The sequence below is a fragment of the Canis aureus genome, chromosome 26, assembly GCF_053574225.1.
Source record: "Canis aureus isolate CA01 chromosome 26, VMU_Caureus_v.1.0, whole genome shotgun sequence".
In the NCBI taxonomy this organism is placed as follows: domain Eukaryota; kingdom Metazoa; phylum Chordata; class Mammalia; order Carnivora; family Canidae; genus Canis; species Canis aureus.
Window position 1 is genome coordinate 47506692 of NC_135636.1, and position 71566 is coordinate 47578257.

At 50.1% G+C, this 71566-nt stretch overlaps 1 long non-coding RNA gene across 1 annotated transcript; it reads right to left on the reverse strand.

Annotated features, from left to right (window-relative positions):
* Nucleotides 1–17151: 17151 nt before the first annotated feature.
* Nucleotides 17152–31079, reverse strand: LOC144298872 (uncharacterized). Its single transcript, XR_013365745.1, has 4 exons — nucleotides 30953–31079; nucleotides 30530–30605; nucleotides 26192–26520; nucleotides 17152–20668 (listed from the first exon to the last, which is right to left on the reverse strand). It is a non-coding gene; the product is annotated as an uncharacterized LOC144298872 (long non-coding RNA).
* Nucleotides 31080–71566: the final 40487 nt, after the last annotated feature.

A 71566-nucleotide genomic window follows, 5' to 3' on the forward strand; every position in this document is an offset into this window, starting at 1 on the left:
CAGGACCTGGGCAGGGGGAATGATGCTCCTGCTCAGGCATATTTGATCACAGAAGATGCCTGGATCTCCATATTCCCCAACTTCACTAGTCTTCCAACACCCCCAGGAGATCCCTGTCCCTCCCACCCCCACCAAGCTCAACTAATAGATGGGGCAGATTGCATTGGAAAGGAACAAAACTGCATATCTTTTGATAAGCAAAGAGATTTGGGGGCAGGGCTCTTGCCTCTGGACGTAGGACTCTCCCTCAATTCCTGGTCGACCAGCAGCTTGGGAACCCCCTGTAAAGATCCCATCTGAAGCATCCTCTTTCAGCAGTGATTTCAGCTCTTCCACCTGCTGGAAGCTAACTGGACCTTTTCATTCCTTAATGGCCTCCCTGCATTTTGCTCCCTTTTAAATGCACCCCCGAGGAGGGGGCCTTGGAGCCCTTGGCACCTTGCCTTCCCAAGTTACACTCTCCCCAGTTTTGTGTGCCTGGACCAACCAGCAGCATTTTCCGTGAAAACCTGGTTTTTCTACTTAGTTTTCCTTCTCTGGAGCGACAGCTCCTTTCCCCCCAAAGAAAACGATCCTCAGCTATGGTTTTGGAAAGCGACACAAATGTGGAAGATGATTCATGTTTGGAACTTTGTAAAGACTCTCAGACAGGAAAAATATTTTCAAGTGTTGATTCTGCTGCAGAAGCACCTCGATCTGATTTTACCGGTTTCTGAAAAATACCTCTCGTGCTGCCAGCACGTTCATCTTTTCTTCGTTGTTGCTAAGGAGATAGAAATAAATAATTTGAAAACAGCCAGGGGGAAAAGGGTTCCGGCGTTCAGGGCTGGGTGCTTGCTTTTTAATTTTTAATTTTTATCTTGTTCCCTGTCTCCTAAAAGGAAACCCTGCGTTAGTCCTGTGATGGAGTTCTTAGGTGTTTACCTCCGCAGCCGGCTCCGGTGGGTTTGAGTATCTCCCAGCAGCTACACATCAAAGAGTTAAATGTAAATAGCTTGTCTTTGCAGGAGTTTGGCTCCCGCTGTAAGTAGGTGGAGTTTGGAATCTGGGGTCCCACAGACCCCTTGCATTTTTGGTTGATTGTCTTTAATTACTTTTGAGGGCTGAGCAAGGTTGCTGTGCCTCGGGGCACTCATGACAGACAAGGAATGTTTCTTAATGCCATTTATAAGGAGCACATCATGAAGCATCAAACAGAGCAAAAATGACAAGAATAGCAAGTGTATCATTATAGCCTTCATTTAAGTAAAAGATGCATTAAACAGAGAGGAAAACCAACCACACAGGGGGTGGATTTATTTGTTTTGATTGCCTATTATTCCAAAAGGTATTTATATCCTGATTTTTACAGTATTTGCTGAAGCCCTAATTTCTCTGCTTGAAGGTTGGAACGACAAAGGTGGGGGTAGGAGGCTGGCAAGGACGTGCTGCCCTACCCTCGGGAAACCTAGTTAAAAGCCAGTTGAAGGTCTAAAGAAGAAAAAAGTTCTTGCTAATTATTTTCTTTTAGAATTTCTTTCTGGGGAGAAGAACAACTATAAAGATGTTCCATGTTGACAGAGTTAAGATCATCAGATTTATTAAATAAAAATATAGGACATCCAGCTCAATTTGACTTTCAGATAAACAATAAATGATTTTTTTTAGTATAAGCGTGTCCCATGCATATGTGGGACAGACTTATATTTAAAAAACAAACAAACAAACAAAAAAACCCCAAACCATTATTTGCGGTTTATCTGAAATTCATTTTTAACTGGGTCTTGCATTGAATTTGGCAACCCTGTTAATGGTGAGAGTATAAACCCCAGTTCCTTCTAATTCTGTCACCAGGGATCTGGGTCACAGGCAAGTGAAGTGTCACTCCGTAAACAGAGACATGGGTGGGGTGGGGAGGGGGGTGAGCCTATGTTTGTTCTCAGTGGGATGTACTCATCCCAACAGCATAGGCTGGTGTTAGTAATTATGGAAGCACGTAGAATTTGCAGGGACGGACGGACAGCAATTGCATCTGGAAGCAGAAGGTTGGGCACCGGGCCTGAGGATCTGAGCCCTGGACTCCACTGCTTCCTGGGCTGTGACCCCAAAGAGAATTGCTTGAACTCTCAGAATTTCAGGTTCCTCATCTGCAAACTAGGGTGCCTGAACGTCTCTCCTGCAGTTTCCTAGCCCAGATAACACACATAAAGCCTTGGGCCCGGGGTTGGATGAAGAACCCTCTAGAAGGAGTGAGTATTGGGCTAAGAGGCCACATCTGTGACGCTTTGGGGCTCTGGGCTTGAGAGACAGAGAGAACAGAGGTTCAGTAGCTGTGGGTCCTTGGGCAACGGATTTCAGTTTGCTCACTTGTGATCCCTTTTTTTTTTTTTCCCACTTGCGATCCTTGAAAAATTCAGACCACCACCACCCATTCTACGTGGAAATGGAATCTTTTCATTCCCTGGTTCAACTATCTGAAGTGGCTCCTTATCACACTTGGCATAAAATCCAGACCCTTAACAGGACCTACCCGACCCTTTGCAGTCCCCCAGCTCCCCAGCGGCTGGGAGCCCCCTTCCCAGCTTCTTGCCACTCTGGCCTTGAGCTGCACCAGGACAGGAGTGACAAAAGGGGCTCCTCGGGCTGCAGGAGCTCCTGCCTGCCCCTGACAGGTGCTGAGCAGCAACCTCCAGACCCTCCAAAGGCATGGCCTTGGCGAGCAGCTCTGACCTGGAGAAACCCCGCCATGCTTCTGAGACTGAGGCTAGTGCAGAAAATTCAAATAAACCTGTAGAACTTTCCCTGCACCTACTTAGGGATCTCCCTCTAGCAACAGGATTGAACGTGCCCCCCCCCCCATGCTTCCCATTGTGCTGAGGTCCTAATTAAGCCACCTCAGAAGATGAAATTTTTAAAAAGTTGGATTACCATGTAAAGCACTTTGCATAGGCCAGTCGCCAGATCCGAGCCTAATAAACGCCACCCATTTGTTTGAGTTTTTGCTGAATAGCTACACTTCGCATTCCACACATAATAAAAGTACAATTGATATCTCCATTGCACGCGTGAGGAAACTGAGTCCCAGAGACAGGAAGTAACGTTTTCACGGTGGCCCAGCTAGGAAATGACAGAGCCGAGAGTTGAACCTATGGTGAACCGCTTTCAAAGAAAGTCCTTTGACATCTTTACCCTCCTCCCTTACAGACGAAAGTACACAGTCTGAGCTTCACATGGCATATGTGAAACCATCTGAAAAAGTGGTTTTGCTGGAAAAGTTGAGATCAGCTGACCAGTCAAATTAGTCAGAAGTCATTAGTTCTGCTCAGCAGTCATGGCTTACAGACCGGACAAAAACCAACAATACCCTTTTGGCCGTGACCTGTGTTCTCCTGTCCATTGTCTGGTGATAAGAGAACTAGCCGGTGGCAAGACGAAAATGGTGTTTTGGGGCACCATTGGATTGAGTTGAAGTATCTGTTCGCTGCCCTCCACTCTCAGATTGGTTTCCTTGTGCGTTCGTGAAGCAGTTGAAAAACTTCCATCAAGGCCCAGAGACAAAGTGTCTTCAGCTCTGTCAGCCGTACAGTCTCAGCCAGAACTACGTGACTTCGCCACCATACCCAGAAGACAGCCACGGACAACAGGTGGACGGATGGGTGTGGTCGTGTTCGAGAAAAATTTATATAATCAGTTGCCACTATGCACAGTGATGTCCCATAAAGTTGCTGCAAACACTGAAGGAGCAAATACCGAGCCACTGCTCCCAAGAGAAATACAGGGTTAGGTTCCTGTGAGCCTCCGGCTATGACATTTTTTGTTGACCGATCAATACATAATTTTGTTTTATGTGCGTCTAGTAAAGACATCTTTTTGAATATACACTGTTGATCCACTAGCAGTGAATGCACAGACACCAGTGCCACAACGCCTGCCTAAACAAAGCTTGCCTACTGGGTGTGCTTTCCCCATTCCCCTTCTTACACTCAGGAATGGTAGAGAGACCTTCAGCCCTGTGCTTTCGTGCCATCTTGGATAGCAAGGTCTCCCACAAAAAGCTCCAAAATGTGGAAAACATAGGCCTAAGTAGACGTGAAAAGGACATTTGTTTCCAGACAAGGCAGGAAGGCAGAGAGTTGCCTTGTTTGACTACAGCCGGGTGCCTCAAATGGTTTGCTTCTTTGTGTGTGCCCGAAAATGACCACCACAAATATTGATTTGGGGCTCATAAATAGGTTTCAGCAAGTAAGCACACTTGCAAAATATGAATAACACGAACTGACTGTATATAGACACTGAGATTTGAATTTTACACAATTCTCACGTGTCACAAAATATTCTCCTTTTGATTTTTTTCAGCTGTTTGAAAGTGGGGAAATGGGACACCTGGGTGGTTCAGTGGTTGAGCTTCTGCCTTCGGCTCAGGTCGTGATCCCAGAGTCCTGGGATCGAGTCCTGCATCGGACTCCCTGCAGGGAGCCTGCTTCTCCCTCTGCCTGTGTCTCTGCCTTTCTCTCTGTGTCTCTCATGAATAAAATATAAAATCTCTAAAAAACAAAAAGAAAGAAAGAAAGTGGGAAAACCATTCTGAGGTTTTAGATTGTACATTAACAGGCCTGATTTGGCTGCCGGGCTGTAGTAGGCCAACCCTACCATTGGCCATTAACTTCCATGTTGTTGAGATTTCTCGTGGAGGCCGGTGACTGAGGACCCTCTGATCAGGACAGGCCTCTTCATCCCATGACCCTTCTCACTTGCGTAAGAAAACGAATCCATCCACTATCCACCCTGTAATCCTAAAATGCTGAGGCAGTGATGCTCCTAAAACACCATGAGAGGTTGGCTCACTTTCTGAAGACAAACAGGCAAGGAACGAGTGGCTTTCTGAGAGCACCCGGCCCACTGAGTTACGCCTAGTAATCGCCTCCATCTCGATGATGTAAGAAAAAGCTGAAAGAATCCACACATTATTTGAAGCCCAGCTTTTCCCCTTCCTAAAATTCCCTCCATCCTTGGATTGTCTATAAATAGGAGTTAAAAATAAAAAGAAGGGAAGAAAGAAAAAGAAACGCCGGCCTTGTTTCTCTCAGAGACACGTCCCTTCTGCATCCAGCACAATGCGGGTCATTTATTCCAATCATGCAACCAGTTCTGAATGCTCGCAATGCAAACACAAACCAGGGCAGAAATTATAGAATTTGCTGGAATGTCTTTGCCTTCTGATCATAAGCTTATCTGTTGGCCCCTGGTTTAGAGTTCTCAAGAAAAGCCCAGACATGTCAGAGGAGATTGCTTCTCAGAAGTCTTCCCAAAATAGATAAAGAGTTAGAGGGAAGAATGAAACTGTCACTTTCCAATAATTTAAGAGCCAGTGCTTCCAACTGAGGGTTGTGCATACCTTTTTCTGTCCTGGGGGCAACAGCCAGCCCCTGGAAGGAGAATTTCAGCGTGGGACGTCCCTTGATTCATCCAACAGATGTTACTGGAGCTCCCACCAGCTCCCAGGCACTTTGCCCCACTCTGAGAATGGAAGAGTGAACCAGACAAATGTCTTCGGGGTTTGTCATCCCCAGAATGTCAAGGATAGAGTCCCCTGCCAACCTACGTATCTAGAATTCTCTCAAAAGTGTTCTCTGGAAATACCCCCCCGCCTTTTTTTTTCACTCAAAAGAATTCAGGAATAGTCAACTGACGTACACCCCGATCAACAGGAAACGTCTGGAACGGCTCCCTTTTTGGCACCAGATCTTTCAAAAATAAAAACTGAGACTTTGGTCAGTCAGTCAAATCAACATGAGGTTCTATCGGTTTGGCAACTTGTCTCATTAAAGAAACAGCCCCTCCAAATCTTGTGTTTGTGAACCAGGGTTAACATTCTCGCTCTGCTCTCTCGGAAACCTCGTCACTCTTGTTGAAGATGCTTCTGTGTCTGTTCTTCTCTGCAAAATCTGCTTTTGGCCCCAACCCAGAATTAGTTGACCGCATCTATCTAACCAAGCTCAGCTGATTTTAACGGCTCCTTAAGCAAATCTTTGAAAGGTGGAGGTTGTTTTGAGCACAGGAGGATCTGTAGTTGTCCAAGAACCTACCGACCCCCTGCCTTCTGTCAGTGACAGACCCACGGGCTGAGAGGCTGGCTCGTCCCACCCCACAGTGGCCACCTCCATTGGCAGATCTTCTCTTTAGGAAGTTAGCTCTGGGGGCACCTGGGTAGCTGACTCAGGTCATGATCCTGGGGTCCTGGGATCGATCCTGCATCGGGCTCCCTGCAGGGAGCCTGCTTCTCCCTCTGCCTGTGTCTCTGCCTCTCTCTCTGTGTCTCTCAGGAATAAATAAATAAAATCTTAAAAAATAAAAAAAGCATGCTCTGTAGGGAGGTGCACAGAGACCCGTGGATCCCTTTGTAAAGCCCAAGATAGCCAGATCTCTCATCAACAGCTACTCCTCTGCCTCCTCCACCCAGTTCATCCAAGAAACAATTTCTAAGTCATCTGCAGGCAGGAGATGCCCTCATTCCTGAGGGTTGGCTAGAGCAGAGGGCAGGCACAGAAGCCCCCATCATGAGTCCATTCGCAGATTCTAAGGATTTCCTAAAGAATCACTTCTATTTACTGTGGCTGGAAAGCTTCCGACCAGGGTTACCAGTCACCCGGCACCTCGTATCTCACAGAAGCGGTTGGAATACAGATCGCATTACTTGGCGTGTTCGTGGGCAATACCTCAAGCTGGTAAGAGTCTCAAGAGAAGGGGTCAGTCTCTTAGACTGTGGGAGTAAACACTGGTTTTGCTTCAGACAAAAGGTACAGCCCTTTTGGAGGGAGGCTTTGTAACATGCATCAAAGTGTAAAAAGCACACACAGTGGACCCGGGAGCTCTCCTTGGAGCAGGGGTCTGCAGACTATGGCCTGCATCCTGTTCTCATGCTGCTCACAAGCTAAGAATGGCATTTATATTTTTACATGATTGGGGAAAAATGAAGAGAAGAAGAAGAATATTTCATGACACATGAAGATGGTATGAAAACCACATTTTAGTGTTCATAAATAAAGTTTTATTGGTACACGCCCATGCCAGTGTGTTTGCATATTGCTGGCAGTCAAGCAGTTGCTATAGGGACCATAAGGTCTATGAAAATATTTACTCCCTGGCCCTTTGCAGAAAGTTTGCTCACCTCTGTTTTCTTTTCTTTCTTTCTTTTTTTAAATTATTTATTTGAGAGAGAAAGATGGAGAGTATAAGTGGGAGGGGGGTAGGGAGAGGAGGAGAAGGGGAGAAGGAGAGGGGGAAGCAGACTCCCTACTGAGCAGATAGCCTGGTCTGAGCTCCAGGACCCTAGGATCATGACCAGAGCCAAAGGCAGATGCCTAACCCACCTGAGGCACTCAGGTGCTCCTGCACTCCCCTGTTTTTGAGGGATGTTCTCTAAGGAAACTACAGGAAGGGAATGCCCATCAGAAGGCGACCAGTTCAATAAATAATGACACAACTATTCAGGGGCATACTATAGGGCCATGAAGAAGGTGAAGCAGATAGAGATCACACACATGCGTTTTATTCCCATGGATGTTCCCAATCATGTTGCTGTATTTTATTTTATTTTTTTAAGATTATTTATTTGAGGAAGAGAGCTAGCACAAGTAGGGGAGGGAAAAGGGAGAGGGAGAAGCAGACTCCCCGCTGAGCAAGGAGCCCATCGTGGGGCTCGATCCCAGGACCCTGAGACCATGACCTGAGCTGAAGGCAGACTTAACCTACTGAGCCACCTGGGCATCCCCAAATTGCTGTATTTTAAAGGAAGAAAAGTTGTATCCTAAAAATGGCCCGGAGAAAGTGAATTTATTTTATTTATTTTATTTTTAAATTGTTTTTAAATATTTTATTTATTTATTTGAGAGAGAGGCAGAGACACAGGCAGAGGGAGAAGCAGGTTCCCTGTGAGGAGCCTGATTCGGGATTCAATCCCAGGGCCCCAGGATTATGACCTGAGCCAAAGGCAGACACTCAACCACTGAGCCACCCAGGTGTCCCTACCTTTTTTTTTTTTTTTTAAATAAAATGATGCACCTATAGGAATGTAATCAGAGAAAGTATAAAGTAATTTTTAAATTTAAATTTTTAAAAAAGATTTTATTTATTTGACAGACAGAGAGAGTACAAGCAGGGGATGCGGGAGAGGGAGAAGCAGGCTCCCTGCCGAGCAGGGAACCCCATGCAGGGCTTGATCCCAGGACCCCGGGATCAAGACCTGAGCCGAAGGCAGACGCCCAACTTACTGAGCCACCCGGATGCCCCTAAAGTAATTTTATTTTCATTTCATTCATTTTTCTGTGTTTTCTGCTTTGTTTTGAGTCACTTCCTAAGTGAGGCTTTCTCCCTAGGCCCTCCTGTCATGCCACAGAAAGGAGCTGTCCTGAAAGATCTCAGGGGTGGATTTTGACAGTGTTTCTCGCTGTGATCTCTGGCTGATAAAATCAGTGTGCCTTTCCCCTCATTCCTTCTCTGCATCGTCACTAACGAGGTGGCCGACTGCCCTGTCTTTGTCGGCTGGTTGGTTGAGTGTGGCTCACCTGCCTCTAAACTGCAGTCCGCCTCACCCCTGCCACACGGAAGCTTAGGCTTCTCGGAGAATGCACAGGTCTGAGTTTTCAGGGCACCTGCTAACTCCCCTGTTATTCTGACAGTCAGGTAACCTGAGAATCCCAGCCCCTAATCTCTGACCCCACACCAGGTGAGTGCTCGTCAGGCTGCCTGTGAGAATGTCCTAGAACCAGGGAGCAGTTTTCTCCTTTACCTGGAGGTAGGTTCCTCTACCTTGTTGTTGTTTTTTTTTTCTTATCGAGTTTGTAATTAATATTCCATTTTATTCCAATTTTGTCTCAGGACTAATTCCCATCACAGGAAAAAGAGAACAACATGGGAACAGGAGAGAAGAAAGGAAGAAACACCAAACAGGTGACCACCGAGAACTGTTTTTGCTTTTTTTGGACTCGCTAGGGCGCCAGGGGCCACTTGCATTGCTGGGGGTTGCTGGTGATTCCAGTGTGTGTTCACTGTGCTATTAAGGAATTCAGGACTCATATTGAGAATAAAAATAAGTGGATGGAAGAAACTCATAAGGGGTGTTAAGTGTAGATATGAACAAGGTCCTCAGCTGCGAGGTACGCTACCTGGGATGGACAAACGGAGGGAGGGTGTGTTAAGTAAGTAAAGTAAAGTAAAGTGAGTAAGTAAGGGTGAGAGAGACAGAGTGTCACAGGAATGGATGGAAGTTGGAAGGAAACCTTGGAGATGCACAGGACCCTGGTCATGCCACCTTGAGAGGACTAGTGTGTCATCCCTAACACTCTGGTCCCATGTGTCCTGGATCCAAGATGTAGACATCAGATCTGTGGCTTCCCAGGTACAGCTGTGTGCCGATGTCTTCTCCCCACCTCTGTCCATAGTCAAAGGTGTGTTGGGCCCAGGCACCTCCCGGGTGCCGAGTCCCCTTGCTCACCCTCAGTTCTGGTCCTTACAACCACACGGTCATCAGGGGAGGGGATGATGGACAGGGAGAGAGGGCAAGGGGTGAAGTCTCGCAGGGTCGGTGATGCATCATTCCCCCACATCCCCTCAGTGCGAGCAGAGCAGACACTTGATCAAAGTATTTGAAGGAAAGAATGAACAGTGGTAACCACATGGGTTTTCCCGGGGCTACTCCTGTTCGTAAAGACCTACCACTGTTGTCTCCATTAGGCCGATTTGGGGTTTGAAGAATACAGTGCCAGCCTGCCTGTGGGTACTTCTGGCCCCAACACTATCGAGCTGTTGGATGTGGGCAAATGGGTTAACCTGTACCTCTCAGGTGTGAAGTGGGTCTGATGGCATGTCTCATGGAACTGTTGCAGGTGGTGAGGCTCCGTGAGGGTGGGTCATGAGCCTTGCAGGTGGACATGCCATACTGCCCCTGTGCCCTGAAATTATGATCTAATCAGAATATGAAGACCTACACGTGTGAAAAGTGACACCATACATGCTTAGGTCATCTTTTTTTTTTCCCCCAAAATGTTTATTTATTTGAAAGAGAGAGAGTGTGTGAGCAGAGAGAGAGGGAGAGTCTCAAGCAGACTCCCTGCTGAGCATGGACCCTGACGTGGGCTCAGTTCCAGGACCCTGAGATCATGACCTGAGGGGAAGCCAAGAGTTGGGTGTTTGACCTACTGAGCCACCCAGGCATCCTGGTTATGTCATTTTCTAAACGTGTAGAGGAACGTCCAGAAGAAACATGCCTGCTGATGGGTGGATGAGGGAAAGAAACCTGAATTTTTAAACTTAGGATGTCTCGCACCTTGCATCAGTAACCTTACTGATTATATTTTCTTTTAAAGAGACACTGTCTTAGGGGTGCCTGAGTGGCTCAGTTGGTTAAGCCTCCAACTCTTGGTCTGGGCTCAGGTCATGATCTCAGGGTCGTGACATCAAGCCCGCACTGGGCTCCGTGCTGGGCAGAGAGTCTGCTTGGGATTCTCTCTCCTTCTCTCTCTTCCCCTCCCAACCTTTAAAAATAAATAAATAAAGAGGTGTCATCTTAAAATAAAAAATATCCCAATCGAGGCGCACTTTACAAAATACGTGGGCAGGATTTGACGGTACCGTCAAGGCCATCAACAGGGACTATATGAGGAGCTGTCACCGCCAACAGGAGTCCCAGAAAACAGGACGCCTGAACGTGATGTGGCGTCCTGGGCAGGACATTAGGGAGGAAAGGAAACAGGAATCAAGGGTGGACTTTGGTTAGTACTCACGGGTCTGCAGTGGCCCATCATCAGGACCCGTGTGCTGTGCTGAGGCAGCACGTTAGCCGAAGGGAGAGCGGGCCTGTGGCACACGGAGCTCCCCGCACCGTCTTTGCGCCTTCTCCTAAATCCAAATCTCTTCCAAAATGTAAACATTCATGCCCACAAAATGGAAAACAAGATTTCTGTTATCTATTGAAAAGGTAAATCCACCAGCCAGGCGATGTTATAGGAGGTTTTGAGGCCACACTGGGTCGGGAAATCATATCAGAATGCATGTCTCCATAATCTGAAGGTGATGTGTGTGTTCACAGGGGCGAAGGGAGGAGGGCCGGCGCTCTGGTTTCCTGTTGCTGCTGTGACAGGTGACTGCACACTCGGTGGCCCGGACACACACGGGGCTGTAGGTCAGGAGCCCGGCGTCCATCCGCCAAGCTGAGATCAAGGGGTCGGCAGAGCAGCATCCCTTCTGCAGGCTCTCGGGGGAATCTCCGTCTCGGCTTCCCCAGCTTCCGCAGGCCACCCGCATTCCTCCGCTCGTGGCCCCTTCCTGTGTCTTCAAAGCCAGCAGTAGTGTCTTCCCATCCCTCTGACTCTGGACCTCTTGTCTCCCTCTGCCTAAGGACCTTGGTATGACGTCTTGGCCACCCCCATAATCCAAGTTAGGCTCCCCTCTCAAGATCCTCGATCGCATCTGCAAAGCCGCGTTGCCCTGGGAGGTGACATACTCGTAGGCTTCAGGGATGAGGTTGTGGGTGCCTTTTTGGGGAGCCATCAAGCTGCCTGTCTCAGCTGGCAAAGTCTCTCCTCTACCCTGTGATTTCATGCAGAGATCAGTGTGGCATTGGGAAAATTTCCTCCCTGTCTGGACCTCAGTTTATTCATCTGTAAAATACAGTTTCCTTAGCTTCCTCTCTCAGCTCTGGGATTTCTCCTGTAAAGATATTGGTTTGGAGCAGTATTTGAAGGCTGTGTTACAGGCCCCCCTGAGGTCAGGAAGGTGGGGCACTGTTTGACCCACAGGGGTTTGTGAACCATGACTTGATTCTCTTACCAGATGCACCAAATGACTATTATTTGGGTGATTTTCATTTTTTAACAAAATTTATTCATTTGAGAGAGAGAGAGAAAGAGCATGAGCAGGGGGAGGGGCAGAGAGAGAGGGAGACAAGCAGGGTCTCAGCTGGGCAGGGAGCCCGATGGGGGACTCAATCCCAGGACCCTGAGATCATGACCTGAGCCGAAGGCAGGCCCTTAACCAACTGAGTCACCTAGGATCCCAGTGATTTTCGTTTTTGTAGTTGCTCTTTTGTACATGAGCCCTTTCAAACAGAAACTTGGTTATGGTAATGAAAAACATGACATATTTTGAAAATTTCCCAGCAGTGCCTTCTGGTGCTTTCTTCTAGGGCGGAGGCTAGAATTGGCCTTTGGCTCAGAAAATCCAGAGGTCTGGGTGCAAACACAGCTCCATGTCTCACCGGCCAGGAGAGGCTGGACTAGTCTCAGAACTTCTCTGAGGCTCAGTTTCTTGCTCTGTAAAATGGGAAAAATACTAAGTGTACCCACTTCATAGGGTTTTTGTAAAGAACCAGCAAGAGAATGCAGTAAAAGTGCCTGGCATGAAGTACAGTGAACCCACAGAATTGCTCCTGGATATGTGTTCACTGCTCACACACTTTTTAAAAGAAAACTCTCGGGGTGCCCGAGTTGCTCAGCCAGTTGAGCACCTGGCTTGGGCTCAGGTGGTGATCCCAGGGCCCCAGGATGGAGCCCCATGTCAGGCTCCCCGCCCAATGGGAAGCTGTTTCTCCCTCTCCTCCCCACTCATGGTCTCTCACTCTCTCTCTCTCTCTCTCTTAAATAAATAAATAAATAAATAAATAAATAAATAAATAAATAAAATCTTTTTAAAAAATTAAAAAAAAAAAAGAAAGAAAGAAAGAAAACTCTCTCCTACTGCCAGGCTTCAATAGTTCTAACTGATAAGCCAATATTTGCCTTAGCATCGAGCACCCCTTTCCCTGCAAAGAAACATCAGAGCTCCTCAGTCGGGCCATCATGCTCAGAACTGAGGTTTAAGAGTAAGACAAAAACAAAGACAGCAACAACAAGAAAAATCCCCAAATCCCCAGCCAAAAAGGACCCATGAGGTGTTTTTCCTGCGGGATATGACTGACGCCACCCAACAAGGAACCCCCACATATGGAAGCAGCAGCATCCACCAGGAGGGTGCTGTGAGTTTTATTTTTGTTGTTAAATTTTTATTTATTTATGATAGTCACACATAGAGAGAGAGAGAGGCAGAGACACAGGCAGAGGGAGAAGCAGGCTCCATGCACCGGGAGCCCGACGTGGGATTTGATCCCGGGTCTCCAGGATCGCGCCCTGGGCCAAAGGCAGGCGCTAAACCGCTGCGCCACCCAGGGATCCCCATGCTGTGAGTTTTAAATTGCTGAAGGAGGCTTTTATTTAGACAGAAGGAGAAAGAAACTTTTCTCTTTCTATGTATGCGTCTGGTGTTTTAGAGTCCCTTTTCAGCACTAGTTTAGTGTATCCACAGATTTTGATGTGTTGTATTTTCATTTCGATTCAGTGCAAGTATTTTTTCTTTTAAAGTTAATTCTACACCCGACTGCCCAACGTGAGGCTTGAACTCACGACCCTGAGATCAAGAGGTGCATGCTCTACTGACTGAGCCAGCCAGGCACTCCAGAAGGAAAAAAGAAAGGAAGGATGGGGAACCAGTACTGCTCTTCTTTCCCTTTATGATGCCCCTTAAGTGTGGGCTCAGCTCATAATGAAAACCCCAAAGTGAGAGGCTGAGGGGCCACCGGGATGGCTTTGTCGGTGGCTTTGAACATGGGGCCGGACTTGCTGCTTCCACGTTCCAGCTCTGGCCACTTCCTTGCTGTGTGACCTTGGGCGAGTGGCTATGCCTCTCTGGGCTTCCATTTCTTTATAAGGGATAGGAATCATGTCTACCTTATGGGATGCTCTGATGATGAAGTAGGTGAATTTATGGAATCTGCTTACTTGGCCTGATGCCTGGTACATAAATCGTGTTTGTTTTTTTTTTAAGATTTATTTATTTATTTTAGAGAGGGAGAGAGAGCACGCGTGTGTGAGATGGGGGAGGAGTGGAAGGAGAGGGAGAGAAAGAGAATCTCAAGCAGACTCCCCAACAGGTGGGAGGGGAGGGTCCCACGACCCTGAGATCATGACCCGAGAAATCAAGAGCCAGATCCTCAACTGAGCCACCCAGGCACCCCTAAACCGTGCTTTTAGAATGTTAGCTGTTGGCTGATATTTTTCCTTTTACATGACAGTTGGCTTAGCGCACTGGGCTTTTATCACCACGAAGACAGATGCTTAGTTTAAATAAACGGAAGGAGATGCGGGTAGTAGGAGGGAGGAGTCATAAGCAGGTGAGTCACCAAGAAGAAAATTCCAGAGTCGAAACACTGTAAAAAAGATGTCCCGCCCCCTGGATATCTGGGAAATGCTCATCAAACACCCCAAAGGTGTCAGTTTTCACCCTTATTTTGGGTGAAATGGCAATATTTTAACATACTGCTAACATTCTGTGCCGGGGAGAGTACAGGGAGGTGGACGCCCTCACAGGCTGTGGGCAGCACCCCGAGAAAGCAACACAGTGATGAGGACCCCGCTGCAACATGGGCTTCTCCTCGCGTGTTGTGTGACCTGACGAGCGGGTCCCCGCAGCATTGTCGGAGCAGAACCCAGACAGAGCCCGGACATCAGGGTGCCTGGGTGGCTCAGTCAGTCAAGCGTCTGACTCTTGATCTCAGCTCAGGTCTTGATCACAGAGTCATGAGTTCAAGTCCTGCATTGGGCTGGCTGTGGAGCCTACTCAAAAAAAAAATTAATGGGATCATCAGAACCCCAAGTATTAGTAATAACAGGTGATATTGATGGACTCTCTGTACCAAATGCTGCCGTGGAAGTTCTCTGTGTGTGTGACTTGTGTTTGCTGCCGCTCGTGAACCGAAAATCACCTATCTGATTAAAGGTGAGCAAATGAAGGTGCTGTGGGGTCACCCGGGATGTTGAGTTCACGCGTGGCAACTTGGATTTGAATTCACCGTGCGACTCCAGAACCTGAGCTCTAAAGCAACCTCTTGGCCCTGGAAAATGTGGCGTACTGAGCAAAGAAAGTTGCAAGAAAGGGGCTATCACAACCCAGTGTTCAGTGACTGACACAAAATGAGGTGGCCCGCCCCCCCCCCACTGCTCCCCAAACTCTTCTCCCTCCTTCATTTTTCTTCAGAGTACTCACCACACACAGAGCGTGCACACACACCCCCACGTACGTGCACACACACGCGGGCACACAGAATCCGTGGGGTGCTCACCGTCCCTCCGTGGTCATTGGAATGCGAGCTTCAGGAGAGGCCTGTGCCACCGTGGGCCGCCCACACAGAGGGATGTTATGGGGGCGACCAGGAGGCACCGGGTGACCGTGCTGGATGAATGAATGAGCGCATGGCCTTCACCTTAATCCTGAAAGCATTCGGCCACCAAGGGGGTTGTTGCGTTGGGGCCCGGAGCTCCGTAGCCTGCTCATGGTGACCGATGTGGCGGTCAGAGTGGGTTGGAAGGTCCTCGGGGCAGCTTGAGCCTCCAAACCCTGCATCTGGGAGGACGACGTGCCCGCAACTGCCCCACCGCTTCTCTCACCCTATCAACCCAGCACTTGCAATGAACTGGACAGCGATTTAATAAATCTGGAAGCTAAATTTCTTTTGGCGGCAGCAGAGACGACTGTTGGCAGCTCCTGGCTGCGTAAATTAAAACAACAAGCTGTTTTTAAAAATAACATTTTTAAACATGCGTACACTTGAATTAACATCCAGCCTGGAACCCCACAGAACTCAGAGAAGCTGGCTGTGTGCCCCATAAATACCCCTCACTCCTCTGTTATGGGGACGGCCCCCACTGGCCTTTCCAAGGTGTTCTAGAAAGAACAGTGTTTGAAGGGGCTCGAACTCAGGACCCCAGGAGCAAGAGTTGCACACTCTACCAGCCGAGCCGGCCAGGCACCCCAAGATAGAGCGGGGTTATGAGGCCAGGGTCTGCCTCCGGCACCTCATCCTAATCTGGATTGGACACGGCAAGTTACCCCCACAGCCCTTGCAGCCAGGACTCCCAGCACAATCACTGCAAAACCGCTTTCTCTTAAAAATACAAAATGTTAGCTGCAGCTGCAGTTAATTTGCTTCTGATGAGTCTAACCTTTCCTTCTCTGAGGAAGTTGTTTAGCAGGAGGGGAAAATGCGGTCACAATATTGTTTTATGACTGTTTATCTTTAGAGTCCAAGTGATACTGATTGCAAATATTTATGCGCATTTTTAAAAAATCTCGGTTAATGTTTGGAATGCATTTTTTTTTAAAAGAGTGAAATCAGATTTCAGGTGGATTTAGCAATCTGGGACGATTTCAAAGTAATAACCAAGCTTCCTCTACTGGCCCCCTGGCCCATTAATTGCCTAAATTAGGCAAACATGATCAAAATACAGAATATTACCATGCTGTTTGGCTTTGGAAGGCTTGTCTTGGTTGTAAATGTACATTATTAATGACTAGTCTAGAAATCTAAGTCTTGGCTTATATTACATTAAGGAAAAGACCTCCGAATGAGAAAACTTTGTAATTCTCTTAGAAATGCTGCTTTCCTGTTAGAGAAATGATTAGCTAAGTGTCCGAGGCAAAGCTCTAGATGTAATTTCTCTACCTACCAAGTAGCCACCACGGGGGGTCGGGCCTGAACCAGCTACCCTGTGTCTTCTAATTGCTTCCTTCTCTCCAAAGGTAACTGCTTGTGGATCTGCTGTACAGTTAAGTTCCTTGGCCTCTGAAGAAGACATTGGGAAGGGCAAGGGGATCTCTTTGGCTTTAAGGTCAGAAAGATCTGGGATCAAATCCCAATTTTGCCAGTTACGCTGAGGCCATGAGTAAAGTGATTTAACTTCTCAAACTCTGTATCCTCTTTTGTAAAATAGGAGGATGTGATACTTAGTACTCTGTTGGTTGCCGAGTGGCTTAATGAAAGGAAAGGATATTTATTGACTCAAGGAAATGGGAAACTCAGGGACAGCTTCAGGCTAGGCTGCATCCAGGGGTATCCGTGATGTCATCAGGCAGGCAATGCTCTCCATTCCCCTCATTTTACATCTCTGACCATTTGTTTCTCACTGGGCACTGGCCTCTGTTTGAGAGGAGAGACTTATCTACCACCCTCTTAGTTTCTGTGACAGGAGCCCTTGAATTGAACTGACAAAGGACAGATTCGCAGGAGGTAAAGTGCACCAATTTTATTTTATCTTAATATTTTTACACTGCATGGAGGGCTTCGTAGAAAGACGAGAAAACCCCTAAAAAAGCAGTTATGTCTGAGAGGTTGTATCTCATGTTAACGAAGAACATTCAGTTGTGGAGATGAGTCAAGACAAAGGGAAAAGGAGGTTGGTGTCGGGGCAGGAAATGGTGGGAAAGTGACAAAGAAACACACAGGGGGAAACTGATGAAAGACAGGGTTGCTCTGGTAGGCTTGTTTGTAAGGATTAATCTCTGTGCCGATTCCTTGTCTCCGGTGATAAGGATGCTCTCCTCTTGCTGGTACAGGGACGGAATCTTCTTCATGAACACTTATGGCTGCTCCCAGGTGGAAAGGAGGTGGTCAAAGGGCCCATCTTACTTCTCTTCTTTTCCAGTTGCCATCAGCTCAAAGTAATCAGTGCGCCAACGTGACCTATTTTGGGGTGGCAGGCTCTGATCCGTTCCACCTCCCGCCTTCCCCACCGTGGGCAGACTTGTCCTGCACACGTGGGACATGTTGCTAAGGGGGTCCTCATTTTACCTCCCTCCAGCACCATGATGCTCAAGGCAAAGACACTTTCTCTTTTTCCTTCAGCTCCAAAGGGAAGCATGGAGGAAATGAGGAAACCACTTTGACTGGCCGGCTCGCACGATAGGCCCTCCTTGGCCTGTGTCTAAGTCAGGGAGGGCCACTCCTGGTCAGATGTGGGTCCTGGGACTTGGTATCAGTCAACGCTGATGGACAGCCCCACCATCCTCACATGGCTACCGTAGGCTGAGGTCAGAACCGCTCTCTCAGGAAAGTGGGGGAGGGTGGGAGATGTACCCACAGGACCTGCCCTGCAGTATTGACTCAAACAACGTCGATTGAACACCTGCCGTGAGCCATGAAGCACACTGGCACAGAGGGTCCCGGGATGAGCACCACAGACAAGCTCTCCGTCCTTGTAGAGCTTTCATGGGGTGCAGGGCGTGGAAGGGAGATGGGAACAGGTGTGTAAGGTCATTTCAGATGGTGATGTAGCAGCAAACAGGCCGATGCCGCAAGACTCGGGGTGAGGGGTGTTGTGGGGGGAGCTGTGGCCACTGCAAGTTCAACCGTTGGGATTGAAGCCAATATCTGACCCGATATGTACCTGCTGAGGATAAGGGGAGAAAGAGCTGCAATGCTTAGAAGAAAGAGTTCCTGCAGGAAACAGAATGGCAAGTGCAGAAAACCTGGGACTCTGATGGCCTTGGGCCACCCGGGGCACAGAAAGTGGGCTCGGGGGAACCAAAAGGGGAGAAAGGACTGGCAAGGGAAGAGTGAGGCCACGGTGTAGCCTTTGGGCCACGAGAAGAGATTTGGAGTCTGCTTTCAGTGCATTGGGAAGCAGATGTTGGTGGCTTTTCAACAGGTGTGTGTGCATGTGTGTGTGTGTGTGTGTGTGTGCAGGTGTGATGTGATCTTACTCATCAGTTGAGCGGCTCATGGAGCTTGGCCTGTGGGACTGTGCGGCAGAGAGATTTCTCCAATAGGTATTATCCCTTCTTGTTAGGAAGCAAGCACTGAGGTTCGACCTGGCACACACGGCCACCAGCAATCCAGACCACATTTCCCAAGCCCCAATTCTGAGTTCTGGCCAATGGGATGTAGGTGGGAGCATGGCATGGCCTCCGAGAACTGTCCTTAAACAGGGCGATCATGCCCTTTACCTCTCCTTCTCTCTTCCTGTTGGCAATGACTGGAGTTCAGGCAACACTTTGGGGCCAAGAAGTGTTAACTCACGAGCAGAGGACGGCTGGCCAATTAGAAGAGACCTGGGCTCCTGGTGACCACCACAAAGCCACCCTATTTGTCCCAGATTGCTTTCCTCTGGAAAGGCAAAAATGGCCTTGTAGGCCGTACAGGCTTCTATTATTCGGAGATTTCTATTATTTGCGGTCACACCTGATTGCACCTAATCGAGGGGACGAGCATGGAAGCAGAAAGACCAGTTTGGAGGTGAGTGTTACTGCAGGCAAGAGGCGATGCGGCTGGAACTAGGCAGAGGAGCAGTGGAAATGTCTTTTTGAGTAGACCATTTGGAGGGGTTGCGGGTAGATTGGATGTGACAGCTGAGGGACAATGAGGATTCAGTGATAATCCTTTTTTTTTTTTTTTTTTTTTTTTTTACAAGAAACACTGGATGGGCTGGGTTGCCACTGATAGAGCTGAGGAGGCTTGGGGGAAGCATGGGAAAAAAAGGCAAAGGGGATACTCAAAAATAGCAATTCTTAAAATTGTGGCTCATCCCTGCCCCCCACAGATTACCTAGAAAATATTGACACATTAATTCACTCATCAGAGATCTGTTGAGCACCTCCTACGTGGCAAGCGCTATGCCACACACAGGGGGCAGGAAGGGGGACGCAGCAGACCTGGCCCTGCCCCCCGTAGGAGTTAGCACCGGAGCATCTCCTTCCAGTGCTCGGACCCTGGGGGCGTTTCTAAAATGACTTGTGACGCTGGGCAAGTCTCTCCACCTCACCACATCACAGTCTTACTTTTCAGAATATGCATCTATAATGAGGGCATCTGCTTCCCAGGGCTGCAAAAGGCAGGTGCTTAAAATGGCAAGCAGTGGTATTACCAGCCTATTCTCCAGGTGTGAAGAAAATAGAATTTCAGAGTCTTTGCAAGGGCCTGGGACTAACAGGACAGGATATCTGAGATCTGGAAGGTTCCAGTGCAGGCTTAGGGCACCACACAGCAGACCCTAGTGTCACAGGTGTGGCCTGTCCGGGGCATGCCCTCGGGGCTGGAGGCCCAGCCAGGTCCAATGCAGCCCTATTTCTGAGGCAAGTACCTGACTGGACACATTTGATTGATTGGTCCAGAGGCAGGCACCTGACCCAAGCTGGGCCAATCAGAATCTCTTTGGTGGGATTGCAGAGGGAGCGGGAAGGCCCACCTGGAGGTTCCGGGTTTGCAATTTGTGAGCTCTCAGTAGAGAGAAAGCACTTTTTCCAGCCAAGAGACAATTAACTAACCAGGGTCGAAGCGTGCACACCTCTGGTTCTGAGGCCATGGAGTTAGTAATCTGCCTTAGCATTCCACTTCTTGTGCTGCCCAGTCCAGATTCTTCTTTCCCCATGGGGGAGGAGGCCCCATCTCCCCTGGATCGCCTGTTCTAGCCTTGGGTCCAGGGAAGCCGGAGCCACCGTGCTGGGCAGCCTGGAGCACTTGGGCAGGAAGGCTTCTTGGGGGTGGGGCTGGTCCACCCACCCTGGTCCACCACCCAGGTCAAACAGTGGGTGATCTTACTTGCGAGAAGCTGCCTTCAGATTAATCTGCATCGGAATGGACTGCCCAGGCAGAGACGGACAGTGATTCCCCGCTTGCACACACTTAGAAGAAATGCAGTGAACGAAACTGAATGGACCAGATCTGTGCCCCGGGCCCCAGCCCCTCCACCGGAGTCCACCAGTCTCCTGGATTCTGCAGCTCCTGGATGAATTGTCATCACTTCCTAAATCACAGAGTGCGGTTTCTGAAATTGTCTGCATAAACGGCAAAAATCTAACAGATGTGTGCTTGGCATCTAAGTCAATTGGGCTGTTGAGAAAGAAAAAAGGATAATTAAAAGGGGCTTATGTTTAAACCTAGAGAATCCTAGTGAGAATATTAATATAAACCACGGCTGAGTGCTGGCCATGGACAAAGCTCTTCATCATCTGATTTAATTTTCCTGGAGACCCCAGAGCCAGGGACCATGATTGTCCCCATTTTACAGGAGAGAAGCGTGAGGCCTCCAGGGGAGCGGCTTGTGGAGCCCGCCGGTAAACCAGGTCTCAAAGACTCTACATCTGGGCTCTGAAATATCTCACACTGCAGCTTCTTCATCTACAGCCTCACGTTCTCTTTAAAAGATGTCCACACCGTAGTTGATCATTTCCTTTGTAAATGTGGCAAGTGACAAGACAGGTGGTGTTTCATCCTCACACGTGAAGAAGGGAGCAATGACCTCGTGAACATGGCCTTCCAGCCAGGTAATCGCACCTTCACAGCTCTCCCCTTCTGCCCAGAGTCGGCTTCTGGCTTGTTTTGTTTTGTTTTTTAAGTTTTTTGTTTTAATTATTTATTCATGAGAGACACAGAGGAAGAGGCAGAGACATAGGCAGAGGGAGAAGCAGGCTCCCTGTGGGGACCCTGATGCAGGACTCGATCCCAGGACCCTGGGAACACACCCTGAGCCAAAGGCAGATGCTATACCCCTGAGCCCCCCAAGTGCTTCTGGAGGGGGGTTCAGGGCCACATTGGTGCCCAGAGAAGATCGGCATCTTTCCCTACAACCGGCCTGCGCTCCAACAAAGGACAGGTTTTATTTCTAAAGAGTGACTGCAGATTGACCAAAAAGGAGAAAGACAGAAGAAAGAAGAGAGAGGAGAAGGAGAAGGAAAGCAAGAGCTGGCTGGCCTGGGATAGAAAATACTCTCTGGACACTGAAAGGCATTCTGCGTCGTTTTGAAGACCATTCTTTGAAATAAAAGAATCGACTTGTCTGCTTAATGCAGCCCTATGTTGATTTCTCTTGATGACACTCGTGGCAAATGGTCTTGTTCAAAAATTACAGCCTGTCTGAACCTGATACAGAAGAGCCTTGGTGGTGGGACTGTCCACCGATAATTGGAAACAGGAGCTCTGCATGCCGCTTTCTGCTGAGAATGGGGAAGCAAAGGCAAGCCTGTTCGGGGAGGACCTGTGACAAGCCAGCCAGGCTGGGTCTGCTTTCTTTTTTTTTTTTTTTTTAAGATCTTATTTATTTATTCATGAGACACACAGAGAGAGAGAGGCAGAGACCCAGGCAGAGGGAGAAGCAGGCTCCACGCAGCGAGCCCGACGCGGGACTCGATCCCGGGACTCCAAGATCACGCCCTGAGCGGAAGGTGGCGCTAAACCGTTGAGCCACCCAGGGATCCCCTGGGTCTGCTTTCCAAGCCAGGGTTTCACCCCCGTGGATGTCATCTCCTCCGTCTGTGGGGCAGGTCCGAGACGCAGCACGGCGAGGCTCTCAGGCTCCTCGACTGCCAAGTGGGGTCACGGCACTCCTGCGTCCAAGTGCAGCAGGGCAGGGGATGACACCCTGGGGCCGGCACCCCGCCTGTGGGACACGCTCCGTATTTGAGAGTCATTGCTGTTATTTTTCTGACCATGTGACCAATGTGACTCCATAACCAGAAAAAAGAGTGAAACATGGAAAAATCTTTTGGTGATGATGTGCGGTCCTTTGTTAGCATCTCTTTGGGGGATGTGTTAGGTCCAGCTTATTTAAAATATGGGGCTGTGTCCCTCCCTCCAGAGATGCCTGTGTCCTACTCCCCATGGCCTGGGAGTGTTCGCTTTACTCAGCCCAGGGAGGTCAAAGTTGCCAATGGGAACCAGGTTGTTAATCAGCTGACTTGAAAATAGAGAGATGCTCCTGGATTGGCTTGGGTGGGCCCGGTGTGCACACAGGTGTCCCGGAAGGGGAGGAGAGAGGCAGCCGAGTCACATGATTGGATTATGAAGTAATGATCAGAAAGGGGGTGGTGGTGTTGGCTTTGACGTTGGAGGAAGGCACCGCCCTCCAAGGAACGCAGAAAGCCTCTAGGAGCTGGATTCTTCTCCGGAGTCTGCGGACGGAACACAGCGCCCTGTCGACACCTGGATGATAGAGAGCCCAGTGAGACATGCTTTGGACTTCTGGCTTCTAGGACTGTAACTTAATAAATCTGTGTTGTTTTAAAGCCACTCCACTTCTAGTAATTTGTCAGGGCAGCCAGAGTCGTAGGATATGGTCGTCTGGGGCACTGGGCGAGTTGATTCTTTTCCAGGTGCCGAGCACACCTACTTGCAGCTCTTGGAACGTGACGTGACAGCTAGTTGGTGCCCGTTTGGCTCCAACATTGAACCAGAAACAAAGAACGACGACAACAACAAAAACTCCCACCCTTTTGTAAAGCGGGAAATTGGTTCCTTGGAAAAGAGAATGAATTCGAACGTAAAAAGTCTGCGCTTCGTTTAGAATTGTGCAAGCACGCTATCCCAACACGCTCCCTCCATTAACATCCGTGGGAGCTGGTGCGTATACAGGAGGACGTATCGTCTCTTAGTTTACATTTCAAATTCGAGCACAGGCTGTCAAAGGTAAATCACACAGTTCCATGAGCTGGCATTCTTCGAAAGATCAATTATGCACTGACATCTCCTCGCATGGAAGCGCGGGATTATTTACAGCCACCACGCAAGGTTGAGACGTGGTGAGAATCTGGCCCTAAGCACAATGCAGAAATTCATATTCAGATGGCTGAGAAATTAAGGCAGTTCTGGGAGCTCTCTGGGTTGTTAGGGTGTCTGTCGTTGGCTTCCGATGTCGCACAGCGACCCGTGGCATGGTGGAGCGGCCCACACCTGAGAGCTTCCCTTCGAGGCTCTTCCTCTCTCCCTTCGAGGCTCTACCGTCAGCTTTCCAGAAGTTACCCACTGCCAACCTCCTTCTCGGGCTGAAGGGCTAGAGGCTTGAAGGGGCCTTCCCAACGGTCGACCCCAACATCTGTCAGGAGGGAGGCATCTCATCAACAACAGAGTCCGCGTGATGGCTTGCAAACAGTCTGTGCTGGCTTAGGACACACGAGGCATAAATTAGATCATAACGGAGTGCTTTGCTGACAGCGCGTGATGACAGGTGTTGTGAATAAGTTGGCACAGGGGCCACTGCCCTACAGAGTAATTGTCAGTCATGGCCACCGCTCCACCCCTCTCCCACCAGTGGGGACCGTGTGACTAGCCAGGAGGAAGGCCCTATTCACCTTGTCTGGGATGGGAATTGGCACCTCCCCGTCTCATGCTCAAGGGTGACATCGCAGCCCCTTGGGGTCATCGCCTGTCCCAACTGTGGTTGGGCTGGAGTGCGTCTTAGGGGTGAAGCCAGCACCCACGTGCCCATGTAGGTAGTGCTCCTCGCCTGTCCTGGCACACGTGTTGAGGGCGACATGAAAGTAGAGACATCCCAAGACTGAACAAAAACCCTGCAGCAAATAAAATATAAGTGATATTTCAAAAACAAAAGGTATCGCCATGGCCGTCCTGGGCAGTTTCAGAACTTTGTTGGACTTCCTTGTATTCGTGTCATAGTTGATCGGATAAGGATGGGGATCACGTAGAGTGGGAGCACCCGAATCCTTAGGGCTTCTTAGAATGTTTTCTGGGGCTGAGAAACCCCAACCCAGACCCTCCGTCGCCTCGGTCTTGTAGCCAGGTTGGCTCTCTCCCTGGGAGACTCTTGGTACTCTGTTCCTTCTCCCAGCCTGGCTTCAGGGCTGGCTTTTCACTTGGCTGCTTTTCTGATCTCCCACTTCAGGGCCCGCTGAAAAGCCCTTGGAGGACATCCTGGTTCAAATTAGCCTGCATCACGGCCTGCGCCAGCTCTGTCCTGCTCGTTTCCTCCAGGACACTTGTCACGATCCGAAATGATCTTGGTTGAGTCTGTGAGTTCACTGTGTCTCGCAGGAGGAATGAACACGCCTTGAGGGCAGGGAGCCCACCCGGCTAGTTCACCATGCCAGCCCCCGAAGCCCCCGGCTGCCACCTGGTGCAAAGTATAGGGTGCGTGGGGGCCTTTGAGGAGTGAAACGAATGGATATGGAAATCAAGCATGCCCATGTGCCCTCGGCATCTTCTGTCCCCATCCCCAGTGGACTCTCCGCGCTCAGAGTCTTCACAGCGCAATGACCCAGGAAGCGTTGTGACAGCTGTCACAGAGTGTTACTGTCACGGCGGGCCAGGTTTCACCCTGGGCCACACAGAAGCCCAGCAGCCCAGCCCTCGACATGTCATGTGGCAGCGGGGGGGCCAGTCCGGCTACCGGGGTGCCACCTCTGCGTGGTCGGGAGAGCAGGTCAAGACGGCTGGCAGAGGCTGTCCCTGTCACTGGCTCCCCCACCTTTCCTCCCAGCCCACAGCTGATCTGGGACAACTGGAGTGAACTGAGAGGGCCAAGCGTGGGCAGTTTTCAAGCCACGGGCATTTGCACACTGCCCTGCAGCTTGACAAACAGGTCTTGTCTGCGGCGGCCTCGGGACCTGGCCAGCTCTGCCTCCACCCCAGGCAGCCGGGGAAGCGGCCTTCAGCCCCACGCTGCTGCTGCGGCCCGGGTTGCGGTGCCGGGCGATGTGCGGCAGGTGTTGCTCAAATGATTTGTCTTTTTGTTCACACCCCATGCAAGTAGCTCTTCTCACTGTCCCCATGTTACAGACTAAGAATGGAGGGTAGCCTGGGTGGCCCAGTGGTTTAGCACCTGCCTTTGGCCCAGGGCGTGATCCTGGAGACCCAGGATCCAGAGCCTGCTTCTCCCTCTGCCTCATTCTCTCTCTCTCTCTCTCTCTCTCTCTCTCTGTCATGAATAAATAAATAAAATCTTTAAAAACAAAAAATAAGAATGGAGCCTTGGAGAGATCAAGAGGCTTGAGGACGGTCACAGAGGTACAAGTGGCAGGGACGTGAGGGAAAGGTTTAAATCCAGGATTAAAAGTAAGTCAATCGGAAAAGGACAAACCTTATATGGTCTCATTCATTTGGGGAATATAAAAAATAGTGAAAGGGAATGAAGGGGAAAGGAGAGAAAATGAGTGGGAAATATCAGAAAGGGAGACAGAACATGACAGACTCCTAACTCTGGGAAACTCTGGGTGGTGGAAAGGGAGGTAGGCAGGAGGTGGGGGTGACTAGGTGATGGGCACTGAGGGGGGCACCTGATGGAATGAGCACTGGGTGTTATGCTATATGTTGGCAAACTGAACTCCAATAAAAGATAAAAATAAAAATGAAAATAAAATAAAAATAAAACTGCCTCCTGGAGGCCTGGGAAGTTCTGGAGGAGGGGGAAATAGCCCCCCTTTCAGATATCCATAGATGGTTTTGCAGAAGACACCTAGGGGGGAAAGAATTTTCTCATTTCAAGCTGGAGCTCCGTATTTTACAGCCTCAGTGCAGAAGGGGAGGGAGGAGTGATTTGGGGCTGGGGACGCCCCAGACTTGGGGCTGCTAAAGCAGAGCCTGGTTCTGTGCACCAGGTGTGCGGCTGTCAGGCAGGCACCGCACCTGAGCGCAAAGCCAAGCTGTCTTGCCTCCAAATGTCCCTCCCCAGATACGGAAGCAGGAGGGTTTGGCACAGGAGACGCTGTTATCATCGCAGACCTCCAGGTTCTGGTTCAGAATACTTCTTCGGATCTTTGTGTTGAAAGCGTGTAGATAGGAGCCGCTTTACCTCTCCCTCCCACCTAAGTGGAGTGTGGGGGCGTCTTCCGAGAGGAGAGGATGTTGCCCACAGACCTGCTTGCTGAGACCGTCCACAGGTTAAAGGCGATAGTGCATATGCAGCGCCATCCAGCAGAAACATCTTTGGAGGCACAGATGTAAAGCTGCATTTTCTGGTAAAAAGTAACAACAGAACCCGGTGACATTAACTTGTTCTTTTATTGTGGTTAAAAAACCTTATAACATTAAATTTACGATCTTAACTATTTATATAGTTACTTAGGTGTCTAGTTCAGTAACTTTAACTATATTCACACTGTTACATAAATAATATAAAATTATATAGCTGGATGTTTTACTTTTTTCTCTTACTGCGTCCTTAAAATCCCGTGTGTATTTTTTGCACTCGGCGCACATCTCAGATCAGGCACTACATTTTCGATAAAAATACTTAATCTCTATATAGATTTTTACAAATCTACGGTGGAGAAAGCAGATTCACACACCTCAGGAGTTCCAAGCATACTTAGAGTCTTCCAATACATCGTCAGTTTTTAGATGGAAATTAATTGAAATTAAATAAAGTAAGAAAAGATACAGCTCCCCTGTCGCACAAGCTCCATGTCAAGAGCTCAATAGTCACGTGTGGCTGGTGCCTACCGTGTTGGACAGTGCAGGTCAAGAATTTCTAGAAAGTGCTTTGTAAGCGGTAGCGTTTCTTGTCCTTTGGAATAGCACAAAGAGAGGAAGTGGGAAGTCTCTCGCCCTTGACCCCAGCAATGACCACGCTCATCCCAGCTGATGGCTCCTGTCCCATCGTCACACAGCCCAGGGCGGGCCCATCCCATTCTGGACAAGACAAATCCTTCTCAGCTGGGCTCTCCCTCTCCCCTTGGCACTTACTCCAGAGCTTTCGGCATGGGGCCGCAGACCCAAGTTAATTAGGAGATTGGACCGGGAGGGGGAGAAAAGACTCAGACTGAAAATTAAGAATCACCCTGCTTATTTTATCACTGGAAGATCATTTCAACAACTTCCTCCAGGAAATTGCAAAGGGAAGTCATTATCCAAAAAAAGAGGGGGAGACGCAGGTCCACGTGAAGCCCAGATGCAGCGCCAGCTCAGGGCAGGCTGGGGCGGGGGGTGGGCTGGGGGGGGGCGGGGTGGGGGTGGGGGGCAGGGCCGGGTGTTTACTGGGTCATTTAACCAGGGTCTTATTTTCTGAAGTTTCCTTTTCCACGATTATTTGTTGACCTTAATTGTTGCCATGCCCATGAGATGCGGCCCTGAACTTCCTCCTGCAGCCCGGCACTGGGGTCAGGGCGGGCTCCCTCTAATTGCCTGTGTCCTGCCTTTCCCCCCGGGTCTCCAGGGCAGGCCCATTCCCACATATGCTTCCAGAACCATCTTAATAGACGGGCAGCAGCGCCCAGCTGACGACATATGTTTAGCTGCTTGCCGGGGTCGGCCAAGCGTGCAATATCACGTTACATGAATGGGAAGGTCAGTCCCAAACAAGCTGCTTTTTACAAGCGCTGGCTTAAGGATTTGCTGCTAAATAGGGCTTACATGTAGGGGGTGAGTGGGTAATGGGCTTCTTGTGGAGCCCTGTTCTCTGTCTGCCTTTTGCATTGATTAGAAAGTTTTTGGTCTCCCAGGACAACGCTGCTCCGTTAAAAAACGCCTTTCCAGCCACTGGGGTTCCTGGACCTAGGTCAGCATCTGTGCTCCGAGCAGGGAAAATGTGGGTTCGGGTCTCCTGGTGTCTGGGCCTGGGGTGTGCTGGGGGAGCCGCGGTCCTCTGCTCGCTCACAGATGCAGTTATGCTCTATTAACCCTGCGCAGCCCCGGGGCAGATGGGCAAAGCCGAGCCAGAGAAAGCCGGAGCTTGCGGCTCCTCTCACCTGGCCCCGCTCCAGGAGGGATGATGGACGGGCACACGCCGGGCCGTCCCTCGGCTGGGGGGCCCTACAGCTCCCCTGGCCCACGAGATATGCATGCACAAACTCCACTCCTGGGCTCATCGGAGGGGACACTCAAGGCCCGCCCTGAACCTGAGCGACCAGTCAAAGGCCTGGAGACTATTCCAGACAGAAATGAAAATGGCATTCGGGGTCCCTTCTCCATAATGGTGAAGACGAGGGCATTTACTGAGCACTTTCTCCATCCTGCGCTGTCCACAGGGCGCTACTCGGAGGAACTAATTTAATCCTCCCGATGGTCAGTGAAGCCCGCCCCCTGCCTAGGCCTGGCCCACCATAGGACCGGGAATAGCGGCAGAACAGAAATCACTCACCGGAGTCACTCCTCTCTTCTTCCCTCACTCCCTGCCTCTGTGCCTTCTTTCCCTCCTTTTTTTCCTTCTTTTTAAAAAATTTTTTTATTTACTTTTATTTTTTTAAATTTTATTTATTTATTCATGAGAGACACAGGCAGAGAGAGAAGCAGGCTCCACGCAGGGAGCCCGATGCGGGATTCGATCCCGGGCCTCCAGGATCACACCCTGGGCTGAGGGTGGCGCTAAACCACTGAGCCACCGGGGCTGCCCATCTTTCCTTTCTTTTTGATTATAAAAGTGGCTTTTAAAAAAAGCTAATGGCACAAAAATGAAGAAGACATAAAAGTGTCCCAAACCTATTCCTTGTTCCTCTCTTCACGCTGCTCACCATTTGGGGAGTGTCCTGTGTGCACATGCTGTTTTTAGTAATAAGTCATTCGTTCAACAAACATTTACTGAGTATTCAGTAGGCATCAGGGATTGTGCAGTGGATGTAGATAGCGCTAACTGACATTTGGGGCCAAATATTTCTCAGTGCTGGGGGGCCGTCCTGTGCATCGTAGGGTACTTAGCAGTATTCCTGCTCTCTACCCCCGAGACTCCAGTAACATCCAGCTCTCAGTTGCAATAACTGTCTGCAGACATTGTCACATGTCCCCTGGGAGCCAAGATCACCCTGCGGAGAGCCACTGGGCAGGACGGCTCTTTCCCTTAGCAATGCCTCGGGGCATCCTGACGCCCCACCACATTCCTACTTCCCTCTTCTGTATCAGATTCCAGAGTACCGGGGTGTCCGAACTTCCTGAGCAAGCTTCCTGGTCATAAATAGACATTCTGGGCTGTTTCCGATTTTTACCCCATCCTCATCAACGCCAGGACGACCCTCCTTGTTCATACCTACACCGTATCCACACATTCAAGTATTGCAAGGGACGGATTCTTTCAAGCAAAATTGCTGAATCAAAGATGTCAGCATTAACATATTTGCTACAAAATGCTAACATCTACTCTGAAAAGAGGATTGTGGCAACGTGCCCCCACGCCGAGGGTCCCACTTGCTGCTGGGGATGGAAGCTGTCGGCCGGATTGTTCAGAAGAGAGGATGTTGAACACGTTAGGACAAAGAGATTACGTTGTGCTTCATTCAGAGGGGTCCTTGGGTCTTTTGTTTATTATATTTTGCTATTAACATTTGTTTTAAACTAAATAAACCTAACTACTTGAAGTAGCAATTCAAGTTTTCCAACATGGGCGTATGAAAGTTTAGTGTTCATGCTCTCAAAAAATTGGGTATTTTAGGGGCACCTGGGGGGCTCAGTGGGTGAAGCGTCTGTCTTTGGCTCAGGGCATGATCTCAGGGTCCTGGGATCAAGCCCAAAGTCAGGCTCCCTCCTCAGCGGGGAGTCTGCTTCTCCTTCTCCCTTTGCTCCTCTCCCAGCTCATGCTCTTTTGCTCTCAAATAAATAAATAAAATATTTTTAAAAAAAATTAGGCATTTAATAAACTTAATAAATAAAAGGGGGTAAATAAAATTAGGCATTTAATAAATTTAATAAATAAAAGGGGGATCTGTTTTAGTAACCCTGTTACAAGCTAGGGCTGCCTGACTGCTACAAACTCAGGAATCCTCTGCCATTCCCAAGTAGACACGAGCTCCAAGCCCCAGAGAGATGTGGACGCCCAGTATGTCACCTCCTCATCCAGAGACCTGAGCTCTCCAGGAGCCGTGGTGTCCTAAAGAGGAAGCACCCCAAGTCTACCCCCTTCACAGTCCCGCCAGGATCACCTGCTGAGAGTCTGGGGCCCCAGCCCTACTGAGGAACACCTGCCGGGGTCAGGTGCACTTTAACAGGGACCTTGACATTCCCACCCCATTTGGAGTATATTTTAAGAGGCTTACTTACTGTGCTTCTTCAGCCTCCGGGTTCCCCCTCCAGTTACAAAGCTCTGCTCAGCCTGATTTTTTCCCCCTGAATTAAACTAATTTGAGACAATACATTATTTTTCCTGCGTGAATAAAAACAGGCAAGAGAAAATCGCCTTTGTGGAACTGCAGCAGAACATCACTGCTGCCTGCTTGATAAGAATGGGAATCTCCAATCTTTAGAAATAGTTATTCCAATGATATACACTGATCGTCTATTTAAAACATTAAATGCTGTAAAAATTAAATGTAGCTAAATCCTGCATATGGCACAAAATTCCAAAGGTGCAGAAAAGTTACACTAATGTCCCCTCCATCTCTGTTCTCTGGTCACCCAGGAGCCCTCCCCAGAGGCCATCACTCTTACTATGGGGTGGGCCCATATGAAATTGTTCACATTTACCTGCGTGTTTGGCCAACAACAACAAAAAAATGGTAGTTTCTTATGATTCAATTTGTTCTAGGGATGCAAATGAGAACAAACATTCTTATTATCAAGGGAGTCCCAACCCAGTGGGAGACTGGTGGGGAGACCAACAGGTACCATATGATGTAATGTGGTTGTGACACAGCTGCATACACATGGTGAGAAGAGAGGCTTCCTCCAGGGGGAGGAGGGGCAGAGACATGAAGAATTAATTCTTGGGTGGGTCATATGACACCTGCTGTTCAGGGTTCATAAAATGAGACACAGTGTGCAAGTTTCCTGCTCTGCTGTGTGGATTGAAAGTGGAATCAGAAAAGGTCAGGATGTTAGATGTCCTGACAACCTAGCTGGACACGTGTGCTAAATAAGGCCCAGGATCATTCACTTCTTAAACTTACCAAGATCCTTCCTCCCCCAGGACCTTTGCACACAATGTTTCCCCCTCTGTAGAGAACCGTGCCACCCCACCTCCTCCCCCTATATCAAGGAGTGGTAAGCTTCTTGTCACTCTCTAGGTCTCTGTTTAAATGCCTCCCTCCCAGAGCATGCACATCTTTGCCTGAATGTTGTGGTCTGTATTCAGCATTGTTTGTTCCCTCCATGCACTTTTCACAATTGTAGTTATGCTATTATATTATTTCCCTTTTTCTCCCTACCTTCCCCAATAGAATCTAAGCCCCACCCACAAGGGTAGGGATAGTGTCGTGTGCACCATGTAACCTTGGGGGCCGAGGGTATCTGGTACTGAAACACGAGTGTTGGATGAAGTCACGAGTGAGCATATTAGTCACTGTCTATTCTTCATCTCATTTTACCTTCACATCAGATCTTCAAGGAATCGATGACCTCATGATTGCGTACCCATTCTTGGCGTACCCGTTCTCGTCACCCCACACCATACCCGCACACCCACACACAACTCTTCCTTTCTGGGGAGCTGGGTCCACCCTTTTGTGCTCAGGGACAGTGATGCCTCTCCAGCCCAGCCCAGGGTGTGAATGATGATGGTTCAAAATCAGTCATGGTAGTTCCATCCCTCTTCTCAATGACTGATACAAGCATTTGCACATGATGCAGCCGTGATAAATAAGATTTCAGAGGAGGCCTCCTGGGGCAGCTCTGCCCAAGCTGCACCTTTGGAGATGTGGAGTCTGACTCAGCACATCTGGGGTGGGACACAAGATCCTGCACATCTGATGAGCCCATGAGACGCTGACGTTGCCAGCAGGTGGGCCACACCTTGTCATGAAGTCTTAAGGAGTTTCAGGGAAAAGTTTCTTCCCCTATAGAAAGATACACAGGAAGAAAAGCTGTCTTTTCTGTTGTTGTGTGTTGCTTGGAGCTGAGCTGCAGTTGTGAGTGACCACAGCTGGATAACCTGGGACAAAACCAACATGTGGGGAAGGGCAGAGGAGAACATGAAAAGCCCAGAGGAAAAAAAAAAAAAAAAGAAAAAAGAAAAGCCCAGAGGACTGAGTGACATAGTGAAGTCTCTTAACCAATCTTGGAGTTGCTAGTGTAAGACAATAAATGCTGGTTTTAAAAAAGATTTTATTTATTTATAGGAGGGGGAGCAGAGGGCACCTGGCTGGCTCAGTAGGTAGAGCATGCAACTCTTGATCTCGGAGTCAGGAGTGCAAGCCTCACATATCGTATAGAGATTAAAACAAAAAAAAAAAGAAAGAAAGAAAGAAAAGAAAGAGGAGGGGGAGCAGAGAGAGAGGGATAAGCAGATTCTACGCTGAGTGTTGAGCCATCGTGGAGATGCATCCCAGGACCCCAAGATCACAACCCGAGCTGGGCCCAAGAGTTAGACACAACCAACTGAGCCACCCAGGTGCTCCAGTGCCTTTTTTCTTTTTTTCTCTTTAAAGCCAGATTGAATTTGGGACTTTTGTTCCTTACAGCCTAAAGCATCATGACTGATATTATACACTGACAACTGGGTGCACAGCAAAAAAGATCAATCTTTGACCCAGACCAACCTGCGGACTTAGCTCCCTTCGTGGCAGGGCCATCCCTCAGCCTAACCAAGCCTCAGATTCTTTGTTTATACAGTGGGTTGATGTGGCCGTCAAAAAGAGAATGTATGTATCCTAGAATCTTCTAGCACGTCACTTTCCAATACACATATAATACAAACCATACGTACCTTTAGCGTTCCTGATAGCCACATGCAAAACATAAGAGGAAATAGGTGATATTGATTTTAATAACATTATTTATTTAGCTAAAACATTACCATTTCAATAAAAATTTTATATATATATATATTTGGTACTAGGTTTTTGAAGTCTGGTGTATATTTTACACGACAGCACATCTAAATTCAGCCTGGCCACATTTCAAGGGCTCAAGAGCCACATGTGGCTAGTTGCTGCTGCGTTGGCTCAGGTACAGCATGAGGCTGAGCTCACAGTAAATATCATTTATCCATAAATATGGATTACTTACGCTGCCCCTACAGTGGGCAATGGAGGAGAAACTCTGAATTTCCAAACACAGTAGCTCCCAAGCCAGAAGCCACCTGGTGATGAAGCTCTGCTGCTTTCGGTCAACTCCTGAAGTCCTGAATATCGCTCACCTGAGACATCTGCAGAATAAACCGACAGTCGGGAAGGACAAATGATAACGCGGCACATCTCGGCAGCACCCGCTGGGACTGAGGCAGGGACTCATTGAAAGATTCGATTGCATGACTGCTATAAATCATACGGGAGGCATTTACATGTCATGTCTCCTGCTCCATAACCTTTATGACTCCCTACTTTCTGTGGGGTTCATAATGCTGAGGCTCTCCCGGAGCCCGAAGCCTCTCAGCCTGCCTGGCCCAGTCTTCCCCTTGCCCTGTTTTAGCAGCTGCAGGTCAGGCCCGGGGGTCATCAAGGAGGAGGAGGGAGAAGTAGGTGATGGTGCTGAAAGCGAGGGTTTGGGGCCACGTGGGCAGCATCAGGCTGGCTAAGATCCCAGACATGCACAGTGCACATGTCACAGGCACTCACGCCTCACAGAGCATGTTCAGACCTGCTGTCACTTGGTCTTTGCAACAACCCTGTCGGTAACGAGGTGGATGTTCATTGTTTGTGTTTGCCCTGCATCCTTTCTCATTTCTGGTTAGGGCCCCCTGCTCCCTGCCTTTGGGAGGCTGCTCTCAGTGCTTTATCAGTGTGGTTCTGGGGGTGCTGCCGATCACATAACACACTCTTCACCCTGTGCCACAGGGAGGCCCATGACCCAAGCCAGGCCAACCCTAATGCCTGATTTCATTGGCTACAGTGATTGGACCCAGGAGCGAGGCATGTCTTCTGAGTCTGGCCAGTCAGAGCCTTGGTTGGGCCCTGGTCCAGCTGTGAGGATGTATGAATGGAGCTGATCTTCATCAGGTCTCAAGACACGTGGAGGGATCCTCTCTGAAGAAGAAGAGCATGAGACCAACTTGCAAGAGGAGACATAAAAAGACAGGGAATGGGGGAGGGAGAGAATGAGTGATAGCTCCTTTGAACCCCTAGATCCAGCAGAGCCTGAAGCTAGTCCCACTATTTCTCCTCTGTCCTGTCATAAGCCTGCTTGGCATCTTTTGCTTCACCTAGTTGAGGCTAGAGTTCTGTACCTGCAACCAGAATAGCTCCAACTAATATAAGTATAGAATATGCTCTTAATGCACGAGGCAAAGTGAGTGTCGGTAATTATTCCAGGGCCCCAAGAACGCGGAGCCAGGATGAGTCCACATCACTGGGCTTCTCATCCTATGCTCTTTCCACTACATCCTTCACGGCACCTACTCTGTATTAGTGTCCCGTGGCTGCTATAACAAATGGCCACAAATCCAGTTCCTTAAAACAACAAAAAGTTATTCTTTCACAGATCTGAAAGTCCAAAGTCAGAAAACACGATTCATACACCGGGGCTAAAATTAGGGTGTCGGTGGGGCCTCACTCTCTGGATGTTCCGGTGGAGAATCTGTTTCCTGCCTTTGTGGGCTTCTGGTGGCTGCTAGCGATCCTTGCCTTGTGGCCACATTGCCCCAACCCCAGTCCCTGTCTTCACACGGCCTCCTCCTCTCCCGTACGTGTTTGTCTAATCTCTCCCGTCTCTCTCTTACAAGGACACTCGGATGGCTTTTTGGGCCTATCTAGATAATCCTGGATTATCCCCCCCAATCCTTTAACTTAATCACACTCACAAAGATCCTTTTTCCAAATAAGATAACATTTACAGGTTCCGCAGATTAGGAGCTCATATCTTTGATGGTCACTATTTAGCCCAAGAAAGTGTCTAAATTCCCCAGGATTTAGTGCTCAAACATGATGAATCAGTCCTGAAAAAACTTGGCCAGTATCCAATTGTCCAGTCTCCCCAATCAGATGGTTAATACTTTCAGGGTCAGGCCCAGCCCTGGGTGCCCCGCATAGCAGCCAGCACAGGCCAGGTGAGCAGTCCCATTTCAGCACCCCGTCCCTCAGGCTGAGCGCTGAACATCAGGTGCAAGCCAGGAGGGGTTGCTTTGCCCAAACGATTGTGCCCCTCTTTTTCTATGGACCCCTTTCTCATTTCCTGGGGTGATGCCTGCTGTATACTTTGCTTTAACCTGCATCTTTTGGCTTTAAGAAACAGTCACCACAGCTAGCCCATAATACCAGGGTATATGTATTGTATACTGGGGCAGTACAACCAAATAGTAGCTATGCCGTCTAACTGCCAGGGTTCGAATTCCAATTCTGCTGCCATATCCCAGCGGTGAATCTTGAAGGAGTTACTTAACTGCTGGGGGTCTTCTTCCATTAAGATGGGGACGCTAATAATACTTAAGGGCTAGATTACTTTCGGGGTTACAGGAGAAAGAGAATGAGACTCTTGGCAACTCGGCAGTGTGTCTAGCACCGAGCACTCATTGATGTTAGGTGCCACGTGGAATCCACTTCTGCCTCTTTTGCTCTAAAATTACTCTCTTGGGTTATAAATGTTAAGTATTATTATTTCTACCAAATAAAATCTGAAAGTAATAAAATGACTTCCTTGGGCCACTCCTCCTTGTGATTGTGTCCTGAATACTAGGGCTGCACACCCTTTCGGTTGCCCCGGGATCTCGACCAACCTCAGACCATCCTTTTACTTTTAGCATCTTCGTTTGATTCCATCTGCAGGCATTTCTGGCCTTCTACCTCTCCAGAGAATTCAGTGTGCAGGTCCCACCTTAGGGAGCAGCTCTGCATTGCAGGGCTGGTGGGGGCGTGGTTGAGGCGTGGTTAGGGGCGGGGCTGTGGGCGTGGTCAGCGACGCGGTTGGAGGGATTTGGGGGCGTGGCAGGAGGCGGGGCTATAAGCGCGTTCGATTGGTTGGGGTTGTGCTTGGAGGCGTGGTTAGGGGCGGGGCTAAGCTGAGTCTGGCTCCAGGATGGGACCTGCGAGTGGAAATGTGGGCAGCGCGGGCATCTCTTCCACCTCTGACTTTATTCTCACTCTTGTTCACGCTGCTGGTTCTTACCCGTCCTCCAGTCCTCTATGAGACCTCATCATCTTTATCCTCATGACCCACATGCCCTTCCCTTTTGGAGGATCCTTTTCATTGCCTACTTGTGGATACATATGGCCTTGAGAATCATTCCCTAAACCTGGAGCTCCTCAGTGTTTCCGTCTCCTTTTCTTCTTTGAAACAACTACAGCAATAGTGAAAAACGGTAATAATCATAATAGCAGCTGATGGTTTCGGAGCTGCTGTATTTGCCAGGCACTGTGCGAAGTACTCTTATGTGGGATAATATCACACACATGCACACACGCGCGCACGCTGTATGGTAGGTGCTTTAGGGCTCTGTATTATCCATGATGAAGCTGAGGGACTGAGAGGTTAAGTAACCCATTGCTAGTTTCCCTCTCTTGCTCAATAAATCCCTATTAAAAAGAATGAAAATGGCTAAACTATGCTGTTCCACAGTATTACTATAAAAATAAAACTGCTAATGATCTTTTTTTTCTAAGTACAGAGAGCAAACTCCTAATTTTTCACTAAATTAGAAAAATAAAGGAAATCATAGTAACAGAAAATAAAAATCACTCATAGTATTTTAGTTACAGCTATTTCCAGTCCATCTGTCTCTATCTATGCATTTTCCAAGGAATTAAAATTTAAGCCATGATTGTTCTAGGTAGATCTCCTGAGGCAAGAGAAATAAAAGCAAAAATAAACTATTGGGACTTTATCAAAATAAAAAGCTTCTGCATAGTGAAGGAAACAATGGGCAAAAGTAAAAAGACAACCTGAGTGCAAGTAACATATCCGATAAAAGGCTAGTATCCAAAATATATAAAGAAGTGATACCACTGGACACCCCCAAAACAAATAATCCAATTAAAAGTGGGCAGAAGATATAAATAGACATTTCTCCAAAGAAGACATGCAAAAGGCCAATAGACGCATGAAAAGGTGCTCAATATCACTCATCATCAGGGAAATGCAAATCAAAACCACAATGAGATATCACCTAACACCTGTCAGAATGGCTAAAACCAACATCACAAGAAACAACAAGTGTTGGCGAGGATGTGGAGCTATGGGAACTTTTTTGCACTGTTCGTGGGAATGCAAACTGGTGCAGCTGCCGTGGAGAATTGTATGAAGATTCCTCAAAAAATAAAAAAAAAATTAAAATATCTGTTTGAATTTTAATTAAAATTTAATTTTAATTAAAAATTAAAAAAAAAATTACTATATGATCCAGATACAAAAACATTAATTCAAAGAGATACATGCACCTGATGTTTATAGCAGCATTATTTACAACAGCCAATGTATGAAAGCAGATCAAGTACCCATTGTTTGATTGAATGGATAAAGAAGTGATATATATATATATATATCTTACATACAATATGAGTATACATATAGTATTTCTATATATATTGGAATATTATTCAGCGATAAAAAGGAATGAAATCTTGCTATTTGCAACGACATGGCTAGAACTAGAGAGTATTACACTAAGTGAAATAAGTCAGAGAAAGATGACTAGCATATGATTTCACTCATATGTGGAATTTAAGAAACAAACAAACAAACAAGCAAAGGGGTAAAAACAGAGACAAACCAAGAAACAGACTCTTAACTATAGACAACAAACTGATGCTTGCCAGAGGGGAGGGAGCAGGGGGCATGGGAAATAAGAGATGGGGATTTAAGAGTACTCTCATGATAAAAAATAAATAAATTAAGCAATGATTTTTAACGACTTTCAGGCCTCCAGGCCTTTCTGTTTAGACATTTATGTCATAACCAGGTTTTCCTTTCTGCTATTACAATATATGAAAAATGTTTTTAAGCATGTATCTTTGCTGACGTTTCCAATTATTTATTTAGGATAAAGGGTACGCATCTTTGAATCTTTGGGTATGCATTGCCCTGCGCTCCAGGCAGCTGTAGCAATTACCATCCCTGCACACAAGTTTGGGAGCTTTGCTTGCTCACCTTTTCACCAACTCTGGGGAGACTTGTTTTTGTTTTTAAAACTTGGCTGGTGTTTTCTTTTTTAAAAGATTTTGTTTATTTATTTGAGAGAGAGAGAGAGCACAAGCAAGGTTGGAGTGGCAGAGGGAGAGGGAGAAGCAGGCTCCCCACTGAGCAGAGCCTGATGTGGGGCTTGATCCCAGGATCCTGGGATCACGAGCTAAGCCAAAGGCAGAATTTTAACCAACTGAGCCTCTCAGGTGCCCCACAAATGGATTTGTAAAAGGAAGAATGCTTCTCTGCAGGCTCAGCCTCGGGCTTGCCCCAAATGGGGATTTCTCCTCTTGGAAGCTCACATTTGTCACACACACCCGACCTCTTCATGCCACGCGGTGTCCCCCCAGAGCCAGCCCAGGCCTCCCTTCTTCTCTGCTGGTGACAAAACGAGGACTAGCCGTACTAATAATGGTAACTCCGAGAAACCTGGGCTTTCTTTTCAGAGCTCTCCCATGGGCTCAGCTTTTTGGAAGATTCTTTCAAGGCTCTCAGAAATCAGTTCTGAGTTTGCTCTGTCCCCTCACGTTGAAGAAATCTGAGGAGTGAATGCTGATTTCTGGTCCGACTTATAAGAAAATGTACAGAAACAAGGGTGCCTGGGTGGGGGCTCAGTGGTTGAGCATCTGCCTTTGACTCAGGGAGTGATCCCAGGGTCCTGGGATCGAGTCTTGCATTGGGCTCCCCGCAGGGAGCCTGCTTCTCCCTCTGCCTGTGTCTCTGCCTCTCTCTGTGTCTCTCATGAATAAATAAATAAAATCTAAAAGGAAAAGAAAAGAAAATGTGCAGAAACAGAGCTCCCAAACAATACTCCGTAAAGGTAAATTATTCTGATAGTAAATGTTTGCAGATATGCCGGCATCAGAGCAATGCTTGTCCTCAAGAATGACCGACAGTGATTCAAATGGCCGGTGGTGGCAGGAAGAGCAGTGGGTGCTGATGGTGCGTATCCACAGCTCCCTTTGGGCCAGGCTCTGTGCTGGGTGATTCAGACGCCCAACGACCCCACTGCAGAGCAGCGGGTGCCTGGCCCCCAATCACACACACGGGCAGATAGACCCAGTGAGCAGTGGTGGGGAACAGAATCCAAATGCAAGTTTGTCCATTCCATGCCTCATGTCTGCTTTTGAAGCAAAGCCTGAGGTTTCCCACCCTCAGTGGCTGCTAGAGCACCTGAGGCCCCTCACCTGGATAGATCTTTCTGGGCACTGTCATTCTGCCCCAGGCCTGGAGCTCATTGCCCCTGTCCTGGGCCCATCCTGGGTCTGGGTTGAATCCTGGGAGTGGGTCTTTATAAGGCAGAAAACAATTGTCCCAACTTTCCAGCAAACAACAGACCCTCATCTCAGAACTTTCCAGTGCCCCCTCCTCATACTGTCAAGGTCTGGACAGCTTATTGCCAACCTTTGCTGGATGGCAGGTCTGGTGGGCACCTTCAGACAGATGTCCACTGAGCCTTTCAGAGTGTGGGGGCTCACACCCATATGCTGGGGGAGGGTGTGGTGTCAGATGACACCCCACTTGTGTCCCTTCCGGGTACATGACCTCTCTTGGCTTACTGGCAATTAGCGGGGCTCCAACAAGCTCTCCAGCATCTCCCAACAAGACTCTACCCCTTAAATAAAGGTGAAGAGGAGACACTGAGGCCACAAGAAATCAGGATGTGGACTTGTGAGGCCCCAGGTGAGGGGTGGGGCCCTGAAATCTCAAATCCCAAATATATGGCACAAGAAGACCTGGCCCTGAAGTCCCAGGTTCACCTTCACCTCCCCTCAGTGATCAAAACCTAGTGGCTTCCCCATCAGATCCCAGGGTTCTGTGGACTCTCTGGAGGCCAGGCTGTAGCTCTGGAAGCTTCCTCCCACCTCCCAGGGGTGCTCTGCTTCCATTCCCCATAGATTTCAGCAGTGCAAACTCGAGAGTTTTGAATGGTGGGGGGGTCCTGTAGACAGATTTATGGGGGAGACCCGGGGCCTGTCTAGAAGCTGCATTTATTTGTAACATAAACTCAGTGTTTCTGTTTTTATTTGTAGGATAAACTCAGTAGATTATGTTATTTGGGGCCTCTGGAGAGGATGGGGGTGGATAAAGTTCCCGAGCACCCTCTGTATTGTCAGTTCATTGGGTTCTGGATATAACAGCACCCAGAAAAACAGAGTTCTACACCAAGAAATGAAACTTGAAGCCCACTAGGCTAAACTTTTGCACTAAACCATTTGCACTAAAACCAACAGCCACACAGAGCCTCCCAGGAGCTCAGACTCTAGATTTGTTGGTTTCCTTGTTATCCCCACTTTCCAGATGGAAACACTGAGGCATAGGGCCCCACATCTTGTCGGCACTGGCTTTCAAAGGCACGTCTCCAGGACCAGGTCCACCAAACCTCTGGGTTTCTCCCTGCACTAGGCATAGTCATAGATAGGATCTCTTTATAATTTTTTAAAGCTCAAGACTCCTCAACCATCTGAATGTTTTCCATCCTGCATTCATCATCATTTGCTTTGGAGGATTTTTTTTTTTTTTTTTTAACTGTAGAGACACCTGTCTGTCCTGCTCTTATCTGCAGATATTTGTTGAATGAATTGAGGGAATGAATGTAGTTATTTCCCCTGGGCCCCTCCTCTCCAATTAAGAGTGGACCAGGAGAGAAGTCCAGTGGGGTTCACAAAGTCATTTCATCACCCCACCGGGGCAGCGTGGACAGTTAAGACAGATCCTGAAAAAAAAAAAAAAAAAAAACAGATCCTGCCGGCCCAGAGCAGCTCCCACCCCCGCCCCCACCCCAATTTGGTCTTTAAGGCCCTTCGCTTGGCAGGAAAACGCTGCCCCCTCCTGGCTTAGATGGACCCGCACACCAGATACAAGGCTTCAGACCAATATGAACTTCATTAAATCTGAACAATAGGTTCAAAGAAGACCAAAGAATAAATCAGGGCGAACGGGGGCTGGACACCCAGGACAATGCCGCTGGGCAGAAAATAAAGATTTTGTGATACCCTCTTCACTTAATGAGATTCATGCAGTCCCTTTGGGGTAGCAAGAGCATCACCAGTTACACAACCTGGGACGTTCCTGGGTACAGACTGTACAGAGGAGATTGTGAGGGCATTTGGGTTCAGAAGAGGCAGTAAATCCTCGACAACTGACACGATTTATGAAGTGACCCGGGTCACTGAAGGTGGCGCAGGGTCAGAAAGCCCCCACCCCAGGGATGGGGTCCTGGGGCTGGAGGGAGAAGCCGAACATGCATTTGTTTGGGTTCTGTGCTCCTTTGCCCAATTTCGAAATCTTCCTCACCTGTCTTTCTCCAAGCAAATGAGCCAACAGGAAAAGCAGGCCGCTAGAGATTTCGCAACGAGCCCAGAAGCTGTCCCACTCCAGGGACGATGTCTTCATCTGGGGACAAAATGTTTGCATGACACTGGCTTCTGGAAGACTCTCCAAACTTACTTTCTCCCCCACCCCCCATTCCCAAAGGCAAGGCTCCTGCTCGCTGCATTGCTTCCTAAGCATCCTCTGAAAAGTAGAGTGTGGGGAGCAAACCCAGAGAGGGTGTCTTAAGACTTTCGTGTGACTCCTGACACTAATTTTCTTCTCAAGAGTTCAGCTAAAGCCAGAAAGGGTTTGCAAGAAAAGTTCTTCTAGGTTCCACTCCCGGGAGACCAGATGCTGCCTGGTGAGCACTCTGGAGATCCCCCAACCCCGTCAAGTGGGGGAAGAACATGGCAAAACCAGACAGCTCTGCTGGTTCTTTTTTTTTTTACTTGCGGTATGATTAACATGCTCTTCCAGTTCTTTTTTTTTTTTTTTTAAGATTTTATTTATTTATTTGGCAGAGAGAGAGAGAGATAGTGTGAGCAAGGGAGGGGCAGAATGAGAGGAGAGAGAGAATCTCTAGCAGGCTCCATGCTGAGTGTGGAGCCTGACACAGGGCTCAATCTCACCACCTGAGATCATGACCCTGAGATCACGACCCTGAGATCACCACCCTGAGATCCTGACCCTGAGATCCTGACCCTGAGATCCCGACCCTGAGATCACCACCCTGAGATCACGACCCTGAGATCACCCCTGAGATCACGACCCTGGGATCACGACCCTGAGATCACCACCCTGGGATCACGACTCTGAGATCCTGACCCTGAGATCACGACGCTGAGATTCTGACCCTGAGATCACCACCATGAGATCCTGACCCTGAGATCACGACCCTGAAATCACGACCCTGAGATCACCACCTTGAGATACTGACCCTGGGATCACAACCTGAGCCAAAACCAAGAGTTGGATGCTTAACCGACTGAGCTACCCAGGCGCGCCTCTGTTCTTCCAGTTCTAATTTTGTTCTAGTTCTACCTGTGGCTCCAGGAGCTGGCACCCTGGCGTAGGAGTGCTCAGCCTTCCTCAGGCTTCTCTTCCCCACACTCTGCAGCCAGGTTCTGCCTCTCCAGCCTGTGAGCCCCACAGTCTGGGGAACTGCCAGCTTCATCAGCGCCTCCCAGGGCCCAGCACCGCGCCTGGCACGCAGCAGTGGCTTGCATTGGGAGAAGTGGCTCCTCCAGTTTGTGTCCTTCCCCTAACTGGGCCCCGTCACCTTGGGGAGAAGGAGGGAAGCGGACAGGGTTTTCTCAGCTATGTGCTGGCTGGACCAACTCCCCCTTCACCTCCCCATCCCAGAGGTCTTATGGTCTCCTGGGAAAGACAGAGATGAAAAAAAAAATTGGTACAGATAATTCATTTCAGTAGACAAAGTGCTCCTGAAGGAGAACATCAAGGAATTCTATGGAAACTAGCGCTACAGCTTGAGTAGGAGATAACTGGACCTCCGGGAGCGGGACAAGCATTCCTAGAGAAGGAACAGCATAGGCAAAGGCTCCGAGGCACATTCTGGGGCAGCATTTGGTTTTCTGACAAAAAGGATGGATGCATCTGGCACCACCTGTTCCTCCTCCCCCTGCACGATGCAGGAGCGATGCCCCAGAGGGCAGCCTCGTTCTCACAGCCGCGAGGGAAGGCCAAGGGAACCTGTGGCATCGACACTGCTGAGCCACCGAACTGGTCCCTGCGGCCACCTTCCAGGTTCTTGTCATGTGAGAAACAGGGATTTTTCTGTTATTTGCAGCCCCGGGGCATTTTCTATCTGAAAGGAGGAGAGAAGGCTGGCAGCTTTCCTAACTAGCCAGGCTTGTGGATGTGGGCAGGGGGCACCACTCACAATAAAGTGGGTTCAAGTACAAACGAAAAGCTCCCCATTCCCACCACCTCACCGCTGAGCCAGAGCCCTGGGCCCCCCCAGGCTGAGGACTCCGTACCCCAGCAGAGTTGCTATAATCCTCAGATAAACACCCGCCTCCCCCCGGGCACTGGGAACTTCCAGCTCACTCCCCTGGGGAACCTGCCAAGTGCTGGAAGGACCGAGGGACGGGGAAGGCCCGGGATCCTCCTGGACCTGCTCACGCCATCCCAGGGCACCCTGTCACCCTCGCGGCTCCTGCCTACCTCTGCTGGGCCACGGAGGGTCCCAGGGGTCCCCCTGGCTCTGTGCGCAGTCAGGCTGCCCCCACCCCGTCCCGCACAGGAGGTCCACGCAGCTCTGCAGCCGGGGTGTCTCAGCAGGGCCGTCACCCAGTTTCCTCACCAATTACACGGCGAAATTCCTTCCTGAACGAGAAACTTCTATAACCTGGATCATAAAACATCTCTTTGAATTCCCCCTGGAGACTGCTATGATTATAATAATAAAACGGGCTGCTCGCACGAAGGCTTTCATCCCCGCAGCTCAAAGCTCACAATAAACACACCATAATTACGTATCGCAACAGTCCCCCTTTTGCTCTTCTCCTTGTAGAGAAACTGAGGCAAAAGGAGGTCAAGTGCCTGGCCCGAGGCTATGGCTTCTCTCAGCTCCGAGCAGCCCCCGGGCCTGCGGGGCCTTCCACTGCACCCGTAATCACTGCCCTGCCGAGTGGCCACGACAATCTGCGAGGGCATCCCTGATGCCAAACTTCCAGCACGTTGCACAACCCACTTTTTAAAATTTTTTTAAGATTTATTTATTTATTCATTCATAATAGACAGAGAGAGAGAGAGAGAGAGAGAGAGGCAGAGACACAGGCAGAGGGAGAAGCAGGCTCCATGTAGGGAGCCCGACGTGGGACTCAATCCCGGGTCTCCAGGATCGCGCCCTGGGCCGAAGGCAGGCGCCAAACCGTTGAGCCACACAGGGATTCCCAACCCACTTTTTTGAACAGAGGGAACGCTGTGACCTTGACGCTAGCTGGACGAAGCCCTCCAAGTATCCCGACCTTGAGCGGGCCACGGGGAACCTGCCTCTTATCTGTGAGATTTCATAAAAAACAAAACAAAACAAAAACAACACAAAAACAAAAAGCCCACAGGGAACACGTGACTCACAGGTGTGTTCTGACGTGGCTCACAGCGCGCGTGTCTCCCTCGAAGAGGCCGGGGGCAGGTCCGCCGTCGGTGGTCCAACTGCGCTCCTGCACGTTCCATCGACGGAAGCAGGTGCACCTGTGAGGGGGCACGTCCCGAGTGTGGGGACACGTCCCCCCACCCTGCACAGCCCCACCTCCCCTCGGCCACTCACTGTGACTTGCGATCTGGGGAAGCCACAACGACAGAGCACATGGTGGCCGATGTGGCGTGTTGACACTCAGGGCGGCGCCAGGTGCTGGTGTGAGCCACCGTGGTGGGAACGGGCAGGTGCTCATTGTGCTCTTTCTTGGGCGGGGGGGGGGGGGGGGGGGGGCGGTCTGAGCCCTAAGTGAACTGGATCCCCATCTCATGGTCCCCTAAGGATAGAGCAGCAGGGCAGATGCTGGAGCCCAGGATTCGGTCCTTATGGCTCTCTTCCGGTCCCCATCACCCTAAGAGAAATGACAAGACACCTGGAAGAGACCCTTGTGATGGCCACATCTAGTGTCCCTGACACCGTTCCCCCCACGGTCAGTCCTGGGAAGAGGGTGGGGGGCTCAGAGGGAGTGTTCGCAGACAAATTTCTGGAGATAAAATACGACCTTGGTAAGACTTGGGGGGGTGCTGTCCTTGATTATTCTGTTCCAAGAGGCCCTCCCTCCTGCTGCTTTAGATGATGACCATAACAATAACAGTAAAGACACTAAGGATAATGGTGAGCATTTGCTGAGCACTTCCTGTATACCAGGCCCTGTGCTAAATGTTTTCAGGGCCTCACTGCTTATGAAACGAGAGCTATGGATAGCCCCGTTTTGCAGAAGATGGACATGGAGCTTAGGGAGGTCGCGGGACTTGCCGAGGGTCACACAGCAGTGAAGTGGCGAGGCTGGATTAGGACCTGGGTGTCTCTGACTCTTGGATCAGAACTGGTGACGGCGACCAGTGACGTTTGTTGTGTCCTCACTGCCTAAGGGGGCGGGGATTTATTAGCACAATTTCATTTTACTCTCCCAACAGACCGTGGAGAGCCGGGGCCATCTCTGGACCTCTAACCGCTCAGCGCTCTTACTTTCCAGACCCCACCCCGCATATCCTATCAGACTCACTTAACGTGAACATAGGGAAAGGTTCCCACTGGATTACTAAACTGTATGCATAAAAATGGCTGAAATGGCAAATTTTGCATCATGTATTTTACTGTAAGAAGTAGCCACGACATCTACCTTAACTATTATATATGTTGAGTTGTGGTGGATTCATAGATATGTTATTTGGTTTTGTGGCGATTGAAGTAAGCTGTTGTACATTTTGGGTTTGGGGTGTTCTGAGCTCATTAAGGTTTACTTTTTAGATTTCACGATTTTTTGGTTCCTGCTATGCGTTTTTGACAGGCTGTCCGTTGTAGGATGTTGGTTCTATTATTATTACAGCAGAGGAGGGGGCTCTGAAAGCCCTCAGCCAGGGAGCAACAGAGTGGGCCTGGAATCCTGTTTGTCTGACTCCGAGGCCCACGTCCTGACCACAGGCCCTGCATTGGTTGCAGCCTGGGGGGACGCTGGATGCCTGTCAACACAGTTGCCTGCATCCAGGCCAGAGGTAGGCCTGGCATGGGGACAGGGACAATGTTTCTAAACCCTAAATCTGGCCTTACTTGGAAATTCAGGTGAAGGGCCCAGGACCAGGAAAGCTGTGTGATTTCAAATGTGAGAGCTTCAAGAGCCAAAGATGGGCAGCCTGCAGGGCCACGGAGAAGTGGGGGACTATGGGGAGCCCTGGCTGTGAGGGCTGGGTCCCCATGCATCCCCATGCTGCAGGAGGGAAAGGCTGAAGGGTTAATCTTTCCTCCTAATTACCCTCTCCCCAGCTCCCTTCTGAGAGAGGGAGGCCTGGCACCTCCCCACCTTTCTGCCCCCCGGGGTTGGGGGAAGCTCCCGTGACCCATCATGCTCCACGAGGCACTGAGAGCGCTGCTGGCCATCCTGGGGTGAGACCATCATTCCCAATCTGGTGTGAGACCTGTGCAGAGGTGGACAGCAACTCTGCCCTTGGTTTGAACCAGCTGTCTGGGGACCTTGGCAGGAAGACTGGGGAGATGGACCACCCCACACACACACACACACACCGCACACCTGGCAGGTGTCTTATTCAGTGCCCTTACAGGTGACGGGCTGTGAGGTGGAGACCAAAAGGGCAGGAATGCAGCCCAGTTCTCAACCTGTTTGTTGATCTGCCTCTTCCTGGGCCTGTGTGTCAATCCCAGCATTAAAAGCCACGATTTTCTTTCTTTTGTAATAATATTTTGAATTGTGAGAGTAATGCATGCTCATCATTAAAAATACAGAAATGACAGATGAGCGGGACAGAGAGAACCACGATGACCACTTTGCTGTGTGGCTGTCTAGAAGTTTTCCCGTGTATTACTCCCGTGTATTTACTCATGACATAAAATAATGGCTCCTACAATTTATTGGATGTTTATTGCCGCCCCAGACCCTGGACTATTTTGCACACTGTGTCTACTGCATCTCATTTAATGTCGCCAACAATCCTAGAAAGTGAGTTATTACCTTTCATGTCTATCTTGCAGATGACAAAACTGATGTTCTGAGACTGGACACTCCCTCCTCAAGTTCATCAGCCTATAGAAGGAGAAGCCAGGAATCGTAGGCAGGGGGCCACGTATTCCTGGCATCTAGACTCTTACAGGATCACTCCATTACGCCAGAAACAAAAGCAGAGCCCTCCTGGAGCTCCTGGGTGGCTCAACGGTTGAGCGTCTTGCCTTTGGCTCAAGTCATGATCCTGGTGTCCCCAGAATCGAGTTCCGCATCAGGGTCCTTGCTTCTCCCTCTGCCTGTGTCTCTGTCTCTGTCTCTCTCTCTCTATGTCTCTTATGAATAAATAAATAAAATCTTAAAAAAAAAAAAAAAAGTAGAGTCCTCCTTCTCACGTGTGCTTTTTACCAAACTTGGGACTGGGTCCAGCTCGGTGACCTTTCACAACAGGAACTCACCCTATCCCCGGCATGTGTGAAGACACAGAAGTCCCCTCTTCTCCCACCGCGTGCTTCCTCCCCAAGGGATCATACAATTTTGAAATCTGCTTTTGTGAATTGAACAGCACGCTGAGAATAGCTGTCTGCACTGATTGACGGTGGCTTCTTCGGTCTGAATGTCCCCTGGTCTGCTCCACCCATCCCCCATTGCCAGCCCTTTGGGCCCCTTCCGAGCATCAAGCCTGATTCTCATGTTCCTTGATACAGGATGCAGCAGCCCCCACGCAGCTGCCTGACTCTTAGGCTTTTTTCCTTCCAGTCCTTGGGCTGGTGCAGTGTGCGGTGGCCTGGGGGACACGGCTGTACTTCTGTACTTAATCACCCCCCACCCCATCCCCAGCTGACTGGAGCAGTTTCCTCATCAGAGCTCGGGAGGAGGGCTGGGCATGGTGGGGGATAAGATGCAGCCTTACCCCCAGGAAGTTGCATGCACAGCCCTGGGAATGCCCCTCCTCTTCTCTGAGTAACGGACAAGTGGTGACCTCTTTGCCCATTAAATGCTCCGCAAGAAGCATCTCTACCTGTTGCCAGAAAACTAGAGGAAATGGTGGTCACAGCCTTGGCCTTTCCTCGGGAGGCACATGGCAGGTGGGATATTGGACTGAAACAATCTCCCCCGTTCAGTTCACGGAAAAACAAGGGTGAGGTTTTCTACATCCTGTCCCTAGACCCCAGGAGCAGGGGCCCCCAACCTGGCACTGCTGGGCCCGGATGATTCTACCCCGTGGGAGCTGCCCACGTGCCCTGGAATGTTTGAGCGTCCCCGACCTGCACCCGCAAGACGCCAGCAGCATACGCCGCCCTGTCCCCAACGGTGACAACCATGGGACATGGCCAGGTGTGCCCTGGGGGAAGGAGGACGACCCCCGCTGCCTCTGGCTTCCTCTCGCCCTGTTCTCCCTAGAGAAACACCCCCTGAATGCAAGCCGCTCTCTTTTCTTCAGTGGGCACTATTCAGGGAGCACCCATGGGTGCTGTGGCGGGCCCTGGGGACGCAGCAGGAACCAGGCCCTCCCACTCTCTGGGGGCTTCACTCTGGCCCCAGGGATAAGCAGGCATCTTTTAAAAAGACCAGAGAGTGGATATGATAGCCTGTGTGGGCCAAGGGGCAAATTGACGATATTAGGCAAGTATCTATAGAACCATCTCAAATGTAACCCTTGAGGCACCTGGGAGGCTCAGTCGGTGAAGCCACTGCCTTTGATTTTCAGTCGTGATCCCGGGGTCCTGGGATCGAGCCTCACATCGGGCTCCCTGCTCTTCAGGGAGTCTGCTCTTGCCTCTCCCTCTGCGGCTCCCCGCTGCTTGTACTTTTTTTTCTGTCTGTCAAATAAGTAAAATCTTAGAAAAAAAAAATAAAATGTAACCTTTTAGGGATGCCTGAATGGTTCAGTCCGTGGAGCATCTGATTTCAGCTCAGGTCATGCTCTCGGGGTAGTGAGATCGAGCCCCCAGCGGGGCTCCGTGACCAGGATGGAGCCTGCTTGGGATTGTCTCTGTCTCTCCCCGGGCTCGCATGCTCCCAGTCCTCTCTCTCTCTCTCTCTCTCAAAAATAAAATAAAATGTAACCCTTTAAAAATGTCAAAAATATTCTTAGTTCTCAGAGCTGAAGGCAAAAAGGCAAAAAAGCAGCCAGGCTGCTGGAGGGCTGCAGTTTGCCAAACCTGTTTGGAGGAAGAATAATAAGCTCACATTTACTTAGTATCCGCAGTGTCCCAGCACCAATCCCTCCACTCCCTTCAGGGAGAAGAGAGCACGTGCAAGTGGCTCCAGGCAGGACGTTCTTGGAGGAACAGGTGGTGGGAGATGCGCTTTCCAAAGCCGTGCTTGCAAGACGTGAACTCAGGAAGTGTGCACGAGACGTGGTTCAATTAGACTCGCTACGAAGCACGCGGTTTGGCCCAGTGGGACTAAGGGCATCCCCAGTCACGCATTCGACAGGTGTATCGAGCCCTCTCGCTACTGCCGTGCTCTCTTCTGCCTCCCCAGGTGCAGGCCAATGAAAGCTGAGGCTTGGCAGGTATGGGGAGACAGAGAAATTAGCCCAGGGCTCCGAGTCCCCGGGCCAGGCTTGGGGGGGGGGGGGGAAGAGGGTGTGCCTGTGCGCCAGATGTTAGGACTAAAGCCGTCACCTGGGCATGGCCTCTTCCAAGCTAATGACGAGGGCCCCATAGACACGCGTGGCAGGGAGCTAAAGAGAACCCCAAACCAAAGCTCTCAGCTGAACCTCCAACCATATCAGACTCAGCCAAAAAAAATGTTATGAGCTTGGTTTGTGGTTTTGTCGCTCCCTGCCTGCCTCTTTTCCTTCCCTAAAATACAAGACGGGGAGGAAGGCATCTTGCATGGTTAAGAATTAACGAACGTGATAGCTGGCGTTTACTGAGAACTTTACAGGTGCTAAGTGGGTTTGCATTGTCAGAAGAAATTGTGAAATGGGCAAAAAGGGATTATTGAGTGGACCTTCTATAAGGGCCCCATTGTTTTTAGCGATAGTGATGCAAATGATTTTTCACTAGAAATGCAGATGGGTTTTGTCCCCTGGAACACGATTGATTGTTGTCCTATGACTATTAACCGGTTTGCATCCATCTGCAGATTTATGCCAGCATTTCTAATGGCCTGTGTATTTATGTGTGTGTTGGAATTGTCCCTTGAACCGTTGGTAACATCCTACTGGTTCCCTCGTTCACAAAGGAGGTAAATGCATTTAGCATTTAGATCTGTATGAGCCTCGATGTTATCTTTAAAACAATGTATTCTCCAACGGAAAGATGCGTAATCTCATTTACAACCCTGTGAGATGGCTCTCGTTGCCACCATTCTCATTTTACAGAAGAGGGAAACTGAGGCTCAGGGTGCCATGAAATCTGCCCAGGGCCGTTCACACGTAATTGCTTGAATCAAGCTTTCCACCCAGAGGGTGGGTCCCAGGGCTGCAGCGCTTGTCACGGTCCTGTGTGGTTCCTGTGATGTAGTGGTTGACACAATACGGTGTGCCAGGCTCTCCCCAGCTGTGCTATTGGATTTCAAGCTGAAGCCCACGACGTTGGCCCTTCAGGATTCTCCAGAGCTCCATGCCTTATAGCTGGTGGATGGGAGCAGCCACACTGGGAACCCCCAGGGCAGGCACAGGGACTTCCTTTGTCCCTCTCAGATGCCTAGCGCAGAGCTATGGACAGTGCAGGTGGCAAGCAGATTCTTACTGGTAGGTGAAGCCAATTCAGAGAGGGCCTTGGAATATGCAGCCGAGGGTCCAGGTTTGTTCCTCAATGTCACTGAGGCTCTGCATCTTTGATTGGCTTATTTCTCCGGAATAAATGTAAATAAATCGTGGAGATTGTTATCACAAGAATGTCAAATTCTTTACAGAGTAGTCAAGGACAACCATAATCTGAACACTTTACTGACTTACAGGTGGGCTGATTTTTTAAAAAAGATTTTATCTATTTATTCATGAGAGACATAGAGAGAGAGGCAGAGACACAGGCAGAGGGAGAAGCAGGCTCCCTGCGGGGAGCCTGATGTGGGACTCAATCCCAGGACCCCAGGATCATGCCCTGAGCTGAAGGCAGGTGCTCAACCACTGAGCCACGTGGGTGCCCTGGGTGGGCTGATTTTTAAAACACTCAGGAAGCCCCATAAGCCAGAGTTAAATCAAGTTATGCTTTCAAACTATTGAACCGCCAACATTTTCTGAAGGGAGAGTGAACCAACCGAGATCTGACTAGCTGCTGTTCCTGTGTGATGTTCAAACAACGGCTAACGGAGTCAGAACCCTGCTCCTGATGTTCCCTCTGTGAGCAAGCTGAGAGTTTGCATGTGAAAGTGTGGCCCGATCACACTTGTTGAGTTTTTACTATGTATCAAGCACTTTTCTAAATGCTTTACGTGCATGTTCTCACGTAACTTTAAATGACTCTGTGGTGCGAGTTCATAATTAGCCTCATTTTACAGATGAGGTGGCTGAAGTCCAGAGAGGTGGTCACTTGCCAAAGCCCACAAAATGTAACGAGGACTTTTAGGGGCAGGAAATAGGTGAAGTATACCACTCACCTACAAAAATAAGAGTTTTTATGAAAAAGGAAGGATCGTTCAGGGGATAGAACCCAAGAACCTGGAGGACAGAGCCGGGAGTGGATGCAGAATCATTCCCAGCACTGGTTAAGTGACTTGCATCATGTACCCAAGTGGATTTCAAAATAGATCAATAATAGATAACCAGTATGCCTGGTGACTTCCTGAAGCACAGAGAAAAACGGAGATGGATTGGTTAGAGAAGCTTGTTCGAGCATGTAGGGGGGTGATTTCCAGGTGTTTTAATTTTTTTAAATGGAGGAACCTATGATGGAGCTTTCTTCATTCATTTTCTTCCGTGTAACCGTCTTGAGATGCAGATAAGCCAAGCTAGTGTTTCTGCCATGACTCAGGCATAGAGGATGCAGATGGGGATACTAAATGACCTTGGCCTCTGAATTTTAAGATACTACGGAGGCATGGATTTTTATCAACAGCTTAGCGTAGAACAAGATTTTCACTCTGCTACCATGAGCCCCGGGGCTTCCAAAGAGCTGACTCTGGGGCTTCTCTTTTGGGGGAAGAGAATAAGGTGAGAATCACTTCCTCCAGTTTAACCAAAAACAGCTCTGTGTTTTGTTTAAATAATTACTCCACATACACGTAGGTGTGGTTTACAGTACATAAAAGTGTCAAGGAGAGGACAGGAATGACCGGGATCCAGCCCCAGATGACTCCTGAAAACTTGAAAATAATTGCACAGCCTGGTGTGGCGGGTATTCCGGTGGGCTTGCTCCACCTCCGTTCCATCCTCCCCCCAGCATTCCTTCCTGAAAGTCAGAGGCCGTAAAGCAGAAAACCGTTCTTTTCCAGACTCCTTTGCACCTAGGGCTCTGGATGGGAATTACATTCTGCCGTGAGATGTGGGATGTGGAAGGTGGAAGGTGGAAGGGTGCTAACTGGGGTTTGCTGCACCTGTGTTCCTTGGCCCGTTTTTCCAGCTTCCTTGGTTTTGAGAAGCAGGTGCAATAGTGTGCTCTTGAACTTTATGGATCCACTGGCAGTCTCGGAGATCGTAGCCCTCTGGAGGGTCAGTTCTGCATGCTGTTGGAGTCTTGAGCCCAGTCCCTGAAACTCCCAGTGGTTTTGCAAGCACCTTGTTTTCCGTATTAAACCATAGAATGATTTCTATTTCCTGCTCTGAAAGTGGGTTGAGAATCTTAGATAATTCAACATTACAAAAATAAACAAAAAGTAAAGTCTTCCCTCCTTTCCCCAATTCCAGTTTCCTCTCGTGAACAGGAACAAGCAAGAAAATGCTTCTTTGTGAATCTCTTCATATAGTTAGATAGGTGATAGCACACCTGGTGGCTCAGTTACTTACGTGCTTCAGCTCAAGTCATGATCCCAGGGTCCTGGGATCGAGTTCCATGTTGGGCTCCCTGCTCAGTGGGGAGCCTGCTTCTCCTCTCTCTCTCTTTTTTCCCCTCCCCCTACTTGCGCTCTCTCTCTGTCAAATAAATAAATAAATAAATAAAATCTTTTAAAAAAAGATAGATAGGGGATCCCTGGGTGGCTTGGCAGTTTGGCGCCTGCCTTCTGCCCAGGGCGTGATCTTGGGGTCCCGGGATCAAGTCCCACATCGGGTTCCCTGCATGGAGCCTGCTTCTCCCTCTGCTTGTGTCTCTGCCTGTCTCTCTTTCTCTCTCTCTCTCTATGTCTCTCATGAATAAATTTTAAAAAGATAGATAGATGATAGATAAAATATATACTGTATAACATATAGTATTACTCAGAAGAGATCATTATATAGCCATTTTTTTTTTTTGCATACTGATACCTTTTCATTGAAAATATTTTTCTATCACAATGAGATATCACCACACACTGATTGGAATGGCTCAAATAAAACAGAAAAAAATTAAAAAACCCTAACAGTACCAAGTGTTGGTACTGCAAAGACAAGCAGCAACAGGAACTACCACACATTGCTGGTGTGGGAATGTAAACTGGTTGAACCACTTTGGAAAACTGTTGAGATGTTTGCATTGAAGTTACACATAGATCTACTCATGGCCCCAACCACGTGCCACAAAAAAAAAAAAAAAAAAAAAACAACCCATGATGCAGAAATGTTCAGGGCGGCTTTATACCTGTGAGTCAAAAAGTAGATATGCAAAGTCACACAGCTACATGGATAACAAGTGTTCTATCCCAGAGTGGATGCTATTTGGTGATAAAAAGGAACAAACCACTGATGCACTAGCAACGTGGGTGAATTTTAGAAATGTTATGCTGAGCTGAAGAGACAGACACAGGAGGTTCAAGGGCAGATGGAACTACTCTGGTGGTGGAGACTGACCAGCATGGCACACAGGGAGCCCTCTGAGGTGTTGGAGAAGCTCAGAGACGGAGCTACGTCGAACATCCTCACAAATATCTTGGAGTTCTTTTGCGGGTATATCCACAGGGTAAATTTTTAGAAGCTAAATTGCTGGGTCTGAGGAATGTGGCTGTGGACCGTCTCATAGATGATGCCCACCTGTCCTCCAAAAAATACCAGAGTAGCATATGCTCTCACCATACCGCCACCTATGAGAGCACGGGTCTTCCCACGCCCTCATCAGTGCTGGGCGTCATCAACATTTACCATGTTTGCGGATCTGATACTTAAAAAATACTTCACCTTTGATTTAAAAAAAAAACTTAGATCTGTTCTCTCTTGACCCATTTCCCATATTGGGTTGATTTCCTCCAAGGAAAGGGTTTGTGGCTCAATAGATGAAAATGTCAGACTGGACGAAGGCGGGATCATGACTCCAGAAGTGCAGTGGCCAACACAAAGAGTAGAGTTTCCCCCTGGTGGCGTCTCCCAGCCAGTGCTGAGATTGGGAAAGAGCGTGGACACCCAACTCAGAGTCCCGGATGCAGATTCTGGCTTTGGGCAGGATGTTTTGACTTTCCATGGTTCAGTTTCCCCACCTGTGAAGCGGAGGCATAAATAGCATTGCTGCTGTTGCGGGGAATAAAGGCCGTGATACCCATGCTCGGCCTGGCCGTGGCACATCCTAGGTCTTACATAAGTTCCAGCCACTGCTGTGATCATGACTCATCAGAGACTTCCCCTGTGGGCCTTAGTTTCTATCTTTATACAACGAGGCTAAGTGAGATCCCTTCCAGCTGTCTTGCTGCGTGGCCTCTACCGCCCTGTTTGCCCGCCCTGCGGAACCCCTCCCGGGCTCCTGAAGTCACCCACCCGCCAGTGTACCACTCAAGCTGCACTGCCTCTGGCTGTCTCTCCTGGACTCCAGGTGACTCCCACTTGGTTACCTGGCCCTCAAAGCCACGAAGCTTAATTCAAAGTCTCAGGATCCCTGGAGAAAAGCATTCTTCTGGCTCCAGCTGGCAGTCTTCCCTCTAAAGGGAGTGAGACTCCGTCGCCGGGACCTGCAGTGGGACACATGCTTTCCTGTTCCCTCCGTCCCAAGGGTCCATACTCACAACACTGATCCCTGCTTCCCCCTTGTCTCTGCATATCACCTCAGGCAGCCTTACCATAGACTCCAACGGACACTGGTTGCCAATTTAGACTTAGTCGGGACTCCCCTCGAGGCCACAAAAGGGTATCAATCACCCTTCTGGATATTCTTTCTGACGCCCCAACTGCCTTGGCTCACTTCATGGAACTTAATGAACATTTTCCTCCTTCTGGTTCTGGGTCTGGGTGTCCGTGGGCAAGGGAGTACCCCACCTTGCTCAAATTGAGAAATCTCTTCCCTCACATTGTAATGGCCCTGGACCAAAGGATCAGATCATTTGAAAGCCAAATACCCTCCGAGTAAGTTTCGACATCACCTATTAATATTTTCTGCCTCTCCCACGCCCGCCCTCTGCCCACCTCTCCTAGTTAATCAACTATGCCTGGGAGCCACCTGTCAGACTCTCAACCCGCCACCATGGCAGCATTGCCCCATCAAAGTCCAGTGTCCCCGGTGGAGATGTGGCATTTCGTGTCTCTGACAGCAGTGCTTTCCTCCAGCCCCTGGCGTGTTCACCAGCACCGAGCCTTGTTTTTTTTTTTTTTTTTTCCATTAAAAAATTAGTTATAGACTCACATCAAAGTGAGATCGAAGAGGAAGGTGGAGGGAGATGCATGCTTGTTTATTAGTTGTGGGTGCTGACAGCTCTTTTCATGTTCCCTCAGAGGACTGGGGGAAGCACAACGTGTTACATTTGATGGGGGTAATTATTAAATGAGGTTCAAGAAACCAAGAGGTGCACTCGTAAAAAGAAAAGTTATTTCCACCGGTTGCCCTGAATGTTGACTCATTTCATTGGCTTGGAAGTTCAACACTGGGGTCCTGTTGATGTGGCCCTCAAGCAAAAGTTTGCAAAGGTCCCTTTGATGGTGAGAGAGACAGACAAACAGACAGATGTAGAGACACAGAGTAATTGTAGCTGGGATTTATTGAGGATATGCTATGTGCTGGGTATCTGCTGAGCACTTGACATGCATAATCTTTCTGAAACTCCATACCCATCCTTGAAAGAATTTAACTTCTGCTAGGCCGGATTTGCAGTGAGAAAAAGATGGCCTAGAAAGGCCAATTCACAAAAAAATTCAGGGTCACGCAGTAAACAGAGGCAGAGCCACAACTAAAGTTGGGTCTGGGGCTTCTTGATCTCCACTGTTGACGTTTGGGACTGGGTTCCTTTTTCTGCAGGACCATCCTGTGCATAGTGGGGTGTTTGCAGCATCCCTGGTCTTGACTCCTGGGATGCCAGGAGCACTCATCAAATGTCCCGATCAGAAATGTCTTCGGATGTTACCAAGTGTGTCCTGGAGTGGGAGCAACATCCCCTCAGGTGGAGAGCCTCTAGGTTAAACCCTTCGGGGTCTCTGTGGAGACGTGCCCCTTCGGACACTCTGCAAACTGCAGAGACTGCTTGAGAAGCAGCTATTCTTTTTTTTTTTTTTTTTTTTTTAAGATTTTATTTTTTTATTCATGAATGACACAGGTAGAGAGAGGCAGAGACACAGGCAGAGGGAGAAGCAGGCTCCATACAGGGAGCCCAACGTGGGATCGATCCCGGGTCTCCAGGATCACGCCCTGGGCCGTAGGCAGCGCTATACCGCTGAGCCCCCCTGGCTGCCCAAGAGAGGCAGCTATTCTTACAGTCACTGAGCTTCTGTGATTTCCCGTCCACTCCACCAGACAAGAACTCCCAGTTCTGAGCAATCTGGCACTTCACCTGCATTTACCAAGAAGTTGGTGTGTGTGCCAAAGTGGCTCTGGGAAGTTACAGAAAGGAACCAGACGCAGCCTTCTCTCACCAACCAGAAGAGAGGTTACGGTCTAGTAAACCATAGCTAAATCTGGCCTATGGAATGTTTCTCTTATCTCATAAATATTTATTTAAAAAATTGAATTCGTGGCCAATGTCTAAGGATTTGAAGACTTCACTTAAGAAAATCCACATTTCTGGCTTATTTGGAAAAAATCGGAAGACCCTACCACTGTTCAGGGGTGGGAAGGCCTTGACGATAATCCTCAGCTTCCTGCACTTTGCCCTGGCTCCTTGCTGCCTCCCATCAGCTGGCTGCTTTAGCTTCTCAGCCCCTCTGGGGGGTCGGTGTAAGGTCGAGGAGTTTGATCAGAAGCTCCTAAAGGGCCTGATCAATACCCGCTGATATGAGCACCAAACTCCACATGCAGACTTCCACAGGGGGCTCGCACCTTAATGCAGGGGGATTCTCAGAGGAGGAAGAGACCTTGGGGCATTAGGGAGTCGAGGAGAGATCCCTGGAACAGGTGAGTCAGAGCTGAGCAGTAAAAGTAGGCTTTGGCAAGATGGGGGTTCACAGAGGGAGAAGCCACATGGTGGTGGATGGGCAACGGGTGAACTCTTGTATCCAAAAGGGAGACTGGAGTGAGAACAGGAGGGCCACCTGGAGAAGGTGCTATTCCTGCCCTCAAGTGGCTTCCACCGATTTCAGGATCCCAGGGAAGAGCAGCGAACTTAAGACTTCATCCAATCAAGGCTACAGATTGTTCTAGAAGGGGCTAAAGGAAAGAGCTGAATGAAGCCTTCCTGAGGGGCCACATGATGAAGCCAGAACCTTAGGAGTCACACGTTGATGTTTGTGACCTCCCCCCACCCCCTCACAGAAGTGGCTCTCCACCTGAGGGGATGTTGCCCCCACTCTAGGACACACAATCTTTAGACATGGGCCACAAATTCAATTTAAAAAAAAAATATTTGCAAGATAAGAATAACATTCCACTTTCCACCACAGGGAGAATAGCATAATGGACCCTGGTTCCAGCACCCAGCCTCAAGGATGGCCAACCCACGGCCAGTTGTGTTTCATCCATCCGGTGCTGTCTGGCTGCCTCTCATCAGGACAACATGACCGACGGCCCCAGTGGTGACTTTCGAAAGCACAAATTAGCTCAAGCCACTCCTCTGCCTAAAACCCTGGAGCGACTTCCCTTTGCACTTAGAACAGAAGAACCCAGACTTCTCATCCTGGCCCCCAGGCCCTGCATGATCTGATCCCACAGTCTTGCCCACCAACCTCAGGACCTTTGCTCACAGGCAGCTGACACACCTGCTCTCCTTCCTAGAGCACTAGCTCTGCAGAGCAGGACCTGCCCCTCGCGCACTTCTACCCCTATGCACAGCGCCTTGCATGTGGCATGGTCGGGACCCAGGTCTCCGTGGGGTACCTGTTTCTGCACATCTTATGAGCAGTGAGCTGGCTATACTGTGTTCTAGGCTATCTTTTCAAGGATGTTTGTGTAGAGAACAGCTTGAAAAATAGTGTCTCCACCCAAAGCAAAGCTGAGCTGGCATGCTTACTGGCCATCCTAAAGAATTCCCTAAAATTGGGGTTCCTCTTCCGTAAGCAACCCTATGCAAGCAGGTGACATCTGTCCTTCTCATTTGCCCTGTGGGAATTGGAGTTCCAGGAGCCAGCCCCCCAGCTGCTGATACTCCTGTTCCCCTGCTTTGCTGTGAGGAGTAAGGGCCTCTCCCTCTGACCCAGGAGTCTCACATCTTCTGCCGGCGTCCGTGACGTGGTGGCAGGCCACGTGTTAGCTTGCAAGTAGGGTAACATCCCAGAGCCTTTGGAGATCTTGACAGATGTGTGCTCAATGCACGCCTACAAATAGAACCAGGCATTCTCTGCAGGTGGGCACTGAGGGGGGTGCAGCTCCCCCACATAGCGGCAGATGTTGCTGGCTGAGTTGCCCTTCCTCCAGTAAGACGCGGATTTCTCAGCTGCGAAGTGGGCATTAATGGCACCTGTCTCAAATGCTGGTGTGGCAGGAATCCGAACAAGGGGCTTCTGTCTCCGTAGTAGGTGTGTGTGTTTATGTGTGCGTACCTACAGGAGGTAGACCAGGTGCCCAAGTCAGCTCACCGGGGCATCCTCTGCTCCTCCTGGACAGTGTTAGAGGATAGCCCTGCATTCTCCGTCTCTTTCTTGTGGTTGGCAGGACCAGCCCTGGAGCTAGGAGACCTAGATGCGGAGCCTGGCTCTGAGTTCTTGAGCAGCCTTCTATGCTCGCCGTGCCCTAGTTTCTTCATCTGAAGAACAGAGAGTCATAGCCATGCTTGTTTCCAAGTGTTGCTGGACCCTGGGGGTGGGCGGGGAGGGTGTCTAGTCATCTGAGTTCATCTTTCAGTAGTTGCTCTGTCACTGGTGTCTATTTCTTTTTTCATATTGGTAATCTATCAGGCCCACGTGGGCGGATAATCCAGGAGCTGGAAGAGAGGTAAGAAGCCCTAGAAGCTCACTTGTCCTGGGAAAGTTCCAGCAACAGAAAGTGGGCTCCGGACAAGTGCCCGGGGAAGACCCGGTGCAAGGGGGACTCTTGCAAAGGGTGACAATTAGTGCCCTTCAGAGGGAGAAGTCTGCCTGGAATAAGCACGTCAATGGGAACGGTCTCCCCAGGGACTCCCAGGAAAATTATCTGAGGGCCCCGCTCATTTGTAAAACAGGCGCATTCGTTTCTAGAAATGTCACTCGTTATTCCAGTCCAGGGGGTTACTGCTTCCAGCTGGGAAGCTGCCGAGGAGAAATGGGCAGTAAAGTGTTTCATAAAATTAGTTTGGGAACTAAGGGGCTGGCTTCACATCAAGGCATGTCAGAGAGGCGCTGGGCCCGAGAGGCCACATTTACTCTCCAATGATGTAAGCGCAGCCGTAAAAAGGATATTTATGAGCGAGTCTTAGGGAGAAGTATCGCCAGGTGCTTCAGTGGCGTAATGATATAGGCAGAAAATTAAACAGCACAGTTAGAGTTAATGATAAATCCTATATAATAACAGGTCCTTGCTATCCTGGTTGGAAGACGAAATCAGCCTGGAAATCCTAAGAGAAGCTGCACATAGAAGTTCCCGCCTCCCCCGCCCGCTGGACTTCGGAGCTGGACCCTCGGGGGCTGCAAGAAAAGACCTTTATGTTGCAAGTCTAACACTTCCTGGGGTACAAGACAGGTGGAGGGTTGTCCTTTTATTATTATTGTTTTCATTTTGCAACTAATCTTGCTTTTGAAAAGAATTAGAATGTTCTAGGTAAAGACAAGCCGGTCTTGGCCCACCCCTCCGCCACCCAGGTCCTCTTCCATCCCCCTCTCCCTGCGTGGGCACAGGGTGTGCGAGGTTTAATCCTTAGGCAGGGCTTTGCTTATGAGGAGTTGGAGCCCAAAGGTTTGCTACTGGGACAGTCACGGGCCTGGAGGGAAGAAGGGCTCAGGGATGGATCCCAGGGCGGCCAGGGGAGGCCTGGAGGGAGGGAGGACGGACGGGCTGGCACAGCAGGAAGAGGTCCCTTTGCACGTACTTAAGGACCTAAGCCAGCCCCGGGGTGGGAGCTTGCTCCAGCCCCTGAGGGGTGCCGGGCAGCCAGACCCAGAGAGCAGTGCCCAGTCACTCAGCACCCACGACCGCGGCCTCCTGAAAGAGAGAAGCAAACTGGAGGTGAGCCGGGTGTCCCCAGAGGCTATCCTTGCACTGACTCCCCCAGCCGGGCCCTCTGCCTGGGCTGCTGGCTGGTCCAGGCCCCCTGGAGCATCCGCACGGAGGCTGGAGAAGGGCAGGTGCCTGCCCTGGGCCTGGGTGGGTAGCTGGGGCCGGGGCTCAGGACTGGGTGGTTCCGGGCAGCCCGGGTGGCTCAGCGGTTCAGCACCTGCCTTCAGCCCGGGGCACGATCCTGGGGTCCCTGGATCGAGCCCCACGTCGGGCTCCCTGCAAGGAGCCTGCTTCTCCCTCTGCCTGTGTCTCTGCCTCTCTGTCTCTCTCTGTCTCTCATGAATGAATAAATTTTTAAAAATCTTAAAAAAAAAAAAAAAGAAGAAGACTGGGTGGTTCCAGGAGAGAGGGGGAGAGGGACTTCGGGGGCTCAGGCACAGCCACCCACGGATTCACTGAAGAACTATTTCTGTGCATTTTCTACAAGCAGGTGCTGGATGTGTTGAGGGAATGACACAGACCTGTAGGAAAGAGAACAGTCCTAAACTCCAGTAAACACAAAAGGATTATTTCAAAAGACACAGTGCCCAGTGTGGTCCCCACACGCCATGAGCTAGCCAGGGCACAGTCCCCGGCTCCCCGCTGCTGGGGTGGAGGGAGGGCTGGCGCTTTGATCCAGATGAAGAGAAAAAGCCAAGAAAAACTCAGAGCGCCTCAATTGTGCCACCTGGTGGCGAGATATGTCAGTCCACCAGCCCAGTGAGTGTCTACACCCCACGCACCCCAGGACGCTGAGGTGTACCCTGCGGCCAGGATGGGGTTCCAGGAAGCTCCTGGTGCTCATCTCGCCCACGGGGGCTGGGGTGAAGCCAGAGGAGGATGCTCGGAATCATCGAGAACCATCGGCCTTTCCAGCTTTAGGAGTCGAGTTGCCCCTGATGGGGAAGCCCAGGGCCCTTGCAAAGGTGGACAGGGCTGTGGAGGCCCCAGGGCGACTTGGGGAAGGATGACTTTGCCATGGGATCTGGGCTTAGGACAGTTTCTATTTCCCCAAATCTCAGCGTGGCTTCCGCGGAGGAAGTGCTCCTTCTCTCCAGAGCTGCCTGGGAGGGTGCTCAGTGATTCAGTGAGGACGGAGCTGGTCTGCCCCGGGAACACCCGGTGAGGACAATCATCGCCACCCCATCACCAGTAACCTCCAGGCTATGACATGCAGCCAGGGGCCAGAGAGACCTGAGACTCGGTCACCAGGAAGTTGCCTTACCGCTCTGGGCCTTTTTTCTTCATATTGTAAAAAGAATTAAAAAATATCCCTGTCCTGGTGTTGCTGCAAAGAGTAAGCAAAGCATGTATCCAAAGCACTTAGCAGAATGTCTGGTAAAAACATTCAGGCAGTAAAATGTTGTCGTGATGATCGTTAATGCTCTTACTCACTGAGCAGTTACTATGTTCCAGGCTTCAGAGCAAGTGAGCTTTAATAGTAACACGCAACATCTGATGAAAATATTCTCTGTGCCACGCACGGCGCTGAGAGCTTGGCATTCACCGCTGGGTTCCGTGCAAACTTATGAAGCTGCCCAATGGTCCTAATTAAAGTCTGTGTCCTCCCCAAACTCCCATGTTGAAATCCCAACCCCTGGGGTGATGGTATTACGAGGTGGGGCCTTTGCAGGTGCTTAGGTCATAACGGAGCCTCCATGGATGAGAGCAGTGGTCTTTGAAAGGGACCCCCCCAGAGCCCCACCCCATCTCCTATGCTCACAGAGCCCCCACAAGGTGGAAACACAGAGAGAAGGTGCGGGCTACCAACTAGGAAGAGGACGCTCCCCCAACCATGCTGCCACCTGACCTTGGACCCATGGGAAATCAGCATGGGTTGTTTATAGGCCACCAGTGTGGCACTTTGGGATAGCAGTCCAGATGGACTGAAACGGGTAAGTTACAATTGTCCACATTTTCTGATGAGGCCCAGAGAAGGTAAGAGACATGCCCAAGGTCACACAGCTAATGAGGTTCAAGGATGAGGTCAGAACACAAGTCCCCCCACTTCCAATGCTTATGGGAGTGAAAATGGGTGTTCGAGGCACCTCCACAGCAGGGAATTGAGATCCAGAGGTCAAAACTGATGAGTTCCTCAGTTTGAGATGAGCTTTTTAGTTCACGAAGAACGTGAGGTTCACAGGGCTGGCCTTTAGGTGGGTTGGACCAGAGTCACTCTGACATGTGGGTGAATGGGTGTGTATCAGGGAGCCTGCCAAGGGAGGTGTCCCTGAAGGTGCTGTGACTCAGGAGAGCCAGAGGAAGTCTGAGCAGAGGCAGGGGGCTGGCGGGAGCATGGGGTGTGTGGGGGGCTCAGAGAAATTCAGGGTGGTCGTAGCTTGGGGCTGAAGCAGGTGAGGGACAGTGGAAGGCAAGGGTAGGAAGTGAGGCCAAAGAAAGAGTGGGGCTCTGTAGGGGTCATAAGGGGCCTGGTCAGTGAAGCCACGGAGTTGGTTTTCATCTGGAAAAAAATGGGTGGAGGCGGTGGGTCTTTGGAGGAGATTAGTTTTGTTTGTTTTAAAAGATTTTATTTATTTATTCATGAGAGAGAGAGAGAGAAGCGGAGACACAGGCAGAGGGAGAAGCAGACTCCATGCAGGGAGCCTGATGTGGGACTCGATCCTGGGTCTCCAGGGTCAGGCCCTGGGCCGAAGGCAGGCACTAAACCGCTGAGCCATCCAGGGATCCAGGAGATTAGTTTGAAGGTTGCTTTAAGCAAGAACGTGAGCAAATTTGTGTTTTACAGAACTCAGAGCTTGGGGGCATCTGGGCGGTTCAGGCGGTTAAGTGTCTGCCTTTGGCTCAGGTCATGATCTCAGGGTCACCCGGGATGACCTGTCAAGCCTCACAGGCCCTACATCCAGCTCCCTGCTCAGCGGGGAGTCTGCTTCTCCCTCTGCCCCTCCCCCCACCTCCACTCATGCTCTCTTGCTCACTCACTGTCTCTCAAATAAATAAATAAAATCTTCTCTTTTTTTTAAAAAGAAAACTCAGAGTTTTTAAGTGCGGAGGATGAAGTTTTACAGCCTACCTTTTAAATGTTTTTAACCAAAATTAATATGCATTCACTACAAAAAATATAAATGGCATAGAAACATGTAACATAAAAATGACAATCCCTTTCTCCAATTCCACTTTCCAAAAGTAATTGTTATAAAACAGTTTGGTATGTATTGTTCCAGACTTAGATAGATAGATAGATAGATAGATAGATAGATAGATAGATAGATGATTGATAAACAGATGATGGATGGATGGATAGATAGATAGATAGATAGATAGATAGATAGATAGATAGACAGACAGATAGGGATAGGGTTAGAGATATAAAATTGTTTCCCAACAACTTGTTAGAAGAGCCTAAAATGCAGACCACCTCCCCCTACTGGAATTCAACACGGTGTAGACCAGCAGTTCTCAACCACAGGGATTCGGTCCCCCAGGAACCTTGGCAACATCTGGAGATATTTTTGGCTCTCACGATGTATGTGGGGGATGCTACTGGCTTCTCGTAGGCCCAGGCTGCTGTAGCAACATCCTGCGATGCACAGGTCAGCGGCCCCCACAACCGAGAGTGACCTAGCCCAAAATGTCAGTAGCACCAGGGCTGAGAAACCCTGCCTTCAGAGGAACCCCACATCAGTCAGATTTACGAGCTGCGAGCGACGGAAAAAGATTTTATTTTTGCAGTAACGGGGTATCTCATGGAATCATCAAGAGGCAGAGAGCCAGGTTCACACAGCCAGGGACAACGCCTCCGTCGTGCAGCAGGAGCGGTGTGGCGATGATGCCACCCTCGTCCGTGCCCCAACTGTTCCCTGGATTCCACACCTGGAACCGTCACCACCAGGCTGTACTGCCCAGCACCTCCCCATATTCCGGTGTAGCAGAGACTGGCAGGCGTCCGGCTGGGGCCCAGCATAGACCACAGTGTCCAGTAAAGATTTTCATAATGTTTCTCTTTTCCCCAAGGGTCCTTTTCAGACATTTTTTCCTAATTGCTCCCCCTTATGAACTTTCAGTACCAAGGGAAGCATATATTTACGTGCTATATGCTTATCTGTGCCTCAACACACGAAGATGTTCTCATCCACCCTCCTCCTCCCCCAGCCAGTTTTTCCCCCTAAGGGCAACCTCGACCCCCTGAGAACCGACATCTTGTGCAGAGTCTCTCCTGGCATTAGCCCAATATCAGACCCGCCTGAGGAAGCTCCCCCCAGAGACAACTTCCCTGGCCTTGACCCAGACAGACCCCCTGATTCAGAACCACTAGCACAGCAACCCGGGAATCTGCATTTTGAGAAGGGCCCCAGGTGATTCTGATGATCCAGGAGGTTTTAGAAATGGTAGTGTATTGGGAGTGACTCCCCGGTGTGGTTGCACATTGGAATCACCTGGGAGCTTTAAAATCATAGCCATGTTTCCCTCCGTCCTGCAGGGATCCTCAGCTAATCGGCTAGGGGTAGGAGGGATGCTCAGGGGCAGACAGGGTTGGCCCTGCTCGAGGGGAGGATGCAGGGCTGGGTGGAGTGGGTCAGGATGCGGGCTTTGCTGCTCATCGGCTGTGGGTCCTGGGGGAGGTGGCCTGCTGTCTCTGAGCTTCAGCTTCTCAGGCCCGTAAGATGGACCGCGATGCCCACCTGGCAGGTCAGGTGAGTGTCCGTGAGATGATGGATGTGAAGTGACTGGCACATATTTTGATGCAGAGGCTGAGCACTCCAGACCTATGTTTCTCAGACTCTCACATGCACGCGGATCCCCGGGGAGCTCGTTAAAATGTGGCTTCTGATTCAGCAGGTCTGGGTGGGACCCGCGATTATACATCCTAACAAGTTCCGAGGGGATGCCAGTGTTGCCAGTCTGACGTCTATATATTGGAGAGCGACATTCTAGCTCTACCCGACTTCTCAACCTCGGCACCAGAGCCATTCTGGGTCATTCTGTGCCATGGGGCCGAGCCAGGCATCTCAGGGTGTGAGCAGCTCCCCTGGCCTCTACCCACCAGATGCCGGTGGCACCCTCATCCCCCAGTGTGACCACCAAAAATGTCTGCAGACGTTGCCTCTTGTCCCCTGGGGGACACATCATCCCCCGTAGAGAAGCCTCTGCCCAGGTCGCACAAACACTGAATCAGCTGCTCCATCCACCCGAAGCCCAGACAGCCTGATGCGGGGACACGGCCACTCGTGTTCTTTATTTTTTTTTTTTAAGATTTTATTTATTTATTCATGAGAGACACAGAGAGGGAGGCAGAGAGAGGCAGAGGGAGAAGCAGGCTCCTCACAGGGACCTGGATGGGGGACTTGATCCCAGGACCCTGGGGTCACGACCTGAGCTGAAGGCAGATCCTCGATTGCTGAGCTACCCAGGCGTCCTGGTCACTCGTGTTCTGGATGAAGAAATGCACGGAGAGAGTGAACAGGTGCAGGAACCCTGGGAGGGCGAGCGTCCTCATGCAGAGCGAGGCTCTGGCCTGTCTGCAGCCTGGTCCCCGCTGCGCAGGGGGGTGGGGGTGAGGTTCAGCCGCAGGGACATGCAGCCGTGTGGGGGTTTGGGCAGCCACTCACCCGAGGAGGAAGCCCCGCGTTTGGTGCTTGGTTGGACGGAGCGGGGGACGGAGGGGTTAGGGACACGGTGGCAGGTTTCCCGGGGCTTCTGCGGACGCTCTCTTTGAAGGGAAGCTATCTAAGCAAACACACCTCTAAACCGGGGTCAGGCGCAAGCATGAGACCGTGTCTATGCGGTCACCCTGCGCCGCTGAACCTCGCGGGTGGGTGGCTCTCCCGGCACTCGGAAATGCCGTGCAGTCTTGCGGGGTATCACCTGGGACTTGATTCCGGGACCGGCCGACCCCCGGAGGCCAAATCGCTTCCTCAGAACTTCTCTGCAAGTGTCACAGCCGCTTCACCGTCATTACAGGAGAACACGACGTGGCTGCTCTTATCTCCCCTTCACTGCACCTATCGTGGTGCTACATGTTTTCTAGAATCATTGCCTTGAATCCTCACCAGACAGAACAGAAAACACACCGCTGTTTGCAGAGGGGAGCACAGGGAGGTTAAATGACATGCCCAGGGTCACACGGTGACCTTGCAGGTGTGGACACATCCTCAGGCTTCTGTTTCTTGTTCTATGCGTGGGTGGGGCCTCTGACCATTCCCACCTTGTAGGATGGGAATACTGGTTCCCCCCCCCCTTTCTCCTTCCTTCCTGCCCCTTCCCACTCGTGCAGGGGGCCTGGGGGCCGTGAGAGGAGGGACAAGGTCTGAGGCTGAGGGGGTGAGCGTCTAAATTCCAGAGTATCGGGAAACTTGGGCCTGGGGCGATGGCCCAGTCAGCTCCTTTGTGTCTCTAAACCTGATACTGAGGCCAGAGGTTCTAGGTCCCAGCTCTGGTTTGCCTCTGCTTCCCAAGGGGCGGAGCTTGCTTCTCCAACCTGAGCCTCAGTTTCTCCATCTATAAGACGGAAAAAGGCTGGCTTTGGTGGTCTGGGGTTCTTGGAGTCGGTAACGATGGCTGTCACCGTCTCCAGTGCTGACGCCCTGAGATTTCCTTGGTAAGTAAAGCCATGTGGAATGCCATCTCCCCTCAAAGATCGTGCAGCCCCCGGCCTCTATATCCACCTGAGGTCCACTGAGACCCCTGTCTCCTCTTCCACTCCTCTAGGCCCCAACAGCCAGGTGGACACAAATACGGTCGCTTCTAGGTGGCGGGTGTGGTGGGGCAGCCACACTGCTGTTCTCTCCTGGCAGGGCACCAGAGTCAGAGCTCTGGGAGTGCTGGGGGGGTCACCCCAGCACGTCCCCCCACCCCCGCCCAGCCCTCTTCACGCCACGGCAGGTGGCAGAGTGGCCCCGAGCCCTCCCTTTCGCACACACCTCTGCTTGGCCACTGGTGCCTGCTGAGCCCAGGGAGGGCTGTCAAGCGCTGCAGGTATGTCACATTATCGCCCGGGCCGGCTCCAAGGCAAACAGATAAAAATGACACAGGGCCTTGTCGCAGCTGGCTTGGCTGCGGGCTGCAGGCTCCAAAGCAAGCCAGCTTTGGCCTTGCACCGTTCCGTGTGAAGGAACCGGAAATGGGAACACCTTTAAAATCACGGTGCTGGCCTTGCGGGCTGCTTTGAAGAGCTTCTTCCTCCTGGCTGGTTAGGCCTGGCGGCCGGTGTAGACTGTGTGCATGCGTCTGCTGTGGTAGTGTGAGGTAAGGAGTCAAGGGGACCCGTGGTTGGGGGGAACAGGCTAGGAGCGGACTATGAAGAATGCCATGGGGATCCCTGGGTGGCGCAGCGGTTTAGCGCCTGCCTTTGGCCCAGGGCGCGATCCTGGAGACCCGGGATCGAATCCCACATCGGGCTCCTGGTGCATGGAGCCTGCTTCTCCCTCTGCCTATGTCTCTGCCTCTCTCTCTCTCTCTGTGTGACTATAAATAAATAAAAATTAAAAAAAAAAAGAATGCCACGTGCCCACTCGTGCCAGGGCTCCCACCGCCCTCGGCGTAACAGCCACCATCCTTCCTTGCCTCGGCCTCCGGGACCCCACGAGACACTCTCATTCCCCGTGCTCTGGAGCTCCAGCCACACTGCCCTCTTCGCGGGTCCTCCAGCGTGCCCAGTGTGCTCCTGCCTCAGGGCCTTTGCACTTGTCCCCAAGGCCCCAAATCGTCTCCCCCACAGAATAAACACGGCTTGCTCCCTCTTTTCCCTATAATAGTACCTCTTGAAAGGTGTCTTCCCTGACTACCCTGCCATGAACAGGAAGCCCACCGCTGCCCGGGCACTCCTCTCCTCTACAGGACCATCCACCTTGACATAATATGTGCGTCATTCGTTGGTGTGGTTCTCGGCTCAGTCCTGGAGGTTTCCGAGAGAGCGGGGATTCCAGAGTGCTTCGTCCTCTGCTGGGTCCCCAAGTGTAGAACGTATGCAGAGCGGACTCGGAATAAATACTTATTGAAGGAACACATTTAGGAGAGGCATTTAGCGAGGCTTGTCATGATCACACTAGCAGGGCTTCAAGGGATCCTTTCAAGCTGCAGTCAGAGGGCCCCCAGGGCGCTGCGTGACCCTGAGAGGTTGGGCAAGAATCCATGTCGTGGGGAACAGCCCCTCCCTCGAGGCACAGGCATGGCTGCTTCTCCCCCAGATGTGGGCCTGACCCCAATCTCACTGCGACATCGGTCCCGTCCCATGACAGATGTCCCACGTGGTGGCACTCAGGAATATTTGTCCGTTCACTGACATGGTTGCTTTCTTGGCTTCTGCGATGCCCCCATGAGGCAGGCTCTGTAACCCTCATCCTAGAGATGAGGAAACAAGGGTAATGGGGCCTGGAGCCCCATCCAGCTCATCTGGGACCAGCCAGCTGCCACTTCAGTGCAATCAAGCCATCAGGATAAGAAGACGCCACAACCAGGCCAGGCTGTGGCATCTTCTTATCTGGAGACACATCCTCCCCATCCTGATCATTCAGGTCAGAAATCACTTTTTGATGAGCATGGCCTGCTGGGCGATGATGCTCCCAGGACCCCTCGGGAATCATGTCCTCAAAGGGCTTCCTGATCAGGACAGGGGTTGAGACAGAAGGTTCTAGAATTGGTGGACTAGATCCAGAGGGGCAAACAAGAAGGATGGGCATCCTGGCAGCTGGACAAAGAGGAAAGCTGTCCTGTGCCGGCAGGTGGGCTTGCCTTGGCTGAGCCAGAGGGCAGGGAGATGTCAGCAGGGAGGGGAATAGAGGGAAGTCGGGCAGAGAACAGCTGGAACATGTACCTTGTCACCGTGAGAAAAGATGTCAGGGAGCAAGTGGCAGCTGCTTTGGGCCAAAGCTTCCAGGGGTGTAAGGCAGGGAGGGACACGAGAGGGCAGGTGGGTCAGGGCCCACATGGCGTCTGATTGTGTTTGCCAGGCTGGCATTTCGGTCAGGGTTCCACTGGGGAAGCAGAACCAGAATGAAAGTCCAGCAAAAGAAACAGGACCAGCATGAGGGTATAATAAGGGATCCATTGCAAGGAGCGGGTGTAGATGACGATGGGGCTGGCTAGGCAGGTCCAGAATCCGTGGGGCAGGCTGTCGGAAAGACCTGGAACCCTCAGGCATGGGCTGAGGCTGCTTCACAGATAGAATTTCTTCTTCACTAGGGATTCCCAGGCTCTGCTCTTAAAGCCTTTCAACTGATTAGACCAGGCCCACCCAAACCATCCAGGACAACCCCCCTTACTGACAGTCACCTAATGATGGATGTGAGGCACGTCTACTCCTCCACCAAAGCACCCCTGAGGACTGGGCCCTCGCCGGGTGGACTAGGCCCTGTCATGAGTGCAGTCCGAGGCAGGCTGTCCCTGCCCACATCTCCCACCTGCTCTCCCTCACTCATTCTGTCCCAGACATACTAGCCTCTTGCTGTTGCTCCTCCAATGAGGCAGGCTCCCCCCCACCTCAGGGCCTTTGGACGTGCTGTGCTCCTGCCCGGAGCACTTGCCTTCCGGGTAAAAGCAAGGCCCCTCCCTCACCAACTTCTAGTCTCAGGAGGCCTTTCCCTCCCAGGCTCATCTAAAGTAGCCTCCCCACCATCCCTCTCTGCCTCTGTATATTTTTTTTCAAGAGATTTTATTTATTTATTTGATTGAGAAACAGAGATAATGACAGAGGGTGGGGTCGGGGAAGAGAGGGAGAAGCAGACTCTCAGCTGAGCAGGGAGCCCGACGCGGGGCTTGATCCAGGACTCTGGAATCACGGCCTGAGTTGAAGGCAGATGCTTAGCTGACTGAGCCACCCAGGCACCCCAAGCCTGCTGCATTTTTATCAAGAAGCATGGACCACACCGCAACCCATTATATATTTATTTGTCTGTTATTAACTCCTAGAGTGCAAGGTCAGAGCAGAGATTTACTCTGCAGCTAAAGCTGGTGTCTTCAGACTTGAGCTCTTGGCACCTGGGAAGAGCTTTACACACATTTCTTTCTTTTTAAGATTTTATTTATTTATTCATGAGAGACGTACAGAGAGAGAAGCAGAGCCACGGGCAGAGGGAGAAGCAGGCTCCATGCAAGGAGCCCGATGCAGGATTCGATCCCGGGACCCCAGGATCACGCCCTGGGCAGAAGGCAGGCCCTCAACCGCTGAGCCCCCCAGGCGTCCCTTAGCACACATTTCCTAAGTGAATGAACGAAGGGGAGGTAAGATGTTCACAAGCACCTCGATTAGGTCTTACCAGCTTCTGCCTTGAATGTCTCCCCCTGACCCTGATCTGACCGTTCAGACCGTGTTCTCTTCTTTAAAAAAACCAAACCAAACCCACCTATTGCTTCAGGGAGTGAAGTTTTTAGGACCTTCAGGGGTGGGGGCGGGGAGGCAGCCGTGAGCACAAAACTGGAGATTCTCGAGATTTGCCAGCTGAAGCCCAGTCTGTATCGTGTCCCCGCTTGTGGCGACGTTGCCACTCGCCCGAGACCGAGACCCAGACAGTGAGTCCCCCACCACCCACCTTCCCTACTGCTGGGTTTAAGCAACTGCTCACTTTTTTTCAGGAGAACAGGACATTGCCCCCTGGACAAATGGCCCTGTTTCT